The sequence below is a fragment of the Arachis ipaensis genome, chromosome B5 (genome assembly GCF_059453495.1).
Source record: "Arachis ipaensis isolate K30076 ecotype BB chromosome B5, ASM5945349v1, whole genome shotgun sequence".
NCBI lineage: Eukaryota > Viridiplantae > Streptophyta > Magnoliopsida > Fabales > Fabaceae > Arachis > Arachis ipaensis.
Genome location: NC_142440.1, coordinates 33933721 through 34005809, shown reverse-complemented (window position 1 = coordinate 34005809; position 72089 = coordinate 33933721). Strand labels below are relative to the sequence as shown.

The 72089-nt window shown below is 36.9% G+C and overlaps 5 protein-coding genes across 8 annotated transcripts; 3 read left to right on the top strand and 2 right to left on the bottom strand.

Moving 5' to 3' along the window:
- Positions 1–32340: 32340 nt before the first annotated feature.
- Positions 32341–38407, top strand: LOC107643421 (uncharacterized). Of its 4 annotated transcripts, none has more exons than XR_015883436.1 (14): positions 32341–32844; positions 32937–33035; positions 33571–33672; positions 34269–34412; positions 34897–34991; positions 35073–35202; positions 35286–35390; positions 36254–36360; positions 36449–36500; positions 37399–37488; positions 37579–37663; positions 37735–37799; positions 37919–38124; positions 38243–38407. XR_015883436.1 is itself a non-coding variant. In XM_016347065.3 (13 exons), exons 1-13 carry the CDS (start codon positions 32596–32598, stop codon positions 38003–38005), a joined length of 1410 nt encoding a protein of 469 aa, XP_016202551.1. In that variant the 5' UTR covers positions 32341–32595; the 3' UTR covers positions 38006–38407. The 4 variants fall into 4 exon arrangements, 1 of the variants encoding a protein (XP_016202551.1); XR_015883437.1 differs by having other exon boundaries at positions 36449–36544; XR_001620853.3 differs by having other exon boundaries at positions 36449–36544; positions 37919–38407.
- Positions 38408–38951: 544 nt separating this feature from the next.
- Positions 38952–41497, bottom strand: LOC107643422 (Protein kinase superfamily protein). Its single transcript, XM_016347066.3, has 2 exons — positions 40101–41497; positions 38952–40021 (listed from the first exon to the last, which is right to left on the bottom strand). Exons 1-2 carry the CDS (start codon positions 41373–41375, stop codon positions 39413–39415), a joined length of 1884 nt encoding a protein of 627 aa, XP_016202552.1. The 5' UTR covers positions 41376–41497; the 3' UTR covers positions 38952–39412.
- A 519-nt stretch (positions 41498–42016) lies between these two features.
- On the top strand, positions 42017–44402 carry LOC148563805 (uncharacterized). The gene is made up of 2 exons (XM_088487794.1): positions 42017–42711; positions 42792–44402. The coding sequence occupies exons 1-2, from the start codon at positions 42099–42101 to the stop codon at positions 44309–44311; spliced, it is 2133 nt and encodes a 710-aa protein (XP_088343920.1). The 5' UTR covers positions 42017–42098; the 3' UTR covers positions 44312–44402.
- A 5161-nt stretch (positions 44403–49563) lies between these two features.
- LOC107640423 (uncharacterized) lies at positions 49564–51432 on the top strand. Its single transcript, XM_088486957.1, has 2 exons — positions 49564–50542; positions 50629–51432. Exons 1-2 carry the CDS (start codon positions 49564–49566, stop codon positions 50865–50867), a joined length of 1218 nt encoding a protein of 405 aa, XP_088343083.1. The 3' UTR covers positions 50868–51432.
- Positions 51433–69048: 17616 nt separating this feature from the next.
- On the bottom strand, positions 69049–69822 carry LOC107640424 (uncharacterized). The gene is made up of 4 exons (XM_021123518.2): positions 69634–69822; positions 69337–69419; positions 69146–69238; positions 69049–69070 (listed from the first exon to the last, which is right to left on the bottom strand). The coding sequence occupies exons 1-4, from the start codon at positions 69820–69822 to the stop codon at positions 69049–69051; spliced, it is 387 nt and encodes a 128-aa protein (XP_020979177.1).
- Positions 69823–72089: the final 2267 nt, after the last annotated feature.

Here is a 72089-nt window from a genome sequence, read left to right as displayed (position 1 = left end):
TGTGATTTTAAAGTATCTTAATTTATTTGACTTCTAAAATCTTTGTTTTTATAGGTCACAAACATGTATGAATCTTATAGAGTACGTTATAAATCAAATGTTCAATTAGTTTTCTTTAGTGATTTGATTCAAATAGTTAGAATATTAATCTATTGATACTAAAAAATAGTTGAAATACTAATTTCAATGCAACATGAGAAAACTATTATAAATAAAGAAATATATAACTAGAAAACATCGTTGTCAATGTCAAAAGTTGCCAAAGACAATGGTGTTAAAACCGTGGTCAAAGGCAATTATAAAATGACAATGGTATTAAAACCGTTGCAAAAAAATAATACTAAAGGCAAATGAATAACAAAACTACAACAGTTTAAAACTATTGTCTATCTAGTTATGGTTTTAAACCGTTACGTCATAAAAGAGAATGGTTCTAAACCGTTGCCTATCCAGTAACGGTTGTAAACCGTTCTCTAAAAATTGTTGTCAAAACCGTTGCCTATGCTAGTAACTATGGCAACGGTTTTTTGGTTGCCGTTGCCTTTGAGCATTGGCAACGGCCGCATATACCGCAGGTCAAAAACTGTTGCCAAAGTGTTGCCTAAAATTTTAGCAAAGGTTTTTGATCTATGGCAACGGCTTTCGACTGCTGCAAAAATCCTTATTTGTTGTAGTGAGAGAAGAAGAGGAAGAACGAGCAGAGAATGGAGAGAGGGGTTGCTCGCTGGTGGTGGTTCAGTGACGGTGGAGGAGAAAAGAGGTGGTTCGTGGTGGTGGTTCAGCACAGAACAAGAAGCTCCCCGCGCGCAATGGAGAAGCGTGCATGGAGAAGAGAATCGCGCCATGGAGCAGAGCACCGCGCCGTGGAAAAGCGCACCACGCGATGGAGAAGAATCGTCGAGCTATGCTGTCACCGTTAGGTTGGAGCTACGCAATGGAGAATGGGTGGGTTAAGGATTTTTGGATTTGCTCCTCTGAAACTGACAATACCCAAACTCTTTACAAGTTTTTTTTCTTTTTCTAAGTTATTTGGAAGGAAAGAATAGGTTGCAATATGATTAAAGTTTTTCTTTAAAATTTTTAACTATAAATAATTTTAGCCAACTTTTATAAGTATTATTTGTTAAATTTTTTTAACAATTCTTATAAAATATTGTATTTTTATTGAAAAATATTGTCTTAAATTTTTTATATTACAACATTTTATAAATGTAGTTTTAGATATCAAAGACAACTATTTTTAGGGAGAAAATGCTACTCATCTTTTAAATATTATCCTTTATTCAACTTTTAATCTAATATTTTATTATTTTAATTTTTTAATTAATCATGTTTTCTATTTTTTAGGAACCATTTTTTTATTTAATTTATTATTATACTTGTCACTGCAAAATTTGTAACCACTTACAATGCATTAATTTTTCGCAAACCAAACCATAAAATTTGTAATAATTTTTCATGCACTAAATCAGTGTAATTTTCAAAATAAATTAAACTCACTTCATTTTTTTTTCTTATTTAAAATATTCAAAACTCATGTCAAAAACACATCTAAAATTAAATATACAATATAAACACATCTAAAATTATGTATTAACACATCTAAATTATTGATATTGTGGTTCTAAATTGCATATTAGACAAAGAAAAACTAGACTCAAATACACATCCAAAATTATAAAAACGCACTCTAAATATTTTATCAATACATCTAAAATTCATGTAAAAAACTTATATATGGACATGAAAACATAATGAACAACATAAACATCCAAAATTACGTATTGACATATCTAAATTACGTTAACATTACAACTTCTAAATCAAACATATGAGTGCAAAAAAAAATTATAATCACAAATATTTAAAAAAAGAGAAAAAAAACACAGACACTTCCAATATTATGCATAAATAAAAAAATAGAATATTTTATTAAACGAACAAAAAGGGATAACCAGAGAAAGAGTGCGACGCGGGAGAGGAGATAGGGGAAGGCACGCATCGACAGAAGAGGCGCGGGAAGAGGGGCGGTTGTGCGTGGCGTGAGGGAGGAGACTAAGGGAGGTGCGCATCGCTGAAGGAGGAGATTGTCGCAGAGGAGGTGCGCGGCACGAGAGAAGACGAAAGCGGCCACAAATGAGGAGGGGGAGGCACTGCGGCTTTAAATCTTTACGGGGGGAAGGTTTTACTAGTGAAAATTTGACTAGGTGTGCGTGTGAGTGACAAGGCAATGACCATGATTCTTGACTTACTGTGGGATGCATTCGAACAAGCAAAACTTCCAAAGACAGTATGAAGCCAGGAACACAATAAGAAAGTTGGGTATTGAATACACCAAGATAGATGCTTGTCCAAATGATTGTATGCTGTATCGAGGTGATGATGAAAACTTGACCAGGTGCAAGCGATGTGGGTCTTCAAGATGGAGGCAGAAGCCTAAAAAGGGCTCTATTGTTAGGCTCAACATTCTTCTGAAGAGAAATAGGAAACCTATAACAGCCAAGACTCTTCATTACTTTCCTCTCATACCACGACTGCAACGGTTATTCATGTGTAGCAAGACATCAACTGACATGTTATGGCATAAAGAGAAGCCTAATAATGATAGTTTGCTTAGACATCCAAGGGACACTGAAGCTTGGAAAAAGTTTGATGCAAAGTATACTAACTTTTCGAAGGATCCGCGCAATGTTCGCCTAGCCTTGGCGAACGATGGATTTAATCCTTTTGGGAATATGAGCACAAAGTATTCCATCTGGCCTGTGATTCTTATTCCGTATAATCTTTAGCCCTGGCTTTGCATGAAACAGACGTCTTTCATTTTATCCACACTTATACTTGGGCCAAAAATGCCAGGTAACGACATAGATGTTTACTTGCAGAGAAATTTTGATCTTTTATTATAAGAGTTACGTTGATTCCTTAATTTAATGATTTGGGTCGCAATTTTTTATGTTTATCTACTTTTAGAGTTTCTTGATTTAGGTTTAATAAGGCATAACTTTAAAGAGGAGTAACTTTGATTTATGCTCATTAGAACTTTATTTTAACTTTATAAATTCAGAGTATGACTTAATTTTCTTCTTTTACATTTATGTTTGAATGCAAATTTAAATGCCAATAGAGTAAAGAAGAAAATCTTATTGGTAAATTTGTTCACATGAGTTATAATATATAGCTTATTTAACTTGTGAACTTTTTTACGTAAAACGAATCTAGAAAAAGTGTTACGAGTGTAAGTAACAATGATTTAAACATATATAGTTTAAAATAATAGTGTTAACTTAACTAGATTATACTCAGATGGTTATTACTAAAGAAAACATTGTAATATGTGGTAATATGCATTTTGCGGCAATTTAAAGAAAATCGCTGCAAAATATAAAATGTTAACTCACCTGACGGTAAATATAACGGCAGTTCTAAGAAAACCGCCGCTAAATGCAAAGTTGATTGCAGTCCTATTCTTAACCGCTACTATATGCACCGCAATTGTCATTTTGCGGCAATTTTATAAAATCGCTGTAAAATTTCTGTCGCTATCTTCCAAAATTGTTGTAGTGATTTTATATTTAGTGATCAAGTAGATTTTACTAGATTCAAATTATGAAACTGTGTCGTATAATTTTTTTTAATTCATATTACTTTAAAATATTTATTTGCATGGACATTATTGGAAATGATTGACACAAAGACATGAATTTTTGGGGCACCATTATTACCGACTAAAATTTTAAAGTGGTCGCTAGGATTGATGGTAGCATACATTAAAATTATTTTTAAAATTTAAATTACACTAATTATGTCCTTAAAATTCGTGAAATTGGATCACGTTGGTCTCTAATTATTTTCTGTTAATTGTGTATTGTGATGAGATGACTTGATACTGTGGACCATTTAAGGACATGTGTCGCATTAAATATAATCATATGTCACTAATGATGTATATTATAAAATCACATCAACAGATCGTTAATAAAAAATAGGTTATAAATTAATATAATGTACTTTTATCAATTTTAGAGATATAATTAATATAATTTAAATTTTAAAAACGATTTTAATGTACCATGTCAATCTTAATTAAAGACTAGTTTAGAGCTTTACTCCATCATTTCTCAATGGCCGTCACTTAGTTCAAACTTCAAAGATAAATTCCTTTCATTATCTTTACATTTTAAGAGATATATGTTTGCTTTGGGATATTATTTATTTATTTTAGAGAAATAGTACATATTTATATCATTTTTGTATATTTTTTATGTATATCCTTCTTTAAATATAAAGAGGATGGAAACATTTGAAAGAAAACAATTAGAGAAAAAATATAATTAATATAGTCAAAATGTTATGGATAAGTTTGACTTCAAAAATTAAGGAAAAAAATAAAATAAATAAGCAAAAGTTAATTAATGTAAATGAAATGAACCTAAATAAATAAAATGTTACTTTTAAAATTAAAAAAACCGTATGATTTATCATTTAAAAATTGGAGAGTAAAATAAAAATATTGAAAATTCTCTATCTGCACCAAATAAAAATAAAAATAAAATTGAGAGAAATATTATATAAATCTTGTTTTATATACACCTCTCTAATATATTTTTCACTTTTTAGTATTAAAACTAACTGGTAAGAAGTGGAGAAAATAAAAAAAAATTATCTTTATACCATAAAAGAAATTAAAAAAAGTACACAAAATATATTGCAAACATCATTTCTAATTCACATGTCCCAACTCCGGACCACAAATGTCCCGTACTTTTATTTTCAGTAATATTAGAGAAACAAAAAAAAAGGCCAGAATTTATTTTATTTAATATTTATTAATTGTTATAATAATTAATAAAGATTAAATAAGATAAATTATAACTATTTTTAGTTAATTTTTTTTTGTTACTAAACATTTCTATTCATCTTTTTCTTTAATTTGCTTTCAATCTTATATTACTTTTAGTATTAAAGTAACATTTAATTTATTTTAGATTCATTTCATTTACATTATTTTTTGCTTATTTATTTTATTTTTTCCTTAATGTTTGAAGTCTAACTTATCCATAACATTTTGACTGCCGTAATTATATTTCTATTATTTTATATATTTTTTATTTATATTTTCTTTATTTTTGTTTTAATTATATATAGACACACACACTTACGCTTTGCTTGATGAGCGGTAACCTAATAGATAACAGAGTTTCAATAATTTACCCTTTCAATAATAATAGTGATGGAAGCAAAAAGTAGTGACTTGAAGCTTTTGGGTGGATGGTTCAGTCCGTTTGTCACAAGGGTGAAGATTGCACTTAACATTAAAGGATTGGAATATGAGAACATTGAAGAGGATTTGAATTCCAAAAGTGATCTTCTTCTTCGTTCCAATCCTGTGCACAAGAAAATCCCAGTTCTAATCCACGGTGACAAACCCATATGTGAATCCTCAATCATACTTCAATATATTGATGAGGTTTGGTCCAATGCTCCTTCTATCCTTCCTCCAGATGCATATGACAGAGCAATTGCTAGATTCTGGGTTTCATACATTGATGATAAGGTGCTTTATATATCTCTTTCTTTATATAAAGGATTTATAATATGAAATGTCCTTTTGGTTAAATGTGATTCTTATTGTTCTAAGACTATTCATGTGTGATTTTAAATTTTTGTAAGTATTCTTTTAAGAAAAAGTCTAAAAAGCCAACTATAAATTAAACGAACTAAATTAATTCTTTTTATTTTTTATTTTAAAATTTGAAAAACTATGATAATGAGGGGTTATTTTTTTTATATATAACAAATTTATTTTTCACTTATTCAACTAGTTAATTAGGTTGAAGTTGATTTCACTCCTAGTTAATTTTCTAGTAAAATTCTTTTTCTAAAGGCCTATCGATTTGCATTTTTAATTGTATACATAGAAAGAAGTTGTTTCAAATTAAAATTCTAAAAGAAAAAAAAAAGTTACTAAAAAAGGTTAAATATATAGAAGACCAGTAAAAAATAGAAATCTCTTTGTAATTAAAAAATATAAATACACATAAAACATAAGTTATAATATATATGTTTGTATATGTTATTTTATATATTTTTTAACAAATAATTAATTACTGGAATAATTAAAAGTCTCACATAAGATCGATAATCAAACATTATTATAATAGAATAATCAAATGTTTTGACGCACCATATAGTTAACTTTTTTTCATGAACATAAAGAATGCATTCCTATACAGCGGTTGATTGGTGTATTACATGAAAGATGATTGTTACGATACAATGGTTGTTTTGTGTTCGTGAAAACATTTAATTACACGCTTGTAAAAATGTTAGATTATTTACTTATGCATGACATGTTTGATTGTAATATTAAACTATGACATTTATATTATTCTAATGGCTAATTATTTTATTAAAAAATGTGTAAAGTACTATGTGTAAAGTACTATGTATAAAGTTCTAACTGTTTTTTTTGTCTTTCTCACATTACTTTTTTTTTTAACTTTGGTTCTCAATCATCAATTTATTTTTGTATTTAAATTTGGGTGTACGTAGTTATTACTTTGCATGAGGAACATTCTAATGGCTTTTGAAGATTAAGAGGAAACGAAGCCACATTTCGAGCAATTGGAGGAAGAAATACTTGTGAAGTTGGAAGAGGCATTCGGAAAATGCAGTGAAGAAAAGCCCTTCTTTGGAGGGAGCAAGGTTGGACTCACTGACATTGCCTTTGGGAGCTTCTTGCCTTCTCTACGTGTGTTAGAAGAGATGAATGGAAAGAAGGTCCTTGCCAATGACAAGTTTCCAGGGTTGGTGAATTGGGCTACGAATTTTATTGTGAATTCAGCTGTGACTAGAATTCTTCCAGAGATTGACAAGCTTGCTTTGTTTTGTATGGATCTTCGACAAAAATGGGTTACTGCTAAAGCTACTGCCAAGTAAAATGTTATGAAATGATATCATGAGACCATAGAGTTTTCTTTTCTCCTTGGTTTGAATATTATATTTCTATGATGGCTTCTTTTTTATCTATTTATTTATTATGGGATATGATCTTGTATACAGCGTTATGGTACTCGAGCATTAGTGAAATTCATATTATGTTGAACTATATACAAATTGGAAAAGAATAAATTATCAGTTATGTTAGGTATACACTAAAATTAACTATCAAAATTAATCACCATAGTTTTATATATTATACATACATAATCTCCAAAAAATTTAAAAATTAATTCCGCTCCCACTCTAATACACGAACTAAATGTATTACCACCTACCTCACAAGCCCCAAAACAACCACCTCCTCCATTCTCAGTCCTGATTTGCTCTCACCTACCCCCGCTACCTTTTCATCTTTTTCGTCTTCTCACTACAAGAAAAAAGATTCTTAGCGATAAATTTTTAGCGGCAATAATATTATTACCGCAATTTCTCTTCCTAAAACCATTTTTTAGTGACAATTATATATTTGTCATTAATATTATAGATTATAATGGCCATTTTAGCTATTGCCACTAAAAAAAAGATAAAAATTTTAAAAATAACAAAAAAAAGTCTAAACTGTGAAATGCAGAAACATCAGACTCTCAGTGCCTTATTCTCTCTGAAAAGTGATAACCACACACCAATTGTTCTCTCACATCTCCATCATTCCATGTTCTTCATCGCTCAAATCTCTTTACAGTTTTCATCTCAATCTTAATCGCGCTATGAATCTTTTTCTCGAACAAGCTTGTGCTGATTTCGATTGAAATCTCAATCGCGCTTTAGTAATCAGGTATGAGTTTGTTAATTCTCCCTTAATTCTGATTCTTGTGCTCTCAATTTGTGTTCTATTGCATCCTTTTCCCATAACTCTTATCAATTTGTGTTCTAATGCACTTATTGCATGTTGAACTCGTAATTGAGTGATTTAGAATCAAAATTTTGATGGTTTTCTTCGCTCAATGATTTAGCAATGTGTTATCGGTTTCAGATTTTGGTAATTTGATTTTTTTTTGCTTTATCATTTTTTTCTTTGATTTTCCAAACTTCTTTGGAATTCATTGCAATTGTGGTATCACTACAAAAAGAATGCAAAGTACTATCGGTTTTGCCATCAGATTTAGAGTCTCGCGTTAGAATCGAATTTATTGACGGATTTATGGAGGGTTTTGTTATAGAATTTGTTACGTCAAATTGTTACCCGCGGATTCACTTATCCGACGGTAAATTCGTGGGTAATACTTGGAGGAAAAAGGGATGGAATAGGCGCAAACTTTATCGTGGGATTTATCGTCAGAAAAATTTGACGGTAAGATATTTTAGTTAAACGTTGCGTTTTTTGACACTGATGCGTGAGCATCTTAAGCACTTTTTATTAGCATTTCTTATAGAGAATTAATAACTTATGCTTGATAATTATATGATTTTCAAGGCTATTCTATTAGTATTTTGATTTTCTTGGTTTCATGATTCTTGTAGGAAAATATTAGAAAAAGAGAAACAAAAGAACAAGGAGGAACCAAGAATTGAAGACAAGTGGAATGAGAATTTGTGGATGTTGTCAACTCTGACCTCCTCACACTCTAATGGGCATAACTTGAGTTGTAGAGATCTAAATAATGCTGTTCTAGCGGCATTAGAAAGCCAACTTTCAGAGCTTTCTGACGAACAGATTTTTGCTAGTAAAGAATTCACAAAGGTAATCACGTTGTAAGTATAGTTTCTAAACCAACAAAGAGTCCTTTCGTACAAAAACTTGTTTGTCACTTAAGCAAAGCCAATAAAAATAATAACCGAAGTATTTAAACCTCGGGTCGTCTCTTAAGGAATTGCAGGGAAGTATGAGTTATTATTGGTTATGAAAAAGTATCTTTTTGGGTTTTTGAAATAAGGAATAAGGAAATAAAATGACTAGAAAGTAAATTAATAACTAGAAAAGACTCTTGGCAAGGTAGGAGAACTAGACGTCCTATCCCAGCTATCTTTATCAATTGTGATGAGAATTGTTCGTTGCTCCCACTTAGTTAACCCTTACTAAATAAAGGAAAGTCAAGTAGACTAATCGGTTTTATTCCTCAAGTCCTAGTCAACTCCTAAGGAAAGACTAGCTTTAGAGGGATCCAAATCAACCAGCAACTTCTAATTATCAATCAATAAAGGAGTTTGATAACTCAAGTGTCTCCAATTACTCAACCAAAGCCAAGAATATGAAAATCTAACTTAAAACCCTCCCAAGCATTTTGTCAAACACTTGGAAGGCATAACATAGAAACATAGAAAAGTAATAGGGAATGTACAATCCAAACAACCAATTAAAAGCATCAATGATAACAATTAAAGGAAGAAACAATAAGTCTGAAATACCTCAAATTGCATTAAATAGAAAATCAAGTCTAACATAAAGGGTTCATAAACCAAATTGGAAAAGAAGAGAATCAACAAGAGGAATAGATAAACCAAAGTACTAGAACAAATAGAAATAGAAGAGAAACTAAATTAAAGGAACATTGAACCTGGAATTGAGAAGAAATAAACTTAAAATTAAGAGAAATTCTAAAACCTAGAAAGAGGAGAGAGCCTCTCTCTTTAGAAACTACATCAAAGACCTAAATTGAGTGTAATTGATGAATGAATAAATGAATCTTCCCACTCTGTAGCCTCTAATCTATATTTTTTGGGCCAAAAATTGGGTCAAAAACAGCCCAGAAAATGTGGTTCTGTCACGCGTATGCGTCGTCCACGCGTACGCGTCCACGCATACGCCTGGATTGAACTTTCGCCAGGTCACGCATACGCGTGATCCACGAGTGCGTGTCGCCTAACAACATGGTAATGACAAACCCCAATTTGACGGTTTGTTTTGCATTGAATTTAGAGTATTTTGATAACCTTTTGTCACATTTAGCCTAGGAATTAGCATGATTTTGTTATCTCTCCCATATTTGTGCTTAAGTGTAAAAACATGCTTTCTAAGCCTTATTTTGATGAATTCTAAATCTTCTTTGATTTCATAAAGATGCCTTGATGTGTTTGCTAGTAATTCCAGGATTGAAATAGGCTAGGCATGGATCAAAGGAAGCAAGGAAGGAAGCATACAAGTGGAGAGAAGCATAAAAAGTCAAAAAGAAGCAAAGTCAGCCATGTACGCGCACGCGCACAAGGCGCTCACGCGCACATCGAAGAATTAGCCAGGGACGCGCACGCGTACCGTGCGCGCACGCGTCGATGAGGGCACATGACCTCACTAATGCAACACGTGCCTGGCGATTTGAGAGGGTTTCTGAACCCATTTTTGGCGCCAAATTGCTAAGGGAAAGGAATAAAAGGATGAAGGATTAAGGGGAAGGGGGGAATCATCACCTTTTAACCAATAATCACTTTTAGTTTAGAGTTTTAGAGAGAGAAGCTCTCTCTTCTCTCTAGAATTAGGATTAGGAATTAGGGTTAGATTAGGATCTCATAGTTCTAGGTTTAATTCAAGTCTCCTTCTACTTCTACCTTCAATTGATAATTGCTACTCTTTGGTTCTTCTCTCTATCCCTATTCTCTTGTTGTAATTTCTCTTATTTTGTTTCTAGGTTTTGTAATTGAGATACTCTTGTTCTCTTTAATTCCTTTTAATAATGCAATTTGAGGTAATTCATGATAATTGTGATTTCCTTGGTTGTTGTTGTTGATCCTTTGTATTCAATTGTAGTTAGAATTCATTCTTGTTGTGATTGACTATACTTTTCTTTTGTGCTTTCCAAGTGTTTGATGAAATGCTTGGTTGGATTTTAGTATAGATTTTGTTCCTCTTGGCCTAGGTAGAGTAATTAGTGAAACTTGAGTTATCTAATTCCTTTGTTGATCGATAATTGGAGAGATTGCTAATTGGTTTGGAGTGCACTAAAGCTAGTCTTTCCTTGGGAGTTGGCTAGGACTTGTGGCTCAAGTCAATTCATCCACTTGACTTTCCTTTAATTAGTAAGGGTTAACTAAGTGGTAGCAATGAACAATTCTCATCACAATTGAGAAGGATAACTAGGATAGGACTTCTAGTTCTCACACCTTACCAAGAGCCTTTTATAGTTGTTAGTTTATTTTCATTGCCATTTACTTTTCATGCTTCTTATCCAAAACCCCAAAATAACTCATAACCAATAACAAGACACTTTATTGTAATTCCTAGGGAGAACGACCCGAGGTCCAATACTTCGGTTTATAAATTTTAGGGGTTTGTACTAGTGACAAACAACTTTTTTGTATGAAAGGATTAGTGATTGGTTTAGAAACTATACTTGCAACGAGAATTCATTTGTGAAATTCTAAACCGTCAAAAATCCATTCATCAAAATGGCGCCGTTGCCGGGGATTTGCAATGGTGTTGTGTTATTGGTTATTGTACATATGTGAATATTGTGAATAGGTTTATCTTTTGTTGTTTCTTAATTTTTGTTAGTTTTATTTTGTTCTCTCATTATGAATTCTCACCACTTTGGCTTTGAGTTTGGTTCTAAGTGCGTTGTAGGAAATGTGGACCTTAATGGCAACATGTACCATGGATGGAACCAACAAAGATGGGAAGAGCCTCAAGGAATTGATCACTCCTATTGGCATCAACCACCGGACACTTATAGGTATAATTTCCATCCTAATGCATGCCAACTTAGCGGCTATGATGATTCTTTTTGTGACACTCAACAACCACCATCATATGCCTATGAATCTCATCCTCAACATGAACCTCACCCATTCTCACAAGCCTTTCATCACCAAGCACCACCCTATGATCCATATCCATCATATAACCAATCACCCATACCACATCCTTGTGATCATTATGAGCAAGAACCTTTAGAACCACCACAACCCTATCAAAATTACTACCATGAACCACCTCAACCATCACCATCTCCATACCCTTACCAAGAAGAACCACCTTCCTACTATGAACCCTCCCTCCAAAATAATGAACCTTCCTATTCACCCCAAGCCCCAATAGACAATCCTCTCACTTTGTTACTCCAAGGACAAGAAGCCATGAAGCGGGATACACTTGAGTTTGTGACCAATTTGACCAAGGTGGTGCACACTTTAGCCCACCAATGCTTGAATACTCAAGGTACTTCCGCGACCACATGGGAAAAGTCAAAAGAAGAGCAAAGCATGAAGGAGAGATTGGAAAATTCGGTGAAAAAGGAGAAGTCAAGTTTTGTGTTGGAGCAACTAGAGGAACCTATAATCATTGAAGAAAGGGGAGAAGTGGTTGAAGATCTCGGAGATGTCGAAAGTCCATGGGAATGTAGCATCATGGAGAACTCTTCCAAGAAGCTTGATATTGATGTTAAGGAAGGTGCGCAATCTCCAAGACATATCATCGTTGGAGACTTGGAAGAGGTTTATCAAGAGATGGATTCAATCATGGATGAATTTCTCTCTACAATGGATGAAAGTATAAAAGAGTGTGCACAACCTCCCATACCCTTGGTGAGCAATGAGAAAGAGAGCTACCAAGAGGAAGACGTTGGCATGGTGTATATCGAAATTGAAGAATATGAAGAGGTTGACCAAGAAATGGATTTATTCATCGATGAATTTCTATCCAAAACTGAACCACCTCCCATTAGGCAAGAAATCAAAGTTCTTGAAGACAACACCAAGCTATGTGATAAAAAGGTAAAGGTTGAAATCAAGGAAGCTCGCAAAGAGGTGGAAACAACTAAAGAAGAGCACAAGGAAGTAGACCTTGCATTGTCTAAGTGTGGGGAGGTCTCCCTTCCCGAGTCACCATCCAACACAACATTCAAGTGGGTACAATTCTTATCCATAAGCTTCACTTTCTCTCTTGAATACGGTTTGATTGAAACGGATGGACAACTTAGAGCTCTTTGTGGACTTAAAGGAAAAAGAGAATTGGGTAGTGGTTGCAAGTTAGGAATTAGGCTCATTAAGGTCAACGTTTCAAGGCATAGGAACAATGATTGGAAGAATATCACATTGCATGGGTCTCAACAGAAGGTTTGGTATGTTAAAGAGAATTCTATATGTCAACCACCTGGAAAGAAAAAGTATGAAGATCAAATCGAAGATGGGTGTGAAGATAAGATATGGGATCCCGGTTCGCAATATGAAGACCAACTATGGGGACTCATATCTTGGGTAGAACTGTGCCCAAGCTTGATGAATATGGTTGGAAATTCTGTCAACCAATTGAGAAGCAAGGATCCTTGGAGATTCAAGGATGAGTACAAACATAAGCCACCATGACAATAAGCTTCTCAAAATGTCCAACTTAAGGACTTAAACTAAAAGTGCTAGGTGGGAGACACCCCACCATGGTAAACTCTTTCCATTCTCTTTTAAATTTACCTAATAAGTGATTTGAGTTACCATTGTAGGTAGATGTTTCATACAAATTTGTTTGTACAATTTAATTGTTAGCTTAGTCACATGCATGTTGTGTTTAGTAGTAGATGAATAATACCAAAAAATTGCATTTTGTGAATTGTATGATGGTTGAGTGAATAAGAGTTGTGAACACTAAGGGGAGCACCCAGCAAGTTTTTTTTCTGGAAAAAAAAAAAAGAGAAGAGGAAGAAGGGGCGTGGACGCGCGCGCACATCGTACGCGTACGCGTCCCAGTGCGGATGCACCACGAGCCACACTCCCGAGAGTTGGGCCTCTCTTGGGCAAACATTATGCCTTGAGCCCAACCTGACCCACGCAGACGCGCACTACATGCGGGCGCGCCACCTATTAGAACATGGAAGTTCGCGCGGACGCGCACCTGCCGCGTCCGCGCCGATTTGCTGCTGCAAATGATTGGGCCAAACCCCAGAGAGTTACGCCATTTCTGGGCTAGCTCTAGGCCCCAGGCCCAACCCGATCTGCGCGAGCGCATGCATCGCGCAAGCGCGCCATTTCACAATTCGTCAATGTACGCGGATGCGCACTTGCCGCGCGCGCGTCCTTGCGTGGTGCCACCAAACTAGGCCATGGACCAGAGAGTTGGGCGTGCCTCAAGCCCATTCTAAGCCTCAGGCCCAATCTCATGTACGCGTGCGCGCAAGGTATGCGCACGCGCCCCTGCCTAATATGCCACCCCACGTTAGCGCGCACTGTACGCTCACGCGTGGTTCTCCATTCCCCTCAATGCACGCGGACGCGTACTTGCCGCGTGCGCGCAAATCTAGTGGCGCGACTCCCAGGCCATTTTCCAGAGAGTTAGGCCTGAGTTGGGCCAACTTTAAGCCCCTAGCCCAACTCCATGCACGCGTGCGCGCACGGTACGCGCACGCGTCCTTCCCTATTTTGCTCATCCCCGCTTAAGCGCGTTGTACGCGCACGCGTAGGGCCCACGTTCTCTCAATAGACGCGGACGCGCAAGGTGCGCGCGCGCGCCGATTCAAAAATAGGGATAACCCTAGCTCGCGAAGCACACTGCGCAGTCGCGCACCCCAACCCCCTTTCTCTCTAACGTTCCATTTTCCCCTCCCACCATTCTTCACCTTCCTCCTCTCCTGACCGACCGACCTCCGGCGAGCGCCTCGACCACCATCGCCGCCGCCGCCATCACTGCCCTCCCCTCTTCTCCCTAACCTTCTCTCTTCCTCCTCTGACCTCCTCTCTGTCTCCGTCCCTCTCGGCCTCTGTCCCAACCGCCGCGACCACCATCGCCGCCAGTGCAACCCCACAGCCGCGCTGCTCTGGCCAGTTCTCCCACCGCCTCACTTCATTTTTCTTCCCTCCTTTTCCTCGGTTCAATCTCTGCACCTAGGTTCCTCCTCTCCTCTGTTTTACTTTGTTTCGCTGTTTTTTTTTTTTTTGTTAATTCCGTTAGTGTAGTTAGAATTAGATTAGTTAGTTAGCTTAGTTTGATTTAGGTGGTTAGCGAATCTGGGCTGAGTAGTGGATTTAGGCATTGTTTGACTCTATGTTGCTATATGAAACTGCTCTATTCTGCTGCGTATGCCATTTGTGTTGCTGGGTTGTATTTCACTGCTGCTGTGCTTCATTGATATTGTCTTCTTACTGCTCATGCTATGTTGCTATCCGGGAACGTCCAATTTTAAGCCAGAATGCTGCCCGATTTTCAAGGAAATTAGTTTCATCTTGATCTTTATTTCAGTTTTGGGCAGATTTCCGTTTCCTTTTTGACTTCCCGGATTTGCACATTCATGGTGAACATAAACCACAACTTTTCTTTTCGTTACGCATAAATATAATCATATCACTAACCTACTTTTCTAACTTACTAACTTCTTTAACCATTCCACTTCCACTCACCTTTAACCATCTTTAACAAATTCCTTCACCTATATGATGATATTATTGCCTTGTGAATATGAGTTGTTGACTTTAATGAAGCTTGCATTTTTTGGTTTACTTGTTCACTTTTGCATATTCACTGCAATATCATGATTGTTCTTTGTCATTTATGACCTAACCATGTTTTTTGCTACATGCTAAATGTTTTATATATTTTATCACATTTTTCAGGATGTTGGATAAAGGCAAAGCCATAGCCACCGCCTCTAAGAAGAGAAAATACTCTACCCCCTCCATTCCTTCCATCTACAAGAACTATGCTAAGAATCCATTGCATGACGAGGATAAAGAGAATCAGCAGTTGCCTTCTACCAATCCAGACAAATTCCCCAATCTCTACTGTGAGCTTCGGTTCTCTAAATATCGAACAACGAAGCTAAATATTGAGAAGAAGTTGCTCCTACCTAATGATGTGAGACGACGCATTACCGGTCGGATCCTTGAGTTAGGTATTGACTTTGTTGACCGGGATTTGGGTGACATAAATATATCTTGGGTAAAGGAATTCTACTGCAACTTCTTCCGTCCGACTTTGGACTCAGTTCAGGTGCGGGGTAGAGAGATTATGGTCACTGAGACCGCCATTGGGGAGGCATTACATTGCCGACACATTCCGCATGACCTGTGTGCCCATCATCAGGCTGAGATAGCCATCCATACCATGACTTTTGATTATGAGGCGCTTCGGCGTATGATTGGGACACCAGATGCTTCATGGGTTATGGACGCAGGCAACACCAAGCCAAAAGGGATGTTATTCACTCATTTGACTAGGGAGGCCAGGACTTGGCAGATGATCTTCGCCCACTACGTCCTGCCTACCACCCACTTTTCTGAGGTCCCCATGGAGATGCTTCTGCTGATCGGGTGTGTTATGGAGGGGAAGGATGTCTCCTTCCCTAGACTTATCCGACAGTGCATGTGGCGGGCACATATTCGTGGCCTACTTCCATTTCCTACATTGGTCACGAGTATGGCAGCCTTAGCTGATGTCCCGTGGTCAGATGATGATGTGCGACCACCACCAGCTGATGCAGATGACAGGGAGGTTACTATCCCCTGGGGTGTTTGGGTGCACGAGAAGCCACCTGCTAGACGCCGCTCTCGGGCTAGAGCTGTCATAGGGACACCTTCACCACCTTCCCCTGCAGCTGGCCCATCCTCTTCTACACCCGCAGCTCCTTCACCATCTACAGGCCCTCCAGCAGCACCTGAGCCTACCTATCTCCTGGTCCAGCGTCTCTTCCGGTTCTTAGAGCGAGAGCGACGCCATGTCAGACGCCGTTTGGATCGGATGGACCAGGCACTTATCTCTCTGGGCGCTGAGTTACCTCCGCTTCCAGACTCCCCGACCTCTGATGAGCAGGATCATCAGGAGGAGGACGCGGAGGCAACGGTTCAGCAGGATGTCCCTGACACTACAGAGCCGCCACAGACTCAGGAGGAGCCGGTCCCACAGCCACAGTCAGAGCCTGAGCCTATCGTTGTACCTCCCACTGATCCTCCGGTTTAGCATCGAGGACGATGCTTGGTTTTAAGTGTGGGGAGGGCACCGGTAGTATTATTTGGGAACCGGTGAACTTTTCAGCCTAGTTATCCTATTTTGCACATCTTTGTATATATTTTGATGCATTCCTAGTTTGCTTTGGATACTTTTATTGCTTATTTTGGATTTTAGATATTTTGATGCTTTTGGATATTTTTAGATGTTTTGGATGATAGATTCCGTACTTTTAGTTGGATTCTTCTTTATACATTTTGTTTATCTTTGTTTTTAGTTTGTAGTTGTGATTAGAAATCATACTTTGGATTGCAAATATTTAGTCACCCTTTTTGCATAATATATTGGTTCTAAGTGAAAAAAAGGAAAGGGTGAACTAAGAATTTTTTTTGAACTTTTCAATCACAACAATGCTTAGTCAAACATTGAGATTTTTCAAGAAGTTTAAATATAGGGCATTAACCCAATTGATTGAAAGAAAAATTTTTTTGAAACTTGCTTGAATTTCATACCTTGTGAAGCATGTATTGAATTGAGAACACAAGCTTGTGAGACTTGAGCCTATTGATGTGGTTACATTTTATAACCACTTATTTTCCATTCTTGTGTGAAATTGTTCTCTTTCCATGATTGTGATCCTTGATTTGCTTGATTCTATATATCCGTTTATTTCTTGTATTCATGCATTTATATGATTGAGGCCATTATTTCATTTGCCACTTACCCAAATAGCCAACCTTTTACTCTCCGTTGCTAGCCAATTTTGAGCCTATGCTTAACCAACTCATTCTTATTTTAGCTCATTACAAGCCCAAGGCGGAAAACCAATGAAAAGTCCTTGTTTGGATCTTTGATTAGCCTAGGCTAGTGAGAGTGTGTATTATTCAAGTTGGTGAGGCTTGGGAACATTGGATGGGATAAAAAGGGGCAATACACTTTTATGTTTAGGAATTGGGCACATATTCATGTATTGATCAAATGTAGAGACCTTATGCATTGATGTTCCTGTATTTAGTTTGAAAGAAGAAAAAGAAAAAAAGATATATATAAAGGAAAGAAAAAAAATGACGAAAAGAAAAAAAAAGAGAAAAAAAATAATAATAAAAGGGGATAAAATGCCCCAAAGTGAAGTCAATAAAAAGGAATCAATGCATAGGTGTTGTGAATCAAATAAAAAAAAATGCATGAGTATGTAAGAAAAAGTGAAAAATGGGTAGTTAGAATAGCTCGCATTTGTATAGGTCATTAAATAGGTTAGGTGGGAAAGTTTATGCTAATCAAAGATTCAAATCCTAGTCCACTTGACCATAAATGATCCTACCTTGACCCTAACCCCATTACAACCTAAATGAAAGACCTCATAATGAATGTATGCATGCATTGAATAAGTGTTGATTGTTAGAAGAAAATCAAATTTTGGAAAACATGATTAGAAGAGAATTGAGTGAATTAACCCTTAAACACTTGAGTGAATAGAGCGGATACACATCCGGTGAGGGTTCAAAAGTTCAATCACATGTGTTCACCCATATTATCTATATTCTTGCAAGTTTGAACTCCTTTTTGACAATTCAATACAATTGTGGTTTGGACTTAGTCCTTATTGCCTAGCTCTTGTGCTTACACATGCTCTCTTGGGGATTGATTTGTTTGAACTGAGCATTTCCAATTGCTTTAGATAATTGCATTTAGATAGGACTCATATAGTTTAGTTGCATTCAATAAATGCCATAACCCTTAGTTCCTTCTTATTTTAGCATGCGGACATGCTAAGGCTTAAGTGTGGGGAGGTTGACAAACCCCAATTTGACGGTTTGTTTTGCATTGAATTTAGAGTATTTTGATAACCTTTTGTCACATTTAGCCTAGGAATTAGCATGATTTTGTTATCTCTCCCATATTTGTGCTTAAGTGTAAAAACATGCTTTCTAAGCCTTATTTTGATGAATTCTAATTCTTCTTTGATTTCATAAAGATGCCTTGATGTGTTTGCTAGTAATTCCAGGATTGAAATAGGCTAGGCATGGATCAAAGGAAGCAAGGAAGGAAGCATACAAGTGGAGAGAAGCATAAAAAGTCAAAAAGAAGCAAAGTCAGTCATGCACGCGCACGCGCATAAGGCGCTCGCGCGCACATCGAAGAATTAGCCAGGGACGCGCACGCGTACCGTGCGCGCACGCGTCGATGAGGGCACATGACCTCACTAATGCAACACGTGCCTGGCGATTTGAGAGGGTTTCTGAACCCATTTTTGGCGCCAAATTGCTAAGGGAAAGGAATAAAAGGATGAAGGATTAAGGGGAAGGGGGGAATCATCACCTTTTAACCAATAATCACTTTTAGTTTAGAGTTTTAGAGAGAGAAGATCTCTCTTCTCTCTAGAATTAGGATTAGGAATTAGGGTTAGATTAGGATCTCATAGTTCTAGGTTTAATTCAAGTCTCCTTCTACTTCTACCTTCAATTGATAATTGCTACTCTTTGGTTCTTCTCTCTATCCCTATTCTCTTGTTGTAATTTCTCTTATTTTGTTTCTAGGTTTTGTAATTGAGATACTCTTGTTCTCTTTAATTCCTTTTAATAATGCAATTTGAGGTAATTCATGATAATTGTGATTTCCTTGGTTGTTGTTGTTGATCCTTTGTATTCAATTGTAGTTAGAATTCATTCTTGTTGTGATTGACTATACTTTTCTTTTGTGCTTTCCAAGTGTTTGATGAAATGCTTGGTTGGATTTTAGTATAGATTTTGTTCCTCTTGGCCTAGGTAGAGTAATTAGTGAAACTTGAGTTATCTAATTCCTTTGTTGATTGATAATTGGAGAAATTGCTAATTGGTTTGAAGTGCACCAAAGCTAGTCTTTCCTTGGGAGTTGGCTAGAACTTGTAGCTCAAGTTAATTCATCCACTTGACTTTCCTTTAATTAGTAAGGGTTAACTAAGTGGTAGCAATGAACAATTCTCATCACAATTGAGAAGGATAACTAGGATAGGACTTCTAGTTCTCATACCTTGCCAAGAGCCTTTTATGGTTGTTAGTTTATTTTCATTGCCATTTACTTTTCATGCTTCTTATCCAAAACCCCAAAATAACTCATAACCAATAACAAGACACTTTATTGTAATTCCTAGGGAGAACGACCCGAGGTCCAATACTTCGGTTTATAAATTTTAGGGGTTTGTACTAGTGACAAACAACTTTTTTGTATGAAAGGATTAGTGAATGGTTTAGAAACTATATTTGCAACGAGAATTCATTTGTGAAATTCTAAACCGTCAAAAATCCATTCATCAGGTAACTATGGCAAATTATATATCATTTCAAAGCCCTGGAGGTTAGCTTTCCAACACAACTGGAACCGTCTCATTTGGACCTCTGTAGCTCATGTTATGGTCGATTTAGTACCAAGAGGTCAGGCTTGACAGCTTTAGCAATTCCTTCAATTTCTTGTATTCCTTCCACTTTTGCATGCTTCCTTTCCATCCTCTAAGCCATTCCTGCCCTATAAACCCTGAAATCACTTAACACACATATCAAGGCATCAAATAGTAATAAGAGAGGATCAAAATTAGTAATTTAAGGCCAAAGAAGCATGTTTTCAATCATAGCACAAAATTAGGAAGGAAAATGTAAAACATGCGAATTATATGAATAAGTGTGAGTTTAGTGGATAAAATCTACTCAATTAAGCATAAAATGTACCACGAAATAGTGGTGCATCACTTTCTAATGATATATAATAGTTTATGCTTTCTCTCTGGCATCATGGCTCTAAATGCTACGACATTGGCGTTTATCGCGAAACCGCGTCTAGCTTCAATTCTTCACCGGGACTCCCAGCGCTAAATGCCACTCCTTCGGCGTTTAGCGCCATACCTATAAAAAGTAGCATCAGAATTGCACCAGAAGAGGCATTTAGTGCCAAGAGGCGCTAAACGCCAGCAACAAGGCCTAGAGCGCAATTTCACGCTATTATAAAAGAAGCAGCGCCATTTCTAATGGGAGGAACTCATTCTCTTTCGTCTTTCATTCATTAGTTTTAGGTTTTGCACATTAGATTAGGATTTTAATTTTCTGTACTATAGGCAACTAACTCTCCATTGTTAAGGTTAGAAGCTCTGTTTACTTTGATGGATTGATAATTATATGTTATTCTACTCTTAATTAATGCTTTGATTTTGGTTTAAGAATTTGTTTCGTTCTTTATCCTAAGGATTAGTAATTATTGGAAAATAACTCTAATCTTGCTTGAATTCTATTTGAGTCTTAGAAAAGTTATATCATTATAATTACAAATTGAAACCAATCTCTCACAATTCACTTAATGTGGTATGTGACATATAACTGCATCATGCTTTTGGGTTCTTAGAGTTTGTGTGGCTTTAAATCAGAAATTAGACTTAACCCTCTAATGTAATTGAGTGATCAAAGCATTGACAATCGGTGAGATTAAAGAAGATTGGATTGCCTAGGAATAGAAATTTAATCACTCGGGGTTTGTCATAAACATAATCATTGCATGATCAAGATAGTTGACATTAAATATTAATCCAGACATTTAAACATTTCCAAAGCCTTAATTCCATTCTCACATCGTTTTCTCAACCATTCATCATTCACTTTCCTTAGTTTATTACTTTTTATGCTATTTGATAATCAAAAATCTCATTTCAATTTATCTAACTTGAATAGCTAATCAACCATTACTTGTTTAGTCCATTAATCCTTGTGGGATTGATACTCACTCACCGTGAGCTATTACTTGGTATGACCCGGTGCACTTGTTGGTAAGTTGTGGCTTGAAATACCGCACCAAGTTTTTGGCGCCGTTGCCGAGGAATAATTGTGATTAACATCTACCAATTGGTTGATTACCTAGATTAGACACTTTTTTTCTCTTCATAAAAAATGGAAAAAAAAAGTTTCATTTCCATTCTCTCATCTTTTCTTTTCTTTTTACCACATGGTGTGTTTAATTCTATTTGATATTTTGTGCTAAGAAAAATAATGGAGAGAGATCACATGGGTTACTATTTATAGTCAAGGAATGATTCATATTATTGTAGATGGAGGAACTATCCGAATTTTAGTTGGAAAAGTCAAGGCCAAGAAAACTACAGTGCTCCATATTCCATCTATCAAGAACCATCATCTCCTTACTCATACCAAGAACCATCATCTCTTTATTCATACCAAGAGCCATTATCTCCTTATTCATATCAGGAACCATCCTCCAATTATTCATATCAAGAACCACCATCTCCTTATTCATAGCAAGGACTACACTCCATACTTGCACATTCCAATAATTAAGGAGGAAACCATACAAATCCTTTTATATCTATGCATGCAAGCTTTTGGGAGAAAAAATCTGAATGCACCACCCACATTTGAATTGAGGTCTTCTCCTCCAACACTTGAATATACTTTCTTTGGTCCTAGTAAATCAGAGAGTTGTATGGGACTGATTTTTAGTGGGTATCATTTTTCTCCTCATGTCCACTGAAGTCATTTTTCTTAACCAACTAGAAGAAGAGGAAGAAACTTCAAGAAGCAACCATCAAGCTAGTAACGTTAATGAAGCGCTTGTTGTGAGGCAACCCAATGTTAGGTTTTTTCTTTTTCTTTTTTGTTTTTTTTTTTGCTTTGCTTCATGTTGCATATGTATTCCATGGATTAAGTTTGGTGTTGCTACACCAATATGACACTTGCACTTCACTGGGTACTTGGCTCAACCTCTCATTGATTGTAGCACACTAAGTTTGGTGTTCTCACACCAAGTTTGGTGTTGCCATACTTCACCCATGCAAGGTCTACTCCGCCCGTGCCAATACATTAGCAATATGTTTATTTTGCTTTATTTTGTCTTTTCTTTCGTTTTATTTTTAATTTTGTTTGTTTTATTTGAATGAGCTTCCACTTTGCTTCCTTATATCCACTAAACAATCATGATTATTCTTATTTTCATCACCACTATTTTTCTTTGTTGCTTGAGGACAAGCAATCATTCTAAGTTTGGTGTTAGAGGCTATGTTCTACATAGCCTAAAAGGATAATGAAAAGGAAGATGAGGAAGATGATGGCAATAAGAACTAAGGTTGTTGACTTCTATTTGTTTCCTTCATTTTTAATTATATGCATATGTTATCTTGTTCTATCCTATACAATACATTTATGAGTCTTGTTAGTCAAGTGCATATTATTACTTGTTCATCACAACCCACAATTATAATTGTGTTTGCTCCTAAATGTGGACAAGGATCATGTGCCAAGAAAGAACAAAAAGAGAAAGAAATCATCATAAAGAGAATGACAATGTGAGTTTGGAAGGCCAAACTAACTAAGAATGTTCAACACAAGCTGAGCCAAATTGCTTGAGGCCTTAGTCTAGAGGACTATTATGAAATTTTTACACTTGACAAAGCTTTGAATGAGCAACATATAATGAAAAAAAGAAAAAAAAAAGAAAAAGGGGTTGAAAAAAAAAAACCAAAGTCTCTGAGTACCACTGACTAAGAAAATTGAAAGAAAAATAAGCTCAAAGAGCATCCTAGTCAAGTGATTGCGGTGCTTATGTATCAAGCAAAAGCTTGAAAATAAAGCATTTAGAGTCACGGCTAGACTCAAGGTGCAAAGTACCCCCTAAAAGAGGAGAAAACTAAAGACTCTGAGCACCAATGATGGGGAATGCTAAGAGAACATGGTAAGCTCAAAGAGCTCCCCAATCATGTGCTTGTGGTGTTTCTGTGTTGAACAAAGCTTGAGACAAAATATTTAGAGTCACGACTAGGCTCAAAGTGCAAAGCACCTAAAAAAATAAGTTGTGGAAGAAAAGTAAATAAGCTTGCTTTTAAGGTGATGATTTAAGGAAGGATTTTATAATTTATTATGGACAGATGACTTGAAAAATTATAACCAATTGTATTGAAGTGTGCATAAGTGAAAACGGCTAACCAAGTTCATTTGAATTGCAACCATTCACCCTTAAATTTTAAGATTGAAAAGTTTGATGACTAAATCATGATTCTTTGCTTGCTTGAAGACAAGCAAGAGCTTAAGTTTGGTGTTGTGATGCGTGAGCATCTTAATCACTTTTCATTGGCACTTCTTATAGAGAATTAATGACTTTTGCTTGATAATTATATGATTTTCAAGGCTATGCTATTAGTTCTTTGATTTTCTTGGTTTCATTATTTTTGTAGGAAAATGTTAGGAAAAGAGAAGCAAAAGAACAAGGAGGAACCAAGCATTGAAGACAAGTGCAAAGAGAATTTGTGGAAGACCGATAAATGATTTTTTATAAAAATCTAATTTTTAAAGTTTTCCAACTCCGAAGAACGAGTTATGGCCTGCCGAAGTTGGCCAAAAATCTGCTTTTACCAAAAGCATACATTTACTATTTTTTCAAAAATCTACAAGTCTTAGTTATTTCCAACCAACACAATGAACCCAAAACAACTCAATTCATATATTCACACTCAACCAATTCCAAACTTACTCCATCTATACATTCCAACTCATATACATCCATTCAACATTTCAAAAACCTCATTTTCTACTATTCTATCATTCAATTAGATTCTCATACATTCCATACCAATTCTTCATTCAATTTCGTACATTATCATGCAATCCAATCATCACTTACAATACTTACCTTTTTCCGGTCTCTGGCTCAAAATTCACGGCCTCTGGCCTAAATTCACAATTTCAATACATATTTCACAAACCAATAATCATTATCCAATTCATCAAATTTTTCAACACACCAAACATGCAAATTCACAAAATCTCAACCCAATCATTAATTTCCACAACATATCAACTATACATATCAGTACCAACCAATTTCACAATCCAAACCTAATCCAAGGGGCATCTAGCCTAGGATTTTATACTACATTATACGGTACTTAAATAAAACTAAAATTATACCTCTTGGAAGTCAAAATCAAGCTCTCAACTTATGGAGTTTCACTAAATCTCAACTCTAAGCTCAAGTCAACACTCCCACAAGCAATATCCAAGTTCCAAAAGGGTACCCAACAATCTAATACACACAATTTCACACATATTTCAACTTAGGGTTTATAAAATTCATGAATCATAAGGGTTTGAGGATTTATTATCTTAACCCACAAAATTAGATGATGAAATTCACCAATGGCTCATACTAGAGCACCCCTAAACAACCAAAACCACTAAATTTCTCAAAACTCAAAGCCAAACTCGAAATTAAGGGGAGAAACGAAAACTGGCAATGAGTTTCAAAATTTCTTACCACAATATCTAGATAAACTTGAAGAGCTCGTCGAGAGCGACGCGTGGCCGTAAACGGCTCATCGATTGGAACTTCATAGAGAAAGTTACGGTGATTTAAACTTTTGGAAGTTAGGATTTTTCTCCTCTCACCTCTCTTCTTCACATTTTCAGCATTAAAAGGGGAAATGAGTGTGTGGTGGTTGAAATGGCCATTAGTTATGGCTTATTAATGCGTGAGCATCTTTTCTATATTTTCTTATTATTTTAGATATGAATTTATTGATTTTTATTGAGATTTTAGTGTTTGAAACCTATTTGGATGCTACTTTGAGGCGCATTGTGGTTTTATTTATTTTAGAAAAAATTCAGGCGAGTTTGACAGAGTTCGTGCAGAAGAAAAAGGAAAAAATTTGAATCTGTTGAGCTGGCGCTAAACGCCAGGCACCTCGTGCTGCGTGCAAGCCTTCTGTTGGGTTGGCGCTAAATGCCACGACCTGGCGTTTAGCACTAGGTGCTTTGTAAAACGTGCCAGAGCCACACGCTAGTGGCGCTAAACACCGAGCCTGCCGTTTAGCGCCAGTAGCACGTATATGGATTCCAAGGAAGGGATTTGTTAGTTTAGTTTTAGTTAATAATTATTTTATTTTATTTTATTTTCATTATTATTAAAACAAAACATGATCTTTTAGGTTTTAGATATTATTACTTTATTTTATTTTAAAATCAAATTAAGTTAGATATAAAAAGAGAAAAGATTCAGTCATTCGGGCTCTCTTCTCTTCTCTCTTTTTCATTCCGCACTTTACACAATTTTGGAACTCTAGTTTTCTCTGAGCCATAAGCAACTAAACATCCTCTGTTAAGGTTAGGAGTTCTGTTTATTTTGATAGATTAACACTATTATCATTCTACTTTGATTAATGTATTGATTTAAATTCAATGATCACTTTTGTTTTTCATCTTAGGAATTGGAGTATATTGGAAGATAACTCTTTTTCTACTTGAATTCTTGTTGAATCTTGGAAAAGATAACTCATGTGAATAACATCTTAAAAGTAATTCCTCGTAACTCTCTAATTGCTTGGACTTAACGTGATACGTGACATATAATCACCTCATCTTTGAGTAGTTAGAGTTTGTGTGGCTAATAAACTAAAATTGGACTTAATCTTTAAGCTAAATTAAGTGACAAAAAAATTGGCGGTTGATTAGGTTAGAGGAGATTAAATCACTAAAGAATTAGGGTTTAATCAATTAAAGCTTGCCATGAATTGAATCTTGCATGATTAAGATAGTTGGTAAAAATTGTTAACCCGAAAAAATAAATATCTCTGAAACCTTAATTGATTTCTCACATACTTTTCATAAACCATTTACTGTTTGCTTTCTTAAATCTTTTGAATTATTGTTTAATGCAATTGAACTCGAAACACTCCTGTTTGCTTGTCTGACTAAGTAAATCACTCAACTATTATTGCTTGGTCCATCAATCCTCGTGGGATCGACCCTCACTCGCCTGAGGTATTATTTGATACGACCCGGTGTACTTGCTAGTTCAGTTGTGTTTTTCTAAATCCGCACCACTTATATATGCTGGGCTCGGACCCAACTTGGGCCCAGTTCATATATATGGTCCGTTTGGTGCAACTTTGGGTCAAAACCTTTAAGATTAGCATTTTAATGTGCATTTTAATTATTTTTACCATCTCAATTATGCATTTTAACTTTTTAACCTTTCTAACTAAAAATTAATTTTCTCAGTTGCAGTATCGGACAGATCTCAGCCGGTACTACCGGTCAAATTTTTGTTTCGCATTTTTACACAGAAAACTATGTTTTCTAACTCAGAAAAATTCACTGAGTCTAAATATCATATTTAAATTGTCAAATTCTTATTGCTAAATTTTCTAACCATTTTCGCCCATATTCAATTAATTACTTAATTACGGTTTGATCGGATTTTACATATATGAATTCCTCATGTTATATATACTATATGTGATTATTGTTATTATGATGTTGCCTAATTGTATATTTTCTGTTGACATAGTTTGTATCGGACTCATACAGTTAACAGAATCTCAGATCCGATTTCATGCTACATAATATCCATGAGGATGCGTGCATGTGGTTAGCACCGTCTCCACTCGTTTTCTTTGAGTGTATCAAGTGGTGCCCAACTATCCAGGTTAAGAGACAATTTAGGAGACAACAAGACAACCCGACAAAAAAAAAACAAGAAGAGAGAAAACAAGACACTCAAAGACATTATAGTCACAAATCTTCTTTACATAGAAAAAAAATTCACAAATCGTTACTTACGTTTACAAATTTAAAAAATTTGGAATTGTGCAAAATGAAATTAGTAGTGCCGATTTCATTTTGTCAGAGATTTTACTCATAAATCGGCAGTGCCAATTTCAAAGTGGAAAAATTTTGTCCTATCTTAAATCATTACTCACGTTTTCGGAATATTTTTGTCACTATTTAAATTCGTTAGTGACGATTTGTTGTGAGAGTAATTAACCCCCGTATCAATATATTACACCAAATTTGTATAATATCAACGTAATACATGTTTAACTTTATAATATCCAAAAAATTTAGCCTTAAATGTTTTCACAATCAACTTCTAATCAAAATTATTTTACTAATTTTATCCCGATTTTTATAATTAATAGGAGAGGAAGTGTTTCTCAATTTGTATTGGTTTGTGTATTAGTGAGACATCAGTGAGTTATTTATGCAGATCAAAACAAGAAATTCTGAAGTGATACAAATCGGACCTTACCTTCCTTGCTAGAGATAGAGTAAAGTTCCAACCCAGTTCCTGTCCATTTTATCGAAGGACAAGTTGATCTTTATCAGAAATAGTGGTACACCTCAGTCCTTGTCCCCGATAGCCATGAGACATGGCGGTCTTTCCATCATTTCCAGCATCAAAACCTAATGGAATTTACTTATGTATCACTTAACGATGATGATGTGTCAATGAGTTGTCTGTTAAATGCCACGGTGGCAAGTCAAAGATGGATAGGGATTTATTTGTCCGTATTAAAAAGTCCAAAATATTGCTGTTTTGTAACCAAAAAAATAGTTCGTTGAGTTTCTTCCCATATAACCCCTAATTCCTAACCTGTATTTATAGGAAGCCCTGGAATCCTTTCCTTTTCTCCCTCCAAAAGGCAAATCTACAATGGTGTACGTGGTTGCATTGCTAAGTGGACCTCTAACAGTGCTACTGTTAAAGCGCGAGGAGAGAGAACTGACAGTCCAAAGAATTCCAAAGAAACTTGAAGTTCTGGCAGTCCAAAAATTCCACTCCAAACAACATTGTTTTAGTAGAGATAGTTGTAGTAGTAAGTTCTGGCACTGCCTCAAGTAGGGGTGTGCAAAAAAACTGGTTTCACTGAACTGAATTGAAACTGAACTGAAACTGTTTTAAATAAACCAGTTTTTTCAAATAAAACACTAAACTGAAACCATAGTTTTTATGAAAACCAGTTTATTAAAAAACCAGTTTTTATGGTTCAGTTTAGTTTTAAACCAAATTAAAACTGGTTTTATTCAAACTCCAAAATTAGTTTTTTCATACTCTTTCTCTCTCTCCCCCTTCCTCTCTCTCTCTCTCTCTCCCTCCCTTCTCTCTCTTCTTCTCTCTCTCCTCTTTCTCCCCCTCCTCTCTCTCTCTCTCTCTCTCTCTCTCCTTTCCCTCTTTCTCCCCGTCCTCTCTCTCTCTCTCTCTCTCTCTCTCTCTCTCTCTCTCTCTCTCCTTTCTCCCTTATTTCTCTCTCCTTCCCCTCTTTCTCCCCCTCATCTCTCTCTCCCTTTCCTTTCTTTCCTTCTCTCTCCTTTCTCCCTCTCTTTCTCTCCCATTTTCCTCTCTCTCCTTTCCTTCTTTCCCCTTCTCTCTCCTTCCCCCTCTCTTTCTCTCCCATCGCTCTCTCTCCCCTTCTCTCTCTCACCTCTCCCACTCTCTCTCCCTCCCTTCCATCCTCTCTCTCTCTTCCATCCTCTCTCTCTCTCCCATCCCTCCTCCTCTCTCTCTCTCTCTCTCTCTCCTCTCCCTTCTCTTTCTCTCTCTCTCTCTCTCCTTTTTTTCCTTTTCTCTCTTTCTCTCTCACGCTCCTCTCTCTTCCCCTTCCTTCTTTCTCTCTCTCCCTTCTCCTCTCTCTCCCTCTTCTCTTTCCCCATCTCTCTTTATCTCTCCTCCTCCCTTTCTCTCTCTTCACCTCTTCTTTTTTTCACTCTCCCCTCCTCTATCTCTTCCTCCTCTCTCTCTCTTTTTGCCTCTTCACTCTAAAGTGAGAGAAAGGAAGAGGAGAGAGACGAAAGAAAGAGATGATGAGATAGAGGAGGGAAGAGAGGAAAAGAAGAGAGAGATATGGGAGAGAAGGACAAGAGGAGAGAGAGAACAGAGAGTGTATTTGTGTTTGTGACAAAGTATGGCGGTGGTATATGTGACAAAGGTTTTGAGAATAAAGAGGTTTATAGTAGAAGCAAAGACTTTGGGAGAAAATGAGAGAGATGGAAAAGGGAGAGATGAGGAGAAAAAGGAGAGAGAGGAAGAGAGATGAGGGAGAGAGAAGGAGAGAAAGACAAATAGAGAGAAGGAGAGAGAGAGAGAGAGAGAGAGAGAGAGAAAGAGAGGAAGAAGGGAAGGAGAAAGAGAGAGAGCATGGGGAAAGAGAGGGAGAGAAGGATAGAGAGAAATAAAGAGGAATGGGAGAAAGAAGGGAAGGAGAGAGAGAGAAAAAAGGGAGAGATGGGAGAGAGAGAGAGAGGAGGGAGAGAGAGGGAGAGAAGAGAGAGAGGAATAGGGGAAGGAGAGAGAGAAGCGGAGAGGGAAAATGGAGAGAAGGAGAAAGAGAGAGAGCATGGGAAAAGAGAGAGAGAGAGAGAGAGAGAGAGAGAGAGAGAAAGAGAGAAAAGGGAGAGAAAAAGAGAGAAAGAGAGGGGAGCAGGAGAGAGAGGATGAGGGGAAGGAGAGAGAGGGCATGTGGAGAGAGAGGGAGAGAAGGATAGAGAGAGAAGGGAGAGAGAAATAAAGTGGAGGGGGAGAAAAAAGGGAAGGAGAGAGAGAGAAAAGGGAGAGAGAGAGAGAGAGAGAGAGAGAGAGGAGGGGAGAGAAGGAGAAAGAGAGAGAGAGAGAGAGAGAGAGGAAGGAGAGAGAGGGAGAGAAGAGAGAGAGGAATAGGGGAATAAGAGAGAAAAGCGAAGAAGGAAAAGGGGGAGAGAGAGAGAGAGAGAGAGAGAGAGAGAGAGAGAAGGGAGAGAGAGGAGAAGGAGGAGGAGATAGGAGAGAGGGAGAGAAGGAGAGAGAGAGAGAGAGAGAGAGAGAGAGGGAGGGAGACATAATGTAAAAACTATTTTTTTTATATATTAAAACTAGTTTTACCTTATGAACCAGTTTAAACTGGTTTTTTTAATTAAAACTGGTTTTATTTTTATGAACTGGTTTAAACTGGTGCACTGTATTGTAAACTGGTTTAAAACCAGTTTCTTATGTGACAAAGCAGTTTGGTTCAGTTTCTAAACCATTTAAAATGGTTTAGTGCAGTTTCAGTTCAGTTTATGGAAAAACTGAACCATGCACACCCCTAGCCTCAAGGATTTTAAAGTTCATCCCCACTCCAGAAATGAGACCACTTAATCAAAATTAAACAACAACAAAAGAATAGTTGTCTGTGTTTAGGGTTGACTCAGTTATGGATTGGTGTCTTTGTGAATTTTTTTTTTTGGAGTTTAGTATAGATAAGTATATTTTGAAAAAACTTGACTTCGTCTTCATTGTTTTGTTAGGATCTTTTTGTAATATTTTCTACTGTTAAGGTTGTTTTATTTGGCATAACTATGACCTTATTTTATGTTGGAACAGCTGGAATGATACATCATTCTATATCTATATGTGGCAAAAACTGATTTGCTTAATATATAAATTGCTACTTTATAGTATTTCAGTATCGTTGTTGCTTCTATATTATGACTTTATAGTTTGGTCATTATATATACTAGTTATACCGTGTGAAGCGGCTAAATAACTAAACACATCCATGTATCAAACTATAAAAATTCATCTTCATTTATGCACAAAATATGTTTCTTATTTTACACTACTACAACCATGATGATATTGCTACAAGATAAATCATCGAACTATTGCTCCTTCCCACTCAAAAGCCCTTAGGAGGTTTGCAATAACTACACCTGTAACAAATGCTATAACAATACATCTAATACCACTGCACCTAATTTAAATCTTATTCACCCTTAATTTGTATAACTTAACTTCTAACCCAGCCAATCTTTTCTCAAATTCCTTCGCTTTGTCAGGAGCACCATGAGAATGGCCTTTAAAATGATCCTCATTCTACTTCAACCCACCAAAATGAAGATTCTTGCTAGCGTCCTCATTAAAGGATGAAACATACTCATCAAGCCATGCAAAATACTTGCAATGAGGTGCTGAAATCTGCAAGATGGGAAAAAGATTTTAAACCTTCAATCGGAATCTAGATGAACGTAAAAAAAAAAAAAAGATAAACTACCTTGAAATATGGGCAGCCAAAAAATAACCTAGTCGGGTTTAACTCCATTCTTGATATAAAGAGAACGACATAAGTACCGCAGTTACATTCTGGGATAACCCACTTCTTCTTTCTTGATCCCAAGCTTGTGCTAAAATTCAGACTCCAATTTTTAGAGTCAGTTGCATCTCTACCACTTTGCTGTTTGGAGAGTGACAAACGCTCACCACTTTCAGTCATGATTTTTTAGGGTTTACATACTAGTATTAAGAAAAGAGTGGAAGATTTCAAGTCTTGAGTACCATATCATATAACTCCAAATTCTTTGCAAAACGGCAATGTTTTAGTTCCACAAAAAATAGATAAATTGATCCCTGTCCAACTTTTTAATGTCTAGTATGGCATTTAACGGCCACATTATCATCATTAAGTGACACGTAAGTAAATTCCATTAGGTTTTAAGGCTGGAGATGATAGAAGGACAGCCATGTCTCACGATCGGGGACAAGGACCCGGACATACTACTTTTTTTTACAAGGATCGACTTGTTCTTCAATAAAATGAAAATTGACCGAATTTAAATTTTACTCCTAAAAATATTACATATGTGGATAAATAAAGTGAGATTTTTCCTTTGTCTTTACAAAAAAAAAAGTGATTTTTTTGTTTTAAAAAATATCTTTTTATTGATTAAAAAAAAGTCCTAATTAGCTACTAATTTTCCATTTAAAAATATTAAATGACTGTTTTTTTTTTTAGATACATTTAAATCACCACAAACCAAATCAAATAGTACCTAGTTCAATTCTCCTTTTCATTTTACCAAATTTTCTGATTTCATATAAATGTTTACATTGATTCCTGAATCCTGAGGCGAAGTATGAAAGTCCACGCACGAGAATTGCTTGCTTCCTGTCGTTGTGAGAGTGATGCTCTTGTGTTCCCTGATTAAACTCCAAATTCTTCATATATCAGATTAGATTTCCAAAGCGGGTGAGTGGAAGAAACATACATGGAAGGAGACGGTCTGAAATTGGCCAGATGGGGTTACGAGGTTCGAACTTCATCTGAGCCCTGCATCTCCGCCATCAACTCCTACTACCATCAGGTGATGAGCTATGGCAGAGATAGGTGTGTGATTCTTGAAGCGCTGGACCATGATAACAACTGTGTCCTGGCTAACATCTTAGCCGCTCATTTCCTTCTATCCGTTGACCCTTTTCGAGCTTCCTCTTGTCTTCTCTCCGCCAAATTGCACCTTGTAAGTTGTAATCTCTCTTCTCCTTCTTTTTCTTCAATTCCTTTCTTTTTTATTTATCTCAATAGTTGGAATTGGAATTCTGCTTGTGGCAGGAAAATGCTACATTCTATGAGAAACTAGTTTTTGAATCCATTAATTACTTGATATCTGAAGAGAGAGATGATGATGTGGCTCTTCAACTGCATTCTAAGGTAACACTTAGGTTCCCTTGAATTAGTTACTTGCTACTTATTTATGTATTACATCTAATATCAGGTATTTGTGAGATTCATTAAATGAATTTTATTCTTCGCTCCAAAAATTGGATCATATAGAATCTAGGTTTTCATACAATCATTTGGTTCATGCTATGGAATTGTGGATGCAATGTCAAAAATAGGAACTACAGTTGATACATAAGAGTTTAACACAGCTGATTATTTTGGTGACAACTGTGTGACCTGCATAGTGAGTATAGGAAAGGATGCAAACCACAAACTAATCTGAGAAGGGATTAGGCTAAGGTGAAAATAAATAGATGAGTAGCTTTTAAAAGTTTGGTATTGAAGCAGGATGCTTGGTATTTGGCTATTGCTAAAATTCTCTCCCTAAAATGGGCAATAGGGAGCATAATGCATGTTGCATATTGAATGCCTTAGTTGTTTTTGCCACTCGAATTACTTTCGCGCTGCTTTGAGATTCATCTGTATAGCTATTCAAATGATTAATGCAACCTTTTTTTTGAAGGTTCTAAAAGAGTTCCCAAAGGATCTAGTTACTCTAAAGAGAGCACAAATCTTGTGCTTCTATATGGGTCGGCCTGATCTGTCTTTGTCACTTGTTAATCAGGTTCCTTTCATATCAGAGAATATTTCTGTTAATATCTGCTATGATGTACAAACAGATCTTTTCTTTGCCATAGAAAGATACTGTTTTGTTTGTAATACATTTTTGTCTTCTAGATTATTTGCAAAAATCCAACCAAAAAAAAAGATTATTTGCAGAAAGTTGAAAAATTAAAAAGTTAATGTAAGATTTTTTTGCTTAAATATTAAATGTATATAATGGAGGACTAAAATGATATAACTATAATAACCATTAAATTGCAGTGCAGAAAAGTATAGTGTTACACAACATGATTTCCGTATTTTTGCTTTCTATGTTGAAATTGCTGTAAGATGAGAGTTTTTAAATTTGAGAAATATTTTGCCACCTATATTCAAATACCACTTGGAAGTGGGAATTTAGAATCAGCACAAATGCCTCAATCAAAATATTAAAAAGATGCCTCATTTAACTTCTATTTTTTATTCATCATCAATATGTTATCCAAACTTCAGTGTTATACCAGACATAAGGATTGGGAACATTGTATTCTTCTCATCTGAATTTTACTCTTATTATTGCCTATTGAAGGAATGCTTGAGTAGCTTATTATTTTACAGGTTCTGCCCCAAAATGAAGGAGAAAACTACTTATATGGCATGCTTGCTTTTCCTTTATTGGAGCTTGGAAAAATGAGAGATGCTGAGGAAGCTGCAAAAAAGGGACTCAACATCAATGAGGAAGACAGCTGGTCACAGCATGCTGTAGGTCAACGTATTTATTAAATGTTGGAATATGCATTGCAACTAGTATTACTGCATAATAATATCTTTTGAGAATATTGCATAATACAAAAGATGATAAGTCATCCTCACAAAGATATGAAAGTAACAAATAAGTTCTTTAAGGAGCCAATCCCTTGGTATATCATGTAAGGGAACACCATCAAACAAATCATGTGCTCTTTCAAGTTGTCTAGTTAATCATTGAGATTTTGGATTTGTTTCCATCCATCTAGGGTAATGTCTCAGAAATCCCCATCCCCCCACCCAGCAATATATTTGATGAGTCAAATAAATGAAAGCAGCAACAGAATTTTAGAGAAAGGTCAATCAATTACCATGGACTTCCAGTTTCAGATTTAGACAATAATATTTATTAATATATGTTGCAGTCAAATATGTTTTAACAAGTACTTTTTCATAAATTATGGGGTAAGTAGTATGATACTTGAATTCTGTTGTGTAGCTTTGCCATGTTCTTCAATACGAGTGCCGTTTTAAAGAAGCTGTGAACTTCATGGAAAAATGTTCACCATCATGGAGTTCTCTTTCATCTTTTATGTAAGAATTTGGTTTGATTCATTTTGACAAAGGCTTTATCTCCCATATTGTTACTCATATAAAGAATCACCACTCTTCCAGGTTAACCCACAATTGGTGGCATGTAGCCCTTTGTTACTTAGAAGGTAGTGCACCAAACCAAAGAGTGCTTGAAGTATATGACAATCATATATGGAAGGAGTTAGACAAAACTGATGCCCATGGCGCAGAGGTATGTGATTTTTTTCTGCTTATAACTATTAAATGCATCTCATTTTCTCTCTGTTGACGTGGATTTTAATTGTCTGATCATAGGTTTACTTGAATGCCGTGGGTTTGCTTTTGCGGTTGTATGTACGAGGTGAATCGGATCTCACTGATAATCGTCTCAAGGTGCTTGCTGAATGCCTAACTGATCAAGTAAGTGCATATTATATCAGTGAAGGAATTGGAATTATGATGCGTATGATGTAATGATGTGCAACTGGAAATGATAATCCATGGTAGATGTTCTGGTTCTGGTATAGCTTCTGTATAAGCTTCATGCTATGATTCACATACTTCATAATTCAAACAAGTCACTGTGTCCGTGTTGTTGATGTGTAGTGTTGGATACTTTGTAGATATTTTAGGTACTTCTAGTAATAGTTTAGTATTTTTCATACTGATTTTTCAGACCTTCCGTCAATAAATGAGTAGATGTTACATAATAATCAATCAAATAATTATAGTTTATTGTGCTTATTAATTTATATTAATCCTAGGATAACCAACTTGGGTTGATAGAGTGGTTAGCTCACTTGTCCGCTTAAGCAAGTGTCGGGAGTTCGAATCCCGCCTTGTATATGCAACAACCAATTGGTCAGTGACAAATCCTTAAATGGAGCTCAAATTCGTGACTGATTAATCCTTGTCCTTCCGAGTTGGGAGATACCGTGAGAAATAAAAAAAATATATTAATCCTAAGATTAGTATTCCTCTCTTTTGGTTAAAATTTGGTGTTTCATGTCAACTATTTTACCAATTTTTTGTTATACTAAAGTTGCATCATATCTTGTAATTTCTGAACATTGATGTAAATGTGATCATGTCCTATTATGTTGTCATCTCGTATTAGTATTCCTGTAATTGTGTTGCATTGTGTCCATATTATATTAATATTTGTGCTTCATAGGCTTTGAATATCATGTTAGAGAAAGTTTATTCTTCCATTTAAGGTAATCAATTGAAAATCTTTTGTTGAGCAATTTACATATTTATGGCTTTATGCTAAATGTTTTCAGGCAAACTGGTATCTAGAGTGGCACCTTGATGTATTGACAGTGTGGGCTTTGGCAAAATCTGGAAAATTTTCTGAAGCAGCAGATCTCCTTAAGGGTTTGAAAGACAGGTGGAAATGTTTTATTTTTCCCAAAAAATACTTGAGACACTACAATAGGATATGAGATAAAAATGGCATGTTATCTTCTTATTGTTAGGGTTTCAAGGATGAATATAAAGAAGCAACAATCAATGCAGAGAGCAATGAGGGTATGCTCCGGTTGCTGCTTCCATGAATTATCAAAATCTATATAGTATGCCCCGTTCACATCTCAATTTTCTTTTTTCTTATCCCGTTTTAGGTGTGGGGTTATCAGCCCTTCAGCTCACATTTATATTTTTTCCTTGAACAATTAGTTGGGTACTATTGAAAAAGTTCTAGGAGGACATTTAATGCATGCTCCAAAACATATATAACCCCTCATTTTTATTTAAAATACTTTAAAAAGTTAAACCCTGTGTTTTACTAATAAACTGTCTACTTTTAAATGTTCACTTGAATTAACAAAAATAATTGAAATGTATTGGTGTTAAAAACTAATTTAGAAAATTATCCGGAATCCTCTTAACTACTCTAGTTATTTTACCAACTTATTTCTTTCGTTCATTTCTTAAGGGGTATAAATGTGGACAATTTTGCTATGCCTATGTGGACAATTTTTTTGTGGAAAAATAAAATTTCAAGTGGACAGTTAATTAAAAGCAGGGTAAGTACTATATAAAAAATTATAAATAAGCGGTGTAAATGTTTTGAAGTACTCATTAGATATGGCTCTAAGAGCATATTAATATTTCCTATACTTTGATTGTAATTCTTTGGTTCTCAATTACTCTAAAAATGGGAAGACAGAAGAGTTAATGATTGTTGGATTTGAATTTCTAATAAGCCCATGTATAGCTTTGTCCTGCTTTGATGACTTTTGTGAGTAATAGAAAAGTTAAGTGCAGCAGTTTTAACTATTTACATCTCCACATATTTGATTGATTGTTTACAAAGCATTACAAAATTGATATGTATGTGGCTAAAACACCTACATAAACTGCAAAATTTGTTAACGCTATTGTTTGCTTATGATAAATTTTCTCTCCATTTCTTTGTTTAACTTAGCTTGCAGAAGCAGTTTATGCGTATGGAACAGGTAATGACAAACATGGAGTGGAATTACTAGGTCCAGATTTTGATGCCTTGGATTATAAGGTTGTACAGATCAAACCTCTATCTGAATAGTGGCTTTCCCTTTTGCTTATTGTGAAATTATTGATAACAAATGCACTTACACCTGTGAAGATAATTGGGGCATCTGATGAACAAGTTGATGTATTCAATGATGTTTGGTTTAGCATGTTGCTGAATGCTGGAGAAGCAATGAAGGGTAAAAATCTGAAGCTTCTCGAATTGTTCAAACACATCAGCTATTCTAACTCTGATCTTATTTTAACACAGCCATTGAAGCAATCGAAAAGCAAATCAAGAAGAGGGAAGGCATCCCCTTATATTGGCGAATGCTGGCATGTCTAACCCTTGTCCTTGATCCTTTTTGTTCGTGGTTCTTGAGAACAGTGCATACAAAATCTTCTCTTGCAGAATTCTTAAACTGCTGCTATTGTTTTCTGTTTCGTTTATTCAGGAGAGAGCGTACAAACTCGCAAACAGGCCAGAAGCTGAACATGCAAAGGCGAAGGCCAAGGCATTGGAGGAATTTTATTTCAACTAAAGGAGCAAGAAACAATTAATATCGTATCCGTTTCTTGCACTAATGCTACAAGTTGTTTTGTAGCTTGTAGTGGTAACCAAGTATGTAAAATAAGGCAATGTGTTAGTTAGATCCATCAGGTTAAACTTGGTGTATCATGTCGAAGTGATTTAATGGTATAAATTTACATGATGCATTATCATATATCATACACCAAATTTACACCACTGGATTACCTTAAAGGCATGATACACCAAGTTGTATATCATAACATTCTCTATGAAATAAATGTAACTTATGACAAAAGGGATACAGGCTTGCGGTGGGGTTTGATCCCCACCAATGCGAAATTTCCCATTCAATTGCATCTTAATGTTCCGCAAGGCTAGGCTGCATTAAAATAAGTAAATAAATGAATGTAACTAATCATGGATGATTTATTTTAGCTTCTTGCTTTCTTCGGGCGCTTTCAATAAATGCGTTTGCTTTTTAGACTATCTCTGCTAATTTGGATGCTACTTTGGTGGCTCGTGCCATTTCACATTGACTTTGCTTGACAAAGTTGGAGGGGATAACTACAAAAAATGAAACAAACAAAAAACAAAGGACAGAGATAAGGAAAGTGGGAGTTCAACTGTCTAATTTCTAGTGAGGAATTGAAACCGCTAATCACGGAAAAAGATTAAAACAAGTCCATTTAAGTTGACGTGAAAAGCTTGGAAACAAGACTAATAGCTTTTAACTCCGACCCACCAATATAGAAACTCCACCTCAATGGCAATGTCTTCTCGAAGTGTTACGAGTTCGGAGTTCCCACAGCAACAACCTAAAACCTTAAAGGAAAAAAAAGATGCTGTTTGCAAAATTAACCTACATGTCAATATCCTGCCAGTCTTTATCAACAGAAAAGCATAACCTTCCCTAAAGATAGCCAAGATTATAAGTAATTCGCATAAGAACACAAAAATTATCCTATAAATATAGTTCATTACTTCATTCAAGAAAGAAAAGAAGATTGATCTACAAGTATTGCGAGTTATACATTAGTACAAGCTAATGAGTATATTTACCATGAATATAAGCCTAAGACTAAGTGATGTGCGCCACTCGTTCTTCAGTCCAATAACTCCAACTAACCTTTACCAACTCTAAATCTTAAATCCCCAAACCAAAACCCTAGCCGTACCCGTACGGAGTGATTCTGACATTTCCCCCATACGTTACCACTTACCACAAGCAATGGAAGCGTCATATTAAACAAGGTCAAACAAGACCCTCGTGCGTGTGACTTATGAGTCCAACTATGACGTGGCAACAATTAAAATTAATAATTTAATAATGTTCATATCATCATAGCCATTCAAAAACGGTCACCTTCCAACAAAAGAGTCAAAGCTTCCACATGTGCCCACAACCACAAGTCCCCACTCACTCCCTTGCCACGTCAGCACGGCCTCTCACTCTTCTTAGCTCCTGCACAACCTCCTTCGAATCGGGCCGGTCATCCTTCTCCGCGGCCACGCATCGGAACGCCAGCTCCGCCACGGCGGCAACAGCGTCACCCACGGCCTTCTTATCCGCCGCAAGAACGGGGTCCACCACCTCGTCAAGCTGTCCCATCTGGATCCTCGAAACCACCATGTCTGCTAGCGCCATCTCTCTCTTGTCCCTCTTTGCATCCACCGCCTTCAGCCCCGAAATCAGTTCAAGAAGCACAACGCCAAAACTGTACACGTCACTCTTCTCGGTTAACCGGAAGGACCGGTGGTAGTCCGGGTCCAAATACCCTGGCGTACCTTGCGGCCCCGTCCACACGCACCCGTTGTTCCCGGTCGTTGTCGTTGAGCCCGCCGACGACGCCGTTTTATCTTGCAACACCAGAAGCCTCGAGAGACCAAAGTCACCGACCTTTACCCTCATATCCTTCTCCACAAAGATATTGGAAGTAGTTATATCCCTATGAACCACCGGTGGCATCACCGCAAAGTGAAGGTACTCCATTGCCATTGCAATTTGCAGCGCCATCTCCAACCTTACCTGTAACACAAAATCCCGGTCATAATGCATAGAAATTTCTTATGCTGCAATTATAACGCAAAATCTCATCTTATATTACCTGCCATTTTAGATGTACTTTTCTGTTATTACGGCCATGGAGATGGTCGGCGAGGGTGCCGTTAGGGACGTAGTCGTAGACCAGAAGCAACCCTTTCGGGTCACTGCAGTAGCCATGGAGCTTCACGAGGTTGGGGTGGTTTATGCTAGAGAGGATGAGGATCTCGTTGCAGAAGGACTTGGAGGAGAACGCTTTTCCGGCAGCGGCATTGTGGTGTTGGTGGAGGTGTTTCACGGCGACGAATCTCCCGTCGCGGAGTTGGCCGAGGTAGACGGAGCCGAACCCGCCGTCGCCGATCTTGCGCTTGGGGTCAAATCCATTCGTGGAGGACTCGAGCTCCTCGTAGGTGAATACCGGAGGGAGGAGGCTGCGGTTGTTGCGGAGAAACACGGCGGTTGGATCTTCCTCTGAGAATGGCTGTTTCCACGCACCAGCATTCCTCTTGATAAACGCAACAATTGACACAACGATTAACAGTGTGGTCAACGCAACAGCGAGGGTCAACACAGCGGTTCTGTTGGCCTTGATGAACTTGCCCTTGGGGATCCACGGCGGCGAGATGGTGGACTCAGAATGGAAGCAGATGAAGTTCTTGTTGGGGTCGGAAGTATTGAATCCGCAGAAGCCTCGGCATTGTTTGCAGCTGGTGAAGTAAGGGTCTTGAGATTGGTCCCATTGGAGTTCGATCCCGGAGAAAGATAGCATCTTGTCGAGGTATCCTAAGGGGTCGGTTTGGCAGGTAGGTTCGGAGTCCGAAGCTGAGCGATGCATGGATCCGCAGTCAGGGAGGAGCAGGTTCGGGTTTTTGATGAGGTTGCATTGCCAGGAGCAGCGGTTACAGTTTGTTGGAGGGGAACATGGGTGGAGAAAGAATAGGCGGGCACATGAAGCGTCTGGGACTCTGAAAGGAGAGGCGGAAAGGTTAATGGGTTGGTTGGGAATGGAGAGGAAGTGGGTTGAAGGGCATGATGTATTGTTGTTGTGAGGGGAGAGGATAATGGAGGAAGTGTTGGGTTTGTAGGTGAGGATGGAGAAGGTTAGGTTGTTGATGGAGATGAAGGAGTGGGGGGTGGAGCAGTGGAGTTGGAAGGAAGGGTGGCCGCAGCCTGGGGAAGAGGAGAATGGGAAGGGTAAGGGTAGGGTGGGAGCGAATGGAGGGCATGGTGTTTTTGTGGATGAGCAAGCCGTGTGGGAAGTTGTTGGTGTGCAGAAGAAGCTGAAGAAGAAGAAAAAGTAGAAGACGGAAATGGAGGAGACATGGAGGTGGGGATTCATGAATAGTGAGATGAGATCTGGTTATGGCTATTGATGAGTGAAGGGGAGGGAAGAGAGAAAGGGTAAAAAGAAAAGAATAGAATGAGACTTCAGACTTGACAGCGTCACGTGTAGCAGGGACGTAAAAATAAATATATTAGTCTATATCAAGCACAGGCCCCGGTAACACAACTTTTCAACTTTATTTTACTATCGATAAATTCAATTCAATTTAGTTACTATATAAGGCTCAATAATTTGTATATGGGAATTAGATTAGTGTTTTGCTTAGTAATGGAGGAATAGTGTGATTTACGCGATGGTGGACCTATCTTTAACACGCAGGGGCGTGGTGGCTGCGTGGAGTGGCAGGTGAGATGACGTGGCGCCGGATGAGTGAGACACGGTGGCAAAACGCAGAGGCGTGCTACCTCATCACGTGGGGGCGTGATGATGATGAGGCGGAGGAAGAACTAGCCACGCTGGCATCACGTGGGGGCGTGATGATGATGTGGCGCACCAGGATTTGGCCACGCAAGCACGTGGGGGCGTGGTGGGGTGCATCACGTGGGGGCGTGATGACGTGGCACGTGGGGGCGTGATGACACGTGGCAGTACGTGATTCGCCTGAGGCAATCAAAACGTGGGGGCGTAGTGAATGCTACCCTCTATATAAGGCAGTGCACAGCTTCATTTTCATTCTGAGGAAGTGTGTGAGTGTTCTTTGAGTGTGTTTTTGGTGTAATGGAGGGTACTACAAACTTGGTAGTGTATCGCGACGGTGAGATAATACGTAATACTCATGAGGGAGTGAGGTTTGTGAGCCAGAATCCGTTTTCGTTTGTGGTTCCATGCACCATGACGTTTATGGAACTTCAGAATGGTCTCTGCCAAAGCATGGAGAACGGAACGTTAATGAGAGTGAGCAGAATTCTGTACCGGAATCCGGTTGTAGTTTTTGGTGGTCTAATACAGTTTGATACCATGCCAATTACTGACGAAGTGACTATGCATAATATGTTTCAAATTCACCGGCAGACGCAGATGCGACAGCCACATATTGAGCTGTATGTTGAGTTTGAAACCGTAGAGGCGGAAGGGATTCAAAATGAATTAGAGGTGGAGGATGATAGAGCAGCAGTGTACGAGGGAATGAATAGTGACAGCGAAGAGGACTTCGAAGCTACTTATGAAGCCGGCGACGAAGACGAGGATGGTGATGTGGGAGTTGAGAAAGCAGCTCATAATGTAGTGGTTCACCCATCGATTAGTCAACCGATGAACGTGCCACCTTTTATGCGTGAGTTGGATCTCGACGCCATGCATGCACCGGAGTTTCCGGAATATTCAAACATAGGTACGTGATGACCAAATAATATGTTATCTTTAATATATACTTTGGATTGATTAGTAAACGATGATGGGCACTTTCTGTAGGCGTTCCTGATCCCGAGGACGGAGAGTTCCGGATTGGAGTGGAATACAGTTCTAGAAAGTCGGTCGTGGCAGCAATTAGAAGTTACACTATCGCTAGAGGAGTTGACTACGAAGTGTATGAGTCTGAGCCACAAACGTTCTATGCAAAGTGCAAGATGTACGGGCGTGGGTGCGACTGGCTTATTCGAGCCAGCTTGATACGGAAAAAAGGTTGTTGGGAGATACGCAGATACAACGGTAGGCACACGTGCACAACTGGAGTGATTTCACAGGATCATTCCAAGTTGGACTCGGACACAGTTGCTGAGGCTATAAGGCCATTGGTCGAGACTGACCCGTCCATAAAGGTGAAAACTATAATAGCCGAAGTCCAGTCAAGGTTCAACTATACCATCAGTTACCGAAAGGCTTGGTTGGCAAAACAGAAGTCCATAGCGAATGTTTTCGGTGATTGGGAGGAGAGTTACCAAGCCTTGCCGTGGTGGCTCTCGGTTATGGTTCAGAAGATTCCTGGGTCAGTTGTGCAGATAGAAACACGCCCACTCTACAATGGGAATGAAGAGGCTCAAGGGGTAAAAATACTTCATCGCGTATTTTGGAGTTTCAATCCATGCGTTAGGGCATTCAGGCATTGCAAACCCCTAGTACAGGTTGACGGAACACACCTATATGGAAAGTACAAAGGTACACTTCTGGTAGCTGTTGCACAAGATGGGAACCAGAACATTGTGCCTATTGCTTTTGCTTTAGTGGAGGGGGAGACAGCTGATGCGTGGCACTTCTTTCTAAGGAATCTGCGAATGCATGTTGTTAGAAAAGATGGTGTGGGTATGATCTCGGACCGGCATGAGTCAATTCGGGCAGCGGTAAATCGTTCCGGAAGTGACTGGCAACCTCCAAGAGCATGGTGGATGTTTTGTATAAGGCACATCGGCAGCAACTTCCTACGCGCATTCAAAGTCCCTCACTTGCAGAAGCTTGTGGTCAATATTGGGTATTCAAGAACGGTGGAGGAGTATAACATCAACTATAAGAGGTTGGAAGAGCGAGGTGAGGCATATGCCAGGTGGTGCGATGCCATTGGGCTTAGACATTGGGTATTGGCATTCGACGAGGGACATCGTTGGGGCCATATGACGACGAACCTTGTCGAGTGCATTAACTCAGTGTTGAAGGGTGCCCGTAATCTACCTGTGTTGGCACTAGTTCGAGCAACATATTATCGGTTAAATGAACTTTTTGTGCGGAAGAGTGTTGAGTCTTACGAACGCAAACGTGCGGGACATACTTACTCCGTATTTGCACAGCAGCGGATAGAGGCAAGTATGCAACAGGCTGGGAATATAGTCGTGCACCGTTTTGACAGACGGAATGAAGTATTTGAGGTGCGCGAAATGACTAGTGGAAAGGTGTTAGTCGTTGATCTTGCACGACGTACGTGTGACTGTGGGCACTTTCAGGTAGAACGAATACCATGTCGTCATGTTATTGCTTGCTGTGCTAACCAGCGAATCGATTAGCACGTGTATGTGCATGACGTGTACAGGATGTCAGAAGTTCGTAAGGTATATAAATTTGAGTTCTCACCGTTAGGTGATGCCGAGACATGGCCTCCGTATGAGGGACCCACATTGGTCGCTAATCCCGACTTGAGGCGAACGTCAAAAGGTCGACCAAAATTGACCAGATACTTGAACGAAATGGACTCACGCGACATGCGTGGTCCTCGGATATGCCGTCTCTGTGGTGCCCAGGGACATAGTCGGAGTCGATGTCCTCAGCGTGCCGGATCGAGTGGTGGGGGGGAATGACTTTTATTTTCATTGTATTTGTATTTTTGAATTTGCACTTTTATAATAAATTTTCTTTCTTGTCTAAGTCGTGTTTGAATTTTTAAATTTGATATTATCCGTTGATGGTTAAGAACATGATAAACACAGAACATTACAATACATTGAAACATAGTATGAAATAACATTTACTGCCTTACTGAAAGAAACATACATATTTTAACTACAGATAACATCGACCAACATACAGAACATTAAAATACATTGAAACATAGTATGAAATAACATCGACCAACATACAGAACATTAAAATACAGTGAAACATACTATCAAATCTTAAAAACCCAACCCGATGCTCACTTCTTACGACCCATCCAGTGCAATGCCTTATCCATCATGCTAAGACCTGGCTTTGACGGAGTATACCTATCAGGTGGATGTCGCTCCGTCCGAAGGTCATATGGGTGACCTGCAACTGGGTCACCCATACCTGTCTCTACCCGAGGTGCCGACCCACCCGCCCCTGCTGGATCTGCTGACCCACCCGCCTCTCCTGGATGTGCCGATCCACCTGCCTCTGCTGGAGCAGATGCACCGGGGTTGTACTCGTCAACAAGTGTGTATGTTCGCCGAAGGAATCCACTATCACACGATGCACCTTCCGACGTGTGGTCGGAAGCAGGATGCTCCAAACCATGGCTCATACCAACTGATGCCCCACGTGGATCAGCTGTACCCGACGGTAAATGCAGAGCACTAAAATCTGACCAACCACCCAAACTATCATTGGCCCAATTCTGTAGTTGTTGATCTCCGTGACCGCCGATGGAAAAGTCGAACCAATCATCAGTACCGGCTGGAATCGTCAGTACCGGCTGAGAGTGCTGCGAATGGTGGCTGGATGCACTTTGGTCCTGTGGCTGAGAGTGGTGGCTGGATGCACTATGGTCCTGTGGCTGAGGTGGCTGTGGTACATAATAAGGAACCGGCTCAAACACTGCATGCTGAGGTGGCTGAGGTGGCTGAGGTGCAGGTGCATGAGGAACATATGCCGACAATCTCAGCAGATGTCCGAATGAGCGCACGTACCAATCCCGATACTCCGGGGTCGGTATGAAGTCCCATGTCGGAAGGGGGTGTAGATCCCGCATACGAGTGTTTCGCCTGTTGCCCCACTCCACTATCCAATCCCCAAGCAAAACTGTCCAGTCATAAAGCTGCACTCCGCGAAGAGCCATGCAATGCTGCTCTAGTGGAATGTCCCTAGGTGCTCGCGGTGGGGGCTGTAAGAACCCAAACTGACGCATCACTCGATCCGCAGGGTGCCACTCGATACACTCAAACGACAACAACGGAGCAACGATATCACACACATCAAGATGTCTGTGTAACTCGACGGGAATGTTCATTCCCTGGTACGGCCGCCACTCAAACTGCCACAGATAATTCGAATGTCAGAACCATAACATTAATCTTTGGATCTAGCATTCATTAAAACCATAAATAGTTACCTCCTGCATGTAATCTATATCAACCCTAAATGTCACAACAGTCTTCTCCAACCACGCTGTACTCCGATCCGCATGACTCCACCTGAAACATGATACAATGAAAAAATCTATGTCAGTAACCGTAACTGAAACATGCATAATGAATATATTGTCCGACAAGAACCATAAATATTTACCTCATGGCAACTGGTATCTCAGCAGGTGGAAGGATATGCCTCGGTGCGGGTGAAATACACGGCATTCGCTCCCATGCCCAAACAAACAACAGGTTAAGAGGACCATCCATCTCCTTCGTATCATATCGTGATGCACGGCATAGTGCTCGGTAAAGATGAGCCAGACATGCTGAACCCCAACTATAAGTATGGATCCGCTCGAAATCGCGAAGCAATGGTAGATACTTCGCATGGGCATATGCGGTCGACTTATCTGTGAATAGAGTCGACCCTAACAGACAGAAAATCTGACATCTCACGTATCTCCTTATGGACTCTTCAGTGTCCAACAGCTCCGCATCTCTGACACTTCGAACCCAACCGAGCTTTATATAGGATTTTGAATTACGACTGAGAACCGGTTGACGACCGAATATTTCCATGCTGTGACTCTGAACGAAATCACTACTACTGTCAGTCCATCCACTCACGGGCTCTCCATCAATTGGTAAGCCAAATATATGTGCGACATCCTCCAATGTCACCATAACCTCACCCACCGGCAACACAAAAGTGTGAGTCTCCGGCCTCCACCTTTCAACCAGAGCAGCTAACAACGGGTGAGATCCTCTTATCATCCCAATCCTAGATACGTGGTAGAATCCGGTGACACGTAAGTAGTTTTCAACCCTCGGGTTCCAACTCTGTGGCGGATCCAATTTACGCACCAACAAATTTCTGTTCGGCTGCATCAATAAAATTATATTTGTTATATTACCTATAAATATGCATGTATTATTAATAAACAAATATTAATAATAATATTTACATATTTATTTACTTCATTACAAACAAGCTATATATTTTTTTTTCTGATATTTATTTATTTATTACTTTAACAATGTATTAAACTTTTGAATTTGGTCAACATTTATATTATTTATTTATTTTACTATATATGGTATTATTTTTATATTTTTGCCGTAAAAAAAATTTTTTTTTTTAAAAATTTTAAATTTGTCGTATTATAAAAAAATATTGTATAACAATTAACTAATTATACACAAAAAAAGATTATATTTAAAATTAAATTAAATAACAGCAAATTAATTTTTTTTTTTATTTTTATAACAGCAGAATAATTTAAAATTAACAAAAACAAACTAAATAAATAACATAAAAAACAGAAATAAAAATAAAAATACACAACCCTTCCGAGCTTATAATTTAGCAACTTACATAGATTGGATGATCCAAATAATTTACAATATGTTCCTCTGGAGCTTTATAATCACGAACCATTCTTTAAAATAAAAATAAAATAATATTTTTTTTTCTTCCCTTTTCCCTTTTTTTCCAGCTGGGAACGGTGAGCAACAACAACACAGCCCTCCTTGGAAGAACACTTCTCAGCTGCTTATATGGAGAAACATTAAGCTCTCCTGCCCACTCTCCATAAAATGCATAAGGCTAGCTTCCTTCTTCGTTTATATAGAGCTTCAAGCTCTCCAACCTCTGCTGCATGCTGTTTACCGGGGTGATACATGTCCCCTGCATGCCAGCAGCTTCAGCACGCCCCCCCGTGGTGCATCGGGACTCTGCCACGCCAGCTCCACCACGCCCCTGCGTGGTGCCAGTCGCTGCATGTCGGCCACCTCAGCACGCCCCCGCGTGGTGTGCCACGACGGATTCCGGCCCCGTCATCTCGCCCCTGCGTGGTGAGACACGTTGAATCCTGGCTTGGTCACCACGCCCCTGCGTGTTGACCACCACTTCCACCATCGGGTAAATCCCCCCATCCCCCAATATTCTCCCAATACACCAACACCTTTTCCATAAGAATAATAATTTCCGACTATATAAGCCTATTTTTTTTTTTTTTGGGTTATGCTAGGTGGTTGATTTTTTTTATATAATTTAGTATTGTGAGTTATCCTGGGTTATGATGATTAGGGGTGAATTACACTGTTATGATGGCGTTATTTTCAGGAATCTTTGGGGGGGGGGAGGGGATTGGACCGTCCGATTTCATGCAGAGGAAAAGAAACACAAATCGGACGGTTCACAAATCGGACGGTCCGATTTGTGTGAGGCAGATATTTGATTTGCATGAAATTGGATCCACCGATTTTTGGTTGTCCAATTTTTTAAATCCAAGAGTGCACTAATCGGACATATTGATTTCTGGGGAAAATTTTTTTTTAATCCAGGAGTGCACCAATTGGACCCAACGATTTGTGATGCGCAAAAAATTTGAAATGATAGGACGCGATCAGTCCATCCGATTTGTTTGTAAGTGCATACATAAACCCAAAAAAAATCACAGAAACCCCATTTCTTCATCGTGTGTCTCAACTCATGTTCTTCCTCTTCTCTCATTCTTCTCCTTCATTCTTGCAGAATAAATTTTAGTGAGATTGAGAGTAGTTAAGTACGTATAGTGTTATGGATGATAGAGTTGTGTTGAAAATTTATTGTTACGGGCAGATTTTATTACAAACATATGAGGGAGTTCAATTTGTGTGTGAAAATCTATTATATGTTATTATTCCGTTCACATTGTCATTTGAGGAATTGAAATGTGCGATTTGTGAGAAGGTAGATTCTCAAATATCTAGGAGAATATCGTTTATTTTGTACAGGTATCCTTTATCTGTGTTTGGTGGGTTCGTTCAATTTCAGACCAAATACGTGACGGATGAAACGAGTATGCATGAAATGTTTTCAATGTATATGGAAAATCGCCACCGAATATCGTGCATTGAGTTGTATATTGAGTTCGAGCAATCTGAAGCGGACCGTAATATTGAATTGGAAGATTATAACAGTGAAAGCGAGGAGGAATTTGAAAGTAACTATGAGATCGTTGGTTCAGGTGAAGACGAAGATGAAGCTGATGGCGCCATGAACGCAGATGTGGCAGAAGTTACAAATGCACCAGTAAACCCGCATCCGTTTCAGGAGTCTTCTTTCATGCAGTCGTTGGATTTGGAGGCTATGCATGCACCAGAATTTTCTTAATATATGAATGCAGGTATGTAAAGAAATATAGTTTTGTGATACTCTGAAGTAGGAGATTAATAAGGTCAGATGAGTAATATATGTGTTATGTGGATAGTAATTTGTGACCATAGCATTTGATTACTTTATTAGTTAATAATTCTTTAATATGAATTATATTTAGTTGTTTTTTACATAAATAGAATAGCGAAAAAAAAAGACTATTATGATCATACATGGTAAAATGTGTTTATCAATTGTGAGTTGTAATAAATGATTTATTAATGATTACATAATAAATGATTTATTATTTATGATGTATGCAACGCTTCCTGTTGTGGCGGATGGTGAGTTCACGGTGGGGATGGAATTCAGTTCAAGGGAGGCAGTAATCAAGGCAATGAAAGATTATACCATCCATAGAGGTGTAGACTATCGGGTATATGAGTCAGAACCGACGACATTCTATGCTAAATGTTGGCTGATCAGGGTTACCAAAATGCAGAAGAAGTATTGTTGGGAGATAAGGAGGTACAATGGTAATCACACTTGTACCAGGTCTACTATTTCTCAAGACCATTCGAAGTTGGATTCCAAGACAGTTGCAGAAGCAATTAAGCCGTTCGTAGAGGTTGACCCGTCTATAAAGGTGAAATCAGTCATTGCTGAAGTCCAGTCAGAATTTAACTACACCATCAGTTATCGTAAGACTTGGTTAGCAAAGCAGAAGGCGGTGGAATCAATTTTCGGAGGTTGGAAAGCATCATATGAAGCTTTGCCCATATGGTTTGAGGCCATGTGTCACAAGGAGCCATCACCAGTGGTTCACTTTGAAACAATGCCTGCGTACAAGGGGGATGATTTGGTTCCTGATATACGTGTACTACATAGAGTCTTCTGGAGTTATTACCTTTGTATAAGGGCCTTCAGACACTGCAAGCCAGTGGTGCAGGTGGACGGGACTCATTTGTATGAAAAATACAAGGGTTGTTTATTGGTTGCAGTCTCACAAGATGGTAATAACAACATCGTGCCTATTGCATTTGCTATAGTGGAGGGAGAGACTTCTGATGCATGGTACTTTTTTCTAAGTAACTTGCGTCAACATGTGGTGACACGTGATGGTGTGGGATTTATCTCTGATCGACACGATTCTATTAGGTCAGCTATTGATTGGAGTAATGGGACTTGGTCTCCTCCTAGAGCTTTCCATATGTTTTGTATCCGGCATATTGAGTCGAACTTCTTGAGGAAGTTCGAGGCACCTTACTTGCAGAAGCTTATTGTCAATATTGGTAAGTTTGAATACAATGAACTTTGAATTTATTGTAAGTACGATTGAATAGAATGGTGTTCATAGTTGATTGTTTCTTTTTCATAGGATATTCGAGGACGATTAGGGAGTACCAGATGCGCTATGAACGATTAAAAGAACGGGGTGAAGCTTACACCAACTGGCTTGATCGGATCCCACGTGAGCAGTATGCTTTGGCATTTGATGGTGGATACCTATGGGGTCATATGACCACCAATCTTGTGGAGTGCATCAACTCTGTCTTAAAGGGTGCATGCAATCTCCCGGTCATTGCGCTTGTTAAGGCTACATTTTTTACAGACTGAATGAGTTGTTCACTAGGAAAAGAGTTGAGGCTGAGGCTCGAATTAATGCTGGACTTGTGTTTTCTGAGATGGTGACCTCCAAGCTGCATGCAAATCAACGAGCATCGAAAAACATACAAATTAGCTGTTTTGATAGAGAAAATGAAGTCTTTGAAGTACATGAGATGCCTAGTGGGGTTGAGTATGCAGTTAACCTACGCCAATATCGGTGCGACTGTGGTAAATTCCAGGTTGACCGAATTTCGTGTCGACAAGTGTTTGCTTGTTGTGCAAATCAGCGGTTGGATTGGCAAGTGTACGTTCATGATGTATACAAGATGGACGAAGTTTAATGAGTATACAGGGCTAGGTTTAGACCACTGGAAAATCCTGCAACGTAGCCTACTTATTATGGACCTCGATTCGTTGGCAACCCGTTCCTCAGACGGGTAGCCAAAGGTCGGCCTAAGATGACCCGCTTCTTGAATGAGATGGACACTCGTATGTTGCGTCGTCCTAGGCGATGCAAGCAATGCGGTGCCGAGGACCATAGTCGTAGTAGATGTCGTCAAAGAGCTGGTCCAAGTGCAGGTCCAGCCAAAGAGTAGTAGTTACTTTTGTTACATTTTATTTGAATTTACATTAATGTACGACATTGACATTTGAATTTACCTTTTCGTACTTGTATTCATTTCAAACCTAATTAACATACTCAATAATTAAATAGTAATAACAACCTAGTTAACAAAATATTTACAACTTAATTATTAAATAGTAATAACAACTTAATTAACATAGTCCATTACAAAAGAGTTACAAGAACTTAGTTAACACAAACAATCCATGCAACTTAAATGACAACATCAAACACTTTATTTTCTCGCTGCCCACTTCATATCTTTGTATAACTTTTTACACTTCTTGGCAATCCTGTTAAAAGCGGATGGTGTATACCGATTCGCACTCCGACGTGGAAGATCAGCTCTAAGGTTGTAACATTTACCTTTTTCACTTGTGGCCGTACCTATCGAAACACAACATATGTAGGATGCAAGTAATCATATGGCACTTCATTATGTAATACAAATATTCAGGATTCTTGTTTACTAATATTCCACCTTAAGTCGTACCATCGTAATATCGTTGACTTATGACTCAAGTATAAGGATCTGTATATTAGGGTGTTACATTATGGTATCAGAGCAGTTCATCCTCGTGAGCCTGAGGGATGGACTGCTTATGCTTCAATGTGTACTTTGAGTCTGTGCCTGCGCTAGTTAGGGTATCTAGTTGATACGTCTAGTATGAAGTTCATGAGTGTACCTTTGGTAATTTGAAGCACTTAACTTGAGATATTGGGTCTGATCACCTTGATATCGCTTGTTTGGTGTGGACAGGACCCAAATAGCGTCTCATGGACATGAGCGGGGTTCTCAGGGAGGAATTCCCTGAAACGAAACGATGAGAGAATGTCGAGATAGGAATCTTGACAATGGTATATGTGAGATCAGTGAGTTGGTTTTGAATTGTTGAGTGAAATACTTGGAGGTGAAAAGTTGATTAGATGATTTTTTTAATCAGGCTTGAATTGATTGGGACCTGATGATTTAGAGTAGAGGGGGACTTGTAATTGGCATTGGTATAGTTTGGATTTGAATTGGAATGAAAATTGGTGGAATTAAACACTTGTGTAGGAATTGGAGAATGATTAATTGCTAGGCAACTGATATTATAGGTTTTGAACGATTAGGTAATGTGAGTATGCAGAATAGTAGAATGAATGATGAGGTTGGTTGGTATTGAGAGGGCGTATATGAAGACTTGAGAACAAATTTTGAAGGCAAAATTTTTAATTAGGTGGGTAGGATATAAAATTCACAAAATTAGTAAATAATTAACTAATAAATTAATTATTATTTAAAGAAATTAGAAAATAGAAGTTTATAGTTTAATAAAATAGAGCTAATTCAAATATGAATTTTGACACTAATTTCAAAGAATTTGACCTAAGATTGGGTCGAATGGGCCAGACCAAACAAACCGGGCCCAAAATGCACCCAAGGCCCACCATATATAACATGAACTCAGTTACTCTAACCCCATTCATTAGAGTTCCACGCTGATTTGGGGGAGGAGAAACAAAACCCTCATGTTACTATTCCTCTCATACTTCCAATGATCATAACTTTTAATCCAGAGCTCCGATTAACGAGCTGTCAGCGGCCACGCGTTCATCTCGGAATTCTCTACAAAGCCCATAAACTGATTTGGTAAGAAATTCACTTTTTCTTACTCAAATCTTCCCTTCTCAGTTTCGAATTTAAGGGGTGTTAGAATTGAGAATTTATATTATTTTGGTGTCTTAGGTATGAATTAGCTTGCAGAAATTAACGGATATTGTTCAATTGAGGCATGAGTAAGGTAAAAATTTCAAATCTCTTATTGATTAATAAATTAGAAAGCTTGAATGTTGATTATAATGTTATGTTATGGGATTAGATTGAATATTGTTGATTCGGAGTACATTGATGATGTTGGGAGCTTGATTGTTGGACCTTGGTGACTGAGATTCGGTTCGGGGAGGCTTTGGGGCTGTGGACTCTTGAGGAACATTCCCCTTAAGGTGACTTTGGGTTTTACGAGGAATTGGCTAAGGTACGGTTTAAGTTTCATTTAAGTACCGTGTGATATGATGTGAATTCCTAGGTTAGGTGCCCCTATGATTAAGGTTGAATGGTACGATTGATTAGTATTATATGTGTAATGGATGTATGGATAAAGATTGATGTTGGTATTAGATAGTGAATTATGTGGTTATGAGTTTATTTGATGAAATATTGGGCCAGAGGCCATGAATTTGGACCGGGGGCCGGAAAGAGGTAAGAACGGTAAGTGATGAGATTTGATGAGATGATGAATTGAATGAATGATAGTAGTATGTAAATGTTTGAACATGAGGTCTTGTTGATTATTGAAGTTGAGCTTGATGGATTTGTATGAGATTGTTTAGAAATTGAGGTATGATTAGTTGTGGTAGGATGTAGGGCTGTGTTGATGTGATATGGTATGTTTTGGTATTGTTTATAAGTGTAGAGAGTTGGTTTTGAGTTGAGATTTGATGAAAATAGAGGTTTGGAGACTTTGGTGGAAATATGATTTTTGGCCGAATTTCGGTCAGCCCATAACTTGGCTTTCGGACCCTCAAATAGTTTCAAACTTGTTTCATATGAAAATTGAGTCCGTGAAGTTTATGCCATTTGAAGAACGGATGGAAAATGTTTTGAAACAAAAAGGTTATGCACGTCGGAAGTTTGGGGTTTAAAACTAAAATTCTGCTGGTTTTCAGACTTAGCTAATTTTTTTTGATAAAACCCCTTGCATGCGTATGCATACCCTTCATACGCGAAGGGTCGATTCTGATTGGCACCTTGCGTACGCATACCCCTATTTTTCAGCAAAAGTGATTTTTGTGTTTTCAACATAATTTTGAACCTCTAAACCTCTATTTTCACTCTTTTAAACTTAGATCTTAGTTGTGGGCCTAGTAGTGAGATGAAGTTAGGTAATTAAGGTAACTTGTTGGTGAAGAAAGACATGAATGAAGTATTATTATTGAAGTGAGATTGGTAAATTAATTTTTATGATTAACTAAGGAAGTATGATATGTTGCGAGTATGGCAGGAGATGCATATGAAAGTTAATGAATGTGGTAAATGAATCTTGATTAAAAATGTTAGATGTGATTATGCTTGTATTTTCTCTATGGTTGTAAGGGTGACAGGGTACAGATACCCTCTAATGGTGACAGGGCACAGTTACCCTCTAATGGTGATAGGGCACATATACCCTCTAATGGTGACAGGGCACGGTTCTCCTCTAATGGTATTAAGGCGCAACAGAAAGACTGTGCTCGGTTTAGCTACCAAACACGTCGGATTAGCTTGATAACCGATAGATGAGACTCATCCGCTAATAGGATAGACATACATCATCTTGCATATGCTTGGTTTGTTTGGGTTTGCCTAATTGCCTTCATTTGCCTAATTGTACATGTTTCATGATTATGTGCTAATTGTCTTACTTGCCTTACTTGTGCATTACTTGTATGTATTGTTTATGTTTAAATAAAGTTGAGTTACTTGAGGGATGGTTCGAGCCTTGGATTATTTGGTTGGAAGATAGTGAAGGTACGAAGGATATTGGGTTCGAATTAGAATCCCCTATGATGTTTGCCAAGTTATGGATTAGTGAAAACTTAGGATGGATATGACCATATAAGAAGTTTGAGATGCTTAGTGAATTTATGTTATAGTGCATTATATTTATTTGGCACCTTTACCGTACTGAGAACCTATGGGTCGGGGTTCTCATTTCGTATATATTTTCTATTTTTCAGATGCAGGTCCTGGTACTTAGCAGTGAGTTGAATTCATCTGGAAGGAAGCGAAGTTTATTTGGATCTGTTTTGTACTTTTAGAATCTCTCCGTTTTATTTTTGAAAACCTTCAATATGAATTATGTAAATGTTTAATTTGCAACCTACCTATAGAGGCGATGATGTATCTTTGGGAGAGATAGGAATTACTGTTGTCAATCTAGTATTAAGTTTTCTGTACCCTAGCCGGCCTAAACTTCGCAGGTCACGACTAGGCTAGTTTACTTATGATTATATCTATACATATATAAATATATTGTCCTTACTTATTCTTTCTTAATGACTTAATTTCTTAACGCTTTTCGAACGTGCTTTATCGTATGTTATCTACATACGAGAGTGTTACTTGATGACAAGTCATCTTAGCCTAGTTTCACTAGCTTTTTTCTTTTGTTTTCAATTGATTTATGCACTTTCTTGAGCCATAAGCAAGCCAATTGGGTAGATTTCCATGTTTCCTTTGATTTAATCAACCATAGATGAATTAATGCAATTTCATGAGGATTTATGCTATAATTGCCACGTATTATGAAAGAATGACAATCTCATGATTTTAAGCATAGCTTTGATATGTTTGGTTGATTAATGATAGGTGAAGAAAGTTTGGAGAAAGGTTGAAGTAAGAAGGAATGGCTAGGAGCAAGAGAGAACAAAAAGTTTGAGCAAAAGTTTGCCTCAAACTTTAGCTCAAACTTTCGGAATAAGTGAAAACACACCAGGGAACAAAAAGCTTGAGCAAAAGTTTGCCTCAAACTTTAGCTCAAACTTTTGGGAGAAAAGCTTGAGCCAACGTTTGCCTCAAACTTTTTGGCAAACGTTGGCATCACAAATCAACACCCTGGAGGACAAAAGTTTGCGCCAACGTTTGCCTCAAACTTTTTGGCAAACGTTGGCGCCATCAACAACACACCCTGGAGACAAAAAGTTTGCGCCAACGTTTGCTTCAAACTTTTTGGCAAACGTTGGCGCCATGAGTGTGCATAAGGGGGCCAACGTTTGAGCAAAAGTTTGACCCCAAACTTTAGCTCAAACGTTGGTAGCAGCAAGAATGGGGTTGCTGATGTAAAAAGTTTGAGTAAAAGTTTGCCTCAAACTTTTACTCAAGCTTTTATAATTCCCAACCCAGTTCACTTCGGTTCTCTCTCCAACTCCAAGAGCAATCAACCAAGGCCTCTATCAACCCAATTCCATCAAGAGCAAAGGCCCAATTCAAGGCTTGAAGACCATTTGAAGAAAGTGTATAAATAGCTTAAGATTTAAGTTTTTGAGAGAGCTTTCTTTTCGGTTTTGATTAGTTAGTTTTGTAGAGAGCTCACCTTTACATTTTGGCATTGTTGTTTTAATTCAAGAGAATTTGGGGAGGAGAATTGATCTCTCTTCTTCCTTGTTCTTGCTTGAATACTCTTTACTTTTCTTGCTTCGGATCTTGGGTGGAGAATTGAAGAAATTCTGTTTCAATCTCACCTTGGGATCTTGTTTAATTTTCCACATCATTGAATTTTAGTTTTTGTTAATTGCTTCTTCTTCTACTTTCTCTGCAATTTACATTTCTTCATTTCCTTTGCAATTGCTTTTGTTGGATCTAGGAAGGCAGTGAGATCTAGACTTGGCTATCTAGTCTCTTGAGTCCTGAGATCTATAGCTTTCAATTTCGATTTCCTTGTTTCGTTGTCACACCAAGCTTATTCTCATTTTCATTTAAGATCCGGTTTAATTGAATCCATCTTTTACATTCCTGTTTGTTGAATTTTTCTTTTCCTTGTTTAATTTCTGCAAATCCAATTCCCAATTCCCTTTACAATTCAAGCCATTTACATTTCTTGCACTTTAAGATTCTGCAATTTACATTTCTTGCGTTCTAAGTTTCTGCTATTTAATTTCTTGCTCTTTAAGATTCAGCACTTTAAATTTCAGTTCTCTTTGATTACATGCAAATTTCCCATTCCCTTTATTTTCCATGCAATTTAAATTCTGCAAATCACAAATCTCTCAACCAAATCTTGATTCGCTTGACTAAATCAACCACTAAACTAAAATTGCTCAATCCTTCAATCCCTGTGGGATCGACCTCACTCCCGTGAGTTATTATTACTTGATGCGACCCGGTGCACTTGCCGGTGAGTTTTGTGTCGGATCGTTTTCCGCACATCATTACTTTCGTTCGTGATTTTATTTGATTCATTTTCAGGCTTCTCGTTTACTAATTCTTTCATTTAAACACACACACACACACACACACACACACACAGATATATATATATATATATATATATATATATATATACACTTACTAATATTTCACCTTAAGTCGTACCACCGTAATATCGTTAACTTATGACTCGAGCATAAGGATCTATATATTAGGGTATTACACAAAGAAGAAAAATCAGGTGTAGCAAAAGAATTAAATGAAAAGAAAAATAAAGATGGAATTAGTTTTTAATCAAATATAACATTTCTTACAATTAGAATTTTTCCTTCACGAGTAAGACATTTGAAGACTTTGGATTGAGAAGCATAGCCAAGGAAGATGAATTGTTGAGATCAAAATCTAGTTTATGATGGTTGAAAAGTCTGGTGTTGGGGTAGCAAGCATAACCAAAAATCTTGAGCATGTCATACTTGGGTTTAATGTTGTGAAGCTTCTCAAATGGTGATTTAAAATCTAAGACTTTGGCTGGTAGCCGATTTATGTGGAAAGCAATTGTAAGAAAAACATCTTTCCAATATCCATCTCAGTCTTATGTCTGTATTTGTGTTCAACAACTCCTTATTGTTAATGCGTGTAAGGACAAGAGAGGCAATAAACAATACCCTGATCTTGTAAAAATGTCTTTAATATGCTAGAAAGGAATTCTTTGCCATTATCTGTTTGAATGCCTATGAGAGAGTGGTCATTTTGCCTTTCCATCAGTACTTTATACTACTGGAAAATAGAGAAAACTTGAGATTTGGAATGCATCAAATCTAAGCAAGTATAGTGTGTAAAAGTATCAGCAAAGCTCACATAATAATAAAACACAGATCTAGAAACTGATGGAGCAGGACCCCAAATGTCAATAAACACAAGTTGAAAAGGAGAAGTGTATTCAGTTTGAGAAACGGGAAATGGGAGAGTGTGCATTTTTCCCATACAACAATGATCACAAACAAAGGAATCAATGGGTGAATTTTGATTAATAGGAATATTACATTGTTTGAGGACACTTTTTATAATAGAGTTAGAAGGATGTCCAAACTTTCTATGCCACAAAGCAGGATTGAGATTACAAGAAGCTAAAAGTGCATGAACAGAATTATGATCATATAATGATGTTGGCACACACAAATTATTAAAGGAATATAGTCCATGTCTAAGAATTCCTTGAAAAAGTGTTTGCTTGTTGACCTAAGATTTGACAAAATAATGAAAAGGGTGAAATTCAAAGAAAATATTATTATCTAAACAAAAGTTTGATACACTGGTTAGATTCTTTGCAATTTCAGGAATCTGTAAAATATTTTTAAGAGCAAAAAGATTATTATTATGAGGATTAAGCAAGGAAGAAGAAGCAATGTGTTTGATAGAGATACCAGATCCATTTGCTATATATAGTTTATCAGGCCTAGTACAGTTGAAGAAATAAGGTTGGCAGAATCATGTGTGAGATGGTGGCTTGCACCAGTGTCAGGGTACCATGCAGTGTTAGTAACGGAAGAGGTGAAAGTGAGGCAGAACTGAATTGAAAGTGTCAGGGTACCATCAGTGAACCAGCATTGCCTGAATTTGAAGAGTATCCATTGTATGTTTGATCAAATCGATAGAAGTAGTGTAAAGCAGAAAGGCCTAGACGATTACACACTTGACAGTAAAAACGATTTGTTGCTAGTCATGAATTTCTTCCACCACATGCAAATCTTCCACCATAAGCACCTCTTCATCCTCCAGAGATTCTTCCAGCAAATCTTGGATTGGAAAAATTTGATTGTGCTAATTGAGCTTGTGCTAATCCAATGGAAAGTTGTTTGAACTTTTCGAGCGTTTCTTCATGAGAAATAAGGAGTGTTTCAACCTCTCAAATGGTAAAGAGTTCAGGTTTGGTTTGAACAAATGTAATGCAATGTGAATAATCTTCAGGAAGACCATCACATATGGCTTCTATATGTGTTTCATTCAGGACATCATACCCAAGAGCAGTGAGAGAATCAACAAGATGGTGAGAGAGTTCTTCTTGACATTCTTGAGCTGAGTTTTTAATTGCTTGATCTTTGATTTGGTGTATTCAGCAAATATTTGATGAAGTTTGTGCCAAATTTGAATAGCAGATTTGCAATGTATAATTTGGTTCTTGAACAAACCATCAACAAATGCAAAAAATCAAGAACAAAGATTAGAATCATTTTGCATCCATTCAGTGTACGTACTTGAGATGGTACCAGTAGCTTTTTCAGCATCAGAAGCATGCTTTGCAGGTTCTTTTCTTTCAACAATGTGATCTTTCAAATTCTGGCCCTTAATTGTGAAGTTTGTTGTTTTCATGTCATAAAATTGGTGTCATCCAATTTGTCTATAATGGGATTGAGTGTATATTTGTTGTTGGTTGTAGAAGCAGGAACAATGAGCACTATAGATTCAAGATTCAAGCTCTTGATACCATGTGAAAAGTTAATTCTGCAATGAATTATGCAGACGAAGCAGAGAACAATGAGTTTGTGCAACAAGAAAGATTTTGAATTCTTAGTATATCAGTAATGTTTCTTTCAATTGTATATATATACTAACTATAACAGAGAACCAAAATAGTAGAAATGGTCAACTAACACCTCAACTACTAGTACATCAAGAATCATCACAAGAATTAGGAATTAGTTATTTCAGTTACTGATGCATGATGGTTCTCTGTAGCAAAAAAAACTTGAATATGTAGTAGAACTGCTTACAATAATAATAGGTAATAAGGGTGTTTATGTGTATCCGGTACTCGATTACTCATCCGAACTCGAACCAAACTAATTATATTGGTTCTGAAATTAATGGATAACTGGGTACAACCCGAACCAAACCGATGATAATCTCTATTAATTAGTTCGGGTAAGGGTTCTGGAGGCGCGGAACTCGAACCAATCCATAGACCCGAATTTTTTATTAATTAAATTAATATATATATATATATATATATATATATATATATATATATATATATATATATAACTTTTACTGATTATTTATGACCATTTTTAAATATTTAGCTATACTTATGAATTATTATGAATATTTTATTATTGTTAACATATTATTGACTTTTTTTTTATTTTACATGTTTATCAGTTAATATATTTATAGGATTTTTAAAATAAAATTTTGTTTTTTTTAATTTTTTTATGAATTTATGTTTTATCGGGTATCTAAATATCCAAACCGAATCAATTCGTTCTTAATCAGTTTGGTTTGATTCGGATACATACAAAAAAAACATAAATTCAAACTAATTACAATTTAGTTGGTTTGATTCTAATTTCACTCCAAACCCAAATCAATTCGACACGTGAAACACCCAATAAGTAACTCCATAAAAACAATATTCTTAACTAAATTGATGACATAAATATCGATTTAATTCACTCTTAACAAAGTTACGAAGTAAATTAATCTTATCCGTGAATTCTTGTAATTAAATTATGCAATGTAAAAGTTTAAAATTTGGATAATATTCAATAATACTAAGGTGATAATAATATCAAATTATATCATTTAATTTAATATTTATAATTTTATGTATATTATATTCATAATTACATATTTATTGCATATACTATTATTGGATTATTCTAGTGATAATTAAAAAAATTGAAAAAATTAAATAATAAACTTAATTATTCTTCTAATTATATACAATTAATATTTGTCAAATTTTTTTATCTTGTCAATAAGTACCTTTTTTCCTTCTTATCATCAATCTTTTTTTATTCTATTTTACTTACATATTTAGTTTTATATTGACGCTTATTTCATTTGTTCTTACTTTCTGATTTTCTGATATTTTATTATTATTTTATGCACTCAACTTAAAAGAAAGCCTTTATCTCATATGTTAAATTAGGTCAACAACCTAATTATAATACTGTCTTTTCGGCTTATTACTAATATTCTTTGTAGTATTTATTGATTAATTAATGTTCTATAACACTAAGTTTAACATAATTATTATTAGGAATTTAGTTTAATGAATAATAAGCAATAATTATTTAATTTGTACCAATTTAAAATATAAAAGTGAGTTTAATTTTTTAATAGTATTATTCTGTCTCATATACTAACTTATTAAAAAAAGTTAAGGACCACACATATTTACCACACATAATTTATAAAAAATATTTGGAAGTTTAACATGTTATTTTTTTCTTAATATCATACACATTTAAGTTGATATAGTATATCCGAAGTAAAATAAGTAGAATTTATTTTTTTTTATAATAAAAAATTTAACACAATAAAAAAGAGCATAAATAGAAACAAGTAAAATAATAAAAAAAAAACAAAAAATACATAAAATTATTCTTTTGTCATCTTTGGTATTTTTATCAATAACAAAAGAATCTACATAATTTTATTTTTTAAAGTTCAAAAATAATCTATCAACAATTATCGCAACACCTACTACTTTATTTTTTAATATCCGTTTATTTTTTTTCAAACAAATATTTCAAATGATCGCAAAAAATTCTAACAACTAGCTCTCAAAATGTTGTTATATTGTACTTGGAACAGATCGTAACCTACCAAAATTAATCAATTAAGTTCACTACACTTGTCAAAAAAAATTCATAGTCAAAAAACAAGTGAGAATAAACTCAACATTCTTTTTTTATGTAAGACACAGGTATTGTCCCTTACACCAATAATTTTTAGTCAACTCAGTCTCTCTTTAGTGTTCATCCTACTTGTAACAATTCTAATTTTTGCACTAACGCAAATTTTTTTAAAATAATATTTTAAAACGATTAGTTTTATTTTGACGAGTCGATTTCGAATCCCGAAATAAAATAGATAGTAATATAATTTTATTATTTTCTTATTTATCTATTTTACTTGCTCTCATTATAATAGAATCTAGATAATAATATTAATATTATTATTAAGTCTAACTTTTACCAATAAAATTAATTATTGGTATTTTTTTATGAGCTTAGAGTTGCTAAAACTCTATTAAATATCTTTATATTCTTAAATTACTAATGTTATTTATATTCTTAAGTTACTTTATGTTAGTAACTTGTATATATTTAACTTTATATTATTATTATTATTATTATTATTTAAAAGAAAAAGAAAAGGGGAGGGGGGAGGTGGCCGAATGCCTTAGGAAGTAAAGAAAGAAAGCTAATGGCTTGGATTCATGTATGTATATGTATAACGTGGCTTTAATGTGTATAAGTATGATATAATCTTGACACCTCATGAAACTTAATCACCACCAATACCATCTTTACTTTACTTTTCATTTCATTCACTGAGCATTAGGAGAAAAGAAAAGAGAGTGAGACCGAGGCTTGCATGAGAGAACTGTAAAAACTTTTAACCTTCTGGCTTCAATTTTTTGCGATTCGTAATTCTAATAGAAAATCTAATTCGATAAAAGTATTTGTGTCTTTCTCTTCTACACGTTAGCATTATTTTTGTTCAGTAGAAATTGACGGTGGCGTAGCTCCTCTTTTTCTCGAGCTCGGCCAATTAGAGTTCAAAGAGACATAGATAATTTTTGACGTTTTTCTCTTCATCAGCTCGATCAAAAAGCTTTTTCAGAGTTTTCGTTGATTTTGATAAGTGAATGTTGATTTGATTGATTACTGTTTGAGTTTACGTTGAAATCCTGTGAAGTTATTGTCGTTGTTTATGAATTGCGGTTAGGCCACGCAGAACAGCCCAACTGGAGTTATTTTGATGATTTTGGGACTGTTGTGAATAAAAATTATTGATTAAAAGTGATAAGGTTTGATGGCCGAGAGATTAAACTAAAACTTGTGAAAAATTGGTAACCGAAAAACTCGAAAACGAATTAAAATATAAGTAATATTTTGAAAGGAAATGATTAAGGGTTTCGGTCTTGGTATAAAAGAAAGATTAGTAATTACATTTTATTTTTGAAGGGTAATATCGTATTTGTATATAACTATCGAGGTATAACTTATAATTGTATAAGCTTTCGGGTATTTTGAGTAATAAGTAAAGTTCAGAGATAAAATGGGTATTTTATAAAAGATCAGGTTATATTTATAAATATAAAAATAAGTGAGGGTTCAAATATAATTTTATAAAATATTGAGATTGAAAATAGAATATTAAAAAGTTCGTAATTTAGAAAGTAATTATTAAAAATTTTAAAAATAAGGTTTTATAAACTAAGTTTTAAAAGGAGATTATAAATATTATTTTAAATAGGGTTAAGTAATGAAATCGTCCCTAAGGTCTGGGGTGAAAATCAAAATCGTCCCCGACCTTTTTTGTTATTAAAATCATTCTCAACGTTACAAAACGTTATAAAATCGTCCTTTTTTATTTTATTTTACCAAATTACCCTTATCAATTAATAAAAATAATATTAAAAAATAAAAAAAACCCCTCTCCCCTCCACTTACACCCCCACTTCCTTATCTCTTTCCTTTCTTCTCTCCAACTACTGCCATTAACTTCCAACAACCCGTCTCTTCTTCTTCGTCTTCTTTAGGTGTTCTCAGCTTCCAGAACATGCTGCAGCAAGTACCACCTCCAAACTACCCTTCTCATCAACATCATCATGCTGTTTTTGTTGCCACCCAAGTGGGACTGAGGCAACAAGCGCATCTTAACAACAACGTGAACAACGAAAACAGGTTGATGAGTAGCAGTAGTAATGATTCATCAAAGGAGGAATGGGTCCAGAGAAGAAGTGATGGTTAAGGAGAACCAATGAACTTAACCCCTTAATTGCCCAAAAATTCAGTAACCATACAAACGAAACAAATAAAAAAGCTAAAATTGATTATCAACTAATTATCAAAACAAACAAACAAGAAGAAGAGAACAAACTCCTCAATTGCTTGAAACTGCGATCGAGTTGTGCCTGACTGATCTGGAGCATCTCAGAGACCTGATCTCTGGCCACCGCAACTTTGTCAAATCTCTCTTTAATGGCTTTCACGATCTCCTTCAAGTCCTTATGCCGCACCACCATCTTCATCTCTATCATCTCCCCATACTTGCTCCTTCCGTCATCCTCCTCCGTTACCGGCGTCGCCTTCTTCCCTGCCATCGGAGGCGGCGGCGTCACTGGATCTCCCACCACCGACGATCCCCTCATGGAAGACCCCCTCACTGACGATCCGAAAGAATGAGGAAGAAGGAATTTGAAACTTGGAAAGGAGAGTCAGGGGCCTGAGAGTTTGGTTAGATCTGAAAGTAGGAGGAAGGTAAAATTTTGGGAGTGCAGGGGGGAGAGAGATCGAAGAGGCTGGGAGTGGGGTGGGATGGGGTTTTTTTTAATATTATTTTTATTTTTATTTTAAGGGTAAAATTGTCAAAGTATTATTATTTTTTGTAAAAATGATTATTTATAACGTTTTATAACGTTGGGGATGATTTTAATAACAAAAAAAGGTCGGGGACGATTTTTGATTTTGACCCAAGACGTTAAGGACAAAAAGAATACTTAACCCTTTTAAATACTTCTTTAAAATTACTCATTTATATTAAAATAAATCATTATTATAATTAATATTTATCAAATATATTATTTTATAAGAATATTATAATGTGTAATATTAATGAGTAAGCAAGCAAGCAAAGTAATCCTAAAAGCTTTAGAGAACGCAGACTTAATTAAAGAACTTTATAATTCTTTTCTATAAGACACTTAGGGAGAGGCGAGGGAATAATACGAAAATAATTTTATTATGGAATAATAAGAAAGAAAAGAAGAAGAAGAATGAAAAGAAAACGAAAGAAAAATATTAAAGACACCTCTACCACAGAAGAGCAGAGAGCAAAGATTAAAAGAATCTAAAGAACCTCTACCACAGGAGAGTAGAGAGTAGGAATAAAAGAAACGAAAGAAAGAATGAAACGAAAAAGGGGAATAAGTAGAAGTATTGTTTGGCCTTGAGAACGAGCTGAGATGATTATGTACCTACTGAAAATGAGCAGAGATATGGTGGTGGGTCCACTGAGATTTGCTTCTAGAGATGCATCGGCCAATCCAGGGGATGGTCGCACCTGTAAGACAGAGGTTGCTTACAGAGGTTGTGGTACTAGAAACCAAACTCAGACAAAGGTTGCTGAGTTGCGTCGGGAGCAGGTCAAAATTGATAGATGAGCTCATTACCTGCACTAGGGATAGACATGCATCATGATTGTTTGAGCATATCTTCTATAAATTCTGTTTTCTGTGATTGTGTATGTGTTGTGTTTGTTTTCTCTTTATATTCTTTAGTTATTGTGTTTGATGCGTGATTCGGTGGTTGCTACTGACTTGGTATAGTATTAAAACGGACTTAACTAACCACCTTGACCCTACTAAGAACTCCCCAATTCTTACCCCTTCTCTTTCCCCTATAGATGGAAACAGGAACTCTAGTTAAGATTACCTCTATAAATACGAAAACCCAGCGAAGGATATGAAGGTGATAGAGATCTCGTCTTTTGGCTGCAATGATCTATCAGAGACAATAAGAGTTGGTAGCGTGTTTTGGGTGGTGCCTACAGTGTAGCGTAGAAATTTTGGTTTAGTCTCTCACTTTTGGATAGATCTACCGAGAGATTGCGAGCTGTAAATACTGGCTAGCCTAGTTTCAGGCGCTAGCTTAGGAGCTTCCTATATGGACCAGGGCCTGGAGCGTTAATTATGTATATAGTAGCAAGATATGAAGGATTGTACGCTAACTCATGATATATATGGTAGTACCTTTATATGTATATATGATCTATGATATATGTTAAGTTTATATATAATGTTGGCCTTGTGTATGCTGTATTTGATTCCTTACTATGGCTTGTGTATGTTTAATTAACTGTCCACACAAATCTTTTTATAAAGTAAAAGTTTTCCCGAAAATTTGATAGTGCGCTAATTCGATTACAGGCTTAATAGTAAATAGTTAAAGTTTTGGGTAAGCAAGTTGGTGACACTCGGTTTCCAGTATGATCATGACATACTGGGAATTGGATCGTTACAATTTGGTATCAGAGCAATTCGTTCCTTTAAAGCCTGGGAAAATGAACTGAATCATGCATCATTGCATTCTCTGAGTTGTGTTTCATGCATACAAGATATCCTTCTGATATGGATTGCATGACTGTTGCTGTGTTTTCATTTTAGAGACTATTCAAAATTTGCCTGAAATGTTAAGACTGATCACCTTAATATTGCATGTTGGGTGTGAAAAGGATCTTGATGGCTGCACGGGGACGAGGACGTGGTAGGCATGGTGCCAACCCTGTAGAGGAACCGACGAGGGGTGCGGATACTTTTATAGCTGCGATGAACACAATGGCTGAGGCTGTGCATGAAACGACAACTGCTACAACGCGAGCAACTGACTGGTTAGGAGAGAGGACGTAATGATGAGCACAACGGAGGCCGCGATGATAATGAAGGCGCTGGAAACAGCGATAACCCTATGACACTGGCAACTTTTCTGAAAGTGAATTTGCCTAAGTTTAAGGGGACGCTTGTTGCAACTGAAGCTGACAATCGGTTCCGTGGTATCGAGAAGTCATTGCGAGCGCAACATATACCAGAAGGACACAATACGTGAAATTTGCAAACTATATGCTGGAGGGAGAAGCTGAACATTGGTGGCATGGAGTGCAACGCTTGTTGAGACAGGAGGTGGGAGAGATTGTCAGGGATGCTTTTAAGGAAGAATTTTACAAAAATATTTTCCTAGATCTATTCGTATTGATAAAGAAATGAAATTGATGCAGTTGAAACAGGGAAATATGTCAGTGGTAGAATATACTCAAAAATTTGAAGATTTGTGTCGATTCTCTAAGATCTGTCAGGAAAATCCAGATAATTTCAAAGAATGGAAGTGTTTGAAGTTTGAATGAGGACTTCGTGATGAGCTGATGCACTCATTAGTACTACTGAAAATACGAAATTTTGCGGAGCTCACCAATAAGAGTCAACTGATGGAGGATGTGAGAAAAAGATGGCAGCAAAGAGAATGAATCATCAGGATTTACCTCCGAGAAGTTCTAACAATTCTAGTCGGTATGCGGCTTGGCAGATGGTGAATTTTAAGGCACCTGGAGTACCCTTGCGTAGGGATCAACAAGTTAGAAATAATATTGCACGCTCTACTGTTGAAAATAGAAATAAACCAAGGCAGAATACTGGCAAGCGACCTCTACAGATCCAAACGGATACGGTGTGTAGTCAGTGTGGGAAGGACCATGGTAACCGACCTTGTTGGTTTGGAGTGATTTGCAGCGGTTTCAAACCGCCGCGAAATGGGATTCCAGCGGTTTGTTAAGCGTCGCCTATTAGGGGGTGGTTATATGATTTTGCGGCAGTTCTCAAGAACCGCTGGCACAACCGCCGCAAAACCCAAGATTAGCGTCGCAATGTATAGCGGCGGTTTAAAACCGCCGCGATCTGGAAATCTGTGATCAACACGAAATGTTCGGCGGTTTAAAACCGCCACTGTTTAATGGCCACGGTTTAAAGACTAATGCATTTACCGGCGGTTTGAAAACGTCGCGGTTTAACGGCCAATATTTTTTGAAATGTAACTGGCGGCGGTTTTAAACCGCCGCTATCTCCTTATCTGAATTTTCAAATTTCTAACGGCTAGTTCGCAACCGCCACTATTTTCCGGTTTAATGGCTGCAAAAATACTGTTTTGTACACTGGCAATCCACGCTGTTTTTTATTTCAATGTACATTTTTTTTCGTTTTTTTTTAATCGTTCTTAATATTAGTAAGTTAAATTATTTAAAATCCCGAAAAATAAATTGTAGGGTAAACGACAATAGCAAAACCATTAATTTAATTAATATAATTATCCGAATATTAACAAAGTGTACTCCTTACTAAGAGTTGCATAATCAACAAAATAAAAGTGTATATCTGAAAGAAGAAAAGGTTCCACAATCCTAAGACCTACTTTCTATTCTGTCCCTCCAACGCACTCATCCATGTGGCAACGTCTGATGGCAGCTTCCTACCTTGCCCTTGAAGTAGACATAACAAAGCACTCTCCATTGCCTGCATCCTGACCTTCCCAGCTGCTACTTCATCCTCCACTGCTTGTCTTTTGGTCTTCTCAGCTGCTACTTCATCTCTTTTGGTCTTCTCGGCTGCTACTTCATCTTCCACTGCCTTCCTTTTCAATTTCTCTGCTGCCAACTCTGCTTGTAGTTCAAGCAGCACCCTTTGGATCTCCTCCCTTTCAAAACCATCGGCTGATGGGAATTCATACCAAAGACTTGACTAGAAGTCGGCTCCAACCGCATGCCACGCACCCTACCCAGGCGCTCTTTTCCGAGAGCTTGAGCAAGCGAATCATTCTGGGATGACAGTCTAGAAGATTCATCGCATTGCTCAATAGCCTCAATTCTTTCCTACACACATAGATAAGCAATTAAGAGCATTTATTAGCTAGTCGCTAACCGCACAGACTTCCAATAAAATTTTAAAAACTAAAACATAGGATTGAACGCATTACTTACTCCAATAGCGCGAGCTGCATCATGGATATAAGAGCCATTAGTTCTTTTGTGCGTTAAGAGATACAACTCTCCTCTACTAACTATCCTCCCTTGTCGTTCCGACTGTACCAATAATAATGACAAAGTGAATAAGGTAGAGGAACAGATAGTTCAAAAACATTCCCAAAATTAGATTACCTCTTCTTCTCCGAGCCTTGCCAAGCTTTTCGATCCGCCGGTGTGGGTGTAAAGTTGCTTTGATCGATTCTCGGTATTTTTCTTACACTTCTCCTGTCATGCCATCAAATTAAGAGTTACTAGACACTAGTTCTGACGAACTAAATGAAGCATAAATAAACTTTGTCTGTTATGAAACAAAACTATATTACCTGTGTCTCTTCGCTATTGCGATAATCGAGAAACTTTCTCCAATGGTCTGCAGTAATTCCATCTGGGCGGTTTTCAATATTTGCTGCAAGTGAAAGTTCGGGGTCATAGCAGTGATGGTATAATCTGTTCCTCGTTTCCTTCCAAGCCCTTCCTAGCATTTTGAATATTCTACGCTTTATAATTCCTCTACTATCTTCTTCAAAATGGAACATTTCCTGCAACATTAAAATTAAGCTGTGAGTAGTGTTCAAAGTATGAGTTTGGAATGGTACGAAGAAATAAAAATAACATTTTACCTTTACTATTTCATTATAGACCTTGTCCCTGGTGCGAACCTTTCTCCAGTCCCTCTCGCAGATTGGGAATTTGGTGTAGTCAGATCCTAGCAGTCCCATAACGCCACTCAGTAGACCTGCTTCATCCCCAACTGGTTGCAGTGCACTGTTAAACCTGAGTACGGCCTTTCTTCCGTTAGGTGGCTTCATAGCTTCCTTCACACTCAGTTTGACCTGTTTGATTGTGCCATCAGATTCTGTAAAACATATTAATTCTTAGTTAGCTACCATTGGAGTCAAGTTGCGAATACATCATAGAAAAATAGGGCAATGAAAAGTAGAATTAAATAAGTTCTCTTATACCAATTATTTTAACATTTCAAAATTCTGTGGTCTTGTGTCCCTTGTGCTTCTGAGCATCTTGTGCAGCAAAAAAGTTATCCACATGTTGGTCAAAAGAATCTACCTCATCTGCCTGTGGGTCTACCTCTTCGGCGTCCGGCTCCGAATTTTGAACATCATTCATGGAAGCCTGTGGAGCAGGCAGTGGTTCGGTTCGGGACGGACGAAAGGGGCGTAAAGACGAGGATGTGGGGGTATTGCTGCCATTGGGCGGCAGAATTGGGCAGTCCGCTCTCTGCGAAGTTGAAGCCGCATGACCTCCCACTTGAGGCTGCTGACATGCTGTGTCTTCACGGGCTTTCTTTGTGAAACGACCTACCCGAGGCATCTTTTCCAACTGCATTCGGATTAAAACGAAGTAATAATAATTAATATGTACATAATAATATAAATTAACATGCAAAAAAGATACAAAGATACCGGCATATCCCAGTTACATGAGTACATGAGTACATGGGTACATGAGTTAAGATACCATGTTAACAAAGAAATCAAATATGTGGGACAAAAAAAATATTGATGTAGGCACAATTTCTCTATAATGCCTAGAATCAAATTATTAATTTATGTTAAATGTAATTATTCATGTTAAATATAATTATTTCATGTTAAATATAATTATTCAATTATTTATATTAAATATAATTATTCATGTATCATTTTTATTAACTCGAATATAGCTTAGATAAAAAAATTAGTAAGCCAGAAATAGTGCAGTAATAATAATTATCATAATATAAATTATCATCTTTTTCAACTGCATTTGAAAAATACGAGAGTACATGAGTACATCAGTTAAGTTAAGAGAGTATATTAACAAGGAAATTAAATATGTTAGGCATAAAAAAAATATTGACGTACTCACAATTTCTCTATAATGTCTAGAACCATAATAATATTTTGCACTATTGGACGTTAATTTTAAGCTTGGGACTTATGAGTAGCATATTTAACAAATTGAAAAAATATCATACTTAGTTATAATAGAACAGAGTTTCATAAAAGTTGCAATCAATGAGTTGAAAATTGATGTTGGAGCTTGGAACATTTGTAGGCCTACTTTAAATTTGGATAATTAAACATGAATTTATATGGACAATCAATTTAATCAAAAATTTGATAAGATTGCTAAGGGGTTCCATTCAGTCTAATGAATTTTTAGGACCCTTAGATACTAAACGCAAACTAAACATATTGTCGTTAATAGCATTGCCTAAGTTGGATACTGTGAATATTGAAGGGAGAAACTAGGATTAATCGTGCTTACCTACAGCGGGATGACTGGAGTGAGGGTGAGAGAGGAACCACCGGGGGATCGGGCAGTGACGGACGCTGGCAAATCACAGAGATGGACATGAAGGATATGAACCTGGACGAAGCAAGCTACAATAAGGATTATTGGTATTAGGGGAAAAATAAGGATGTAAGGGGCGGTGGCTTATCTAATTTAAAATTTAAGTTTGTGTTTTTTGGTTTTTTGTAATTTTTTTAAAAGTATTAGTAGGTATCGAAAGAAAAATTACAATAAAAAATATATACTTAACGAATATATTAGTTTGTTATGTATATATTTATAAACAAATATTTATGTTAATTTTATTAACTGATTTAAGTATATAAATAATATTTTTATATAAAATATAAAAATAGTTGAATGAAAATACGTTTTCGTACATCTATGTTGAATATTATTTTTGGTAATGTTTTTAAAAATATTATAGGTTATTAAAACTAAAAATTACAAAAAACATAAACTTACCGTCCCATATTATTTTGTTAAGTATATATTAATTTTTAAAAAGTATTTGAGACTATTTTAGTTTTTTATTTTATTCAAAATTAATTTATCTAACATTTTAAAAAGAGAGTAATTTGTCAAAAAAGATTTTATTCAAGACTAATTTATACATATAAATATTATTAGGTACCAATTTAAATATTATTTTATTTAAAGTTATTAATTATTAATATAGGTGGAATTAGTTTGAAATATAACTTGAACCAAACTCGAAAGAAAGAAAAAAGAATGGAATTGTAGAACTCAATCTCTTGTTTCCTAGCTACAGGATACACTT

Coding starts and splice junctions, on each gene's coding strand:
- LOC107640424 (XM_021123518.2), bottom strand. CDS start 69,822: ATGAAGCCACCTAACGGAAGAAAGGCCGTACTCAGGTTTAACAGTGCA. Junction 69,239..69,336: donor GCAATAGCGAAGAGACACAG/GTAATATAGTTT, acceptor ATGGCATGACAG/GAGAAGTGTAAGAAAAATAC. Junction 69,071..69,145: donor CAAGGCTCGGAGAAGAAGAG/GTAATCTAATTT, acceptor TTATTGGTACAG/TCGGAACGACAAGGGAGGAT.
- LOC107643421 (XM_016347065.3), top strand. CDS start 32,596: ATGGAAGGAGACGGTCTGAAATTGGCCAGATGGGGTTACGAGGTTCGA. Junction 32,845..32,936: donor TCTCCGCCAAATTGCACCTT/GTAAGTTGTAAT, acceptor TGCTTGTGGCAG/GAAAATGCTACATTCTATGA. Junction 36,361..36,448: donor CTTAAGGGTTTGAAAGACAG/GTGGAAATGTTT, acceptor TCTTATTGTTAG/GGTTTCAAGGATGAATATAA.
- LOC107643422 (XM_016347066.3), bottom strand. CDS start 41,375: ATGAATCCCCACCTCCATGTCTCCTCCATTTCCGTCTTCTACTTTTTC. Junction 40,022..40,100: donor AAGTACATCTAAAATGGCAG/GTAATATAAGAT, acceptor TTTGTGTTACAG/GTAAGGTTGGAGATGGCGCT.
- LOC107640423 (XM_088486957.1), top strand. CDS start 49,564: ATGTATGCAACGCTTCCTGTTGTGGCGGATGGTGAGTTCACGGTGGGG. Junction 50,543..50,628: donor GAAGCTTATTGTCAATATTG/GTAAGTTTGAAT, acceptor TCTTTTTCATAG/GATATTCGAGGACGATTAGG.
- LOC148563805 (XM_088487794.1), top strand. CDS start 42,099: ATGGAGGGTACTACAAACTTGGTAGTGTATCGCGACGGTGAGATAATA. Junction 42,712..42,791: donor TCCGGAATATTCAAACATAG/GTACGTGATGAC, acceptor CACTTTCTGTAG/GCGTTCCTGATCCCGAGGAC.